A 62,508-nucleotide genomic window follows, 5' to 3' on the forward strand; every position below is an offset into this window, starting at 1 on the left:
TCCAGTGCTGATCCTACAGCGCCAAAACAGGTGTCCACAAATTAGCAATTCATTAATATTCCATTCGTTATTACAAATGTAGTAAAAAACAAAAACAAGTAAAACATATTTCTATTATGGAAAGTTTCAATCAGTAGTATAAGGATTCTATTGTGAATTCTCCCATATCAATTCCCCAGCTTTAATAAATATTATTAATCTTGTTTCATATAGACCCCATTCCCAACTATTTTGAAGGCTATCCAGTCATTATCATTTCATTGATCCATGGGTCAGTATGCATCATGAAAAAACAAAGATTAAAAGAAAACAAACAAAAAACAGCCATAATCATACTACTAAGTCCTGGTGTGGTGTGTAGGATAAGCACAAGGCCACAAGATCGGTGTGAACTGCAAGGTCAGCTGTTCGAATTTACCATTCGCTCCTCATAAACTCTATACTGGGTTGCTGTGAGTTGGAACCTACTTGAAGGCACTTAACAACATCACATACAACAAATAAACCATAATTTCTTAATATCCTAAAATTCGTGTTAAAAAATTCCCAAAGTCTCATTTTTATACAGCTGCAATCACACGTTTTATCTAATTTAATCTGAGTTAAACGCCAGTCTACCCTCCTGAGAGTCGCGCTTCCGCTTTCCTCCCAGCCCCCACTTCTTTCGTTGAAAGAAACTAAAATTTCCTCCTGCCCAGCTGTTCCGCGGGAGAAAGAGGAGGTTTTCTGCTCCCGTAAAGATTTACAGCCTCGGAAACTGTACAGGGTCGCTAACTCCAAGGCACATAAAAACAACAAAGCCTCAAGGCAACATTCTAATGCGGAACTGAAGTCGTGTCTCTCTTGCGATCTCCAGAGGGCTCTCTTTTCAATTGCACCGAGAGCAAGCTCTGCATTGTGCGATTGGCACCCGGCACCGGAAATGCTCTTGAGTCTCCGTTTGGGTCAAGGAATTCAGCCACGAGACCTACTGAAGGGTTCTCAGCACTGTGTGGTTTATCTTCCGATCCGAAAGGAGCCGAGATTACTGGAGCGATGGAGCGGGATTTGGGAGGCCGCACGGCCAGTGCGCTCTTCGCAGGGTTTCGGGCCTTGGGGCTTTTCAGCAACGACATTCCACACGTGGTTCGGTTTAGCTCACTGAAGCGCCGGTTCTATGTGACGACTTGTGTGGGCAAGAGCTTCCACACCTACGACGTGAGTGACTCCTTCCTTCGCCCGCGCTCGTCTTCCAACTCGATCTGGGGCATTTCGGCTCTCTTCTCCTCCCACTTGCATAGGGCTTCCTTTCCTGCCTGTTAGACTTTCCCATCTCATCCACGTGCTGATCTTAAAGTCTTTCGGAGGCAGCTTATAAGGGAATGTTGTTAAGCGTCGGTTCCGACTCAGCCACCCTGTATAGGGTTTCCAAGGCTGTACACCTTTACAGGAGCAGAAAGCCTCCTCTTTCTCCCCAGGTGAAGGAGATAGAACATTTCCGTTTACGGCATATATTCTTTCAGTATGTTTGTTATGGAGCTCTGGTAGCATAGTGGTTACGAATCGGGCTGCTAGCCTTAGGGTCAGCAGTTCGAAACTACCAGCTGTTCCGCGGGAGAAAGTTGAGGCTTTCTGCTCCCGTAAAGGTTTACATCCTTGGAAACCCTGTGCAGGGTCGCTGTGAGGCGGAACCGAATCCACGGCACATAACAACAACAACAACATGTTTGTTACCATCCTTCCCTTGAAGTTGTAAACATTAAGCGAAGTCCCATTTTCCTCTCGTTCATAAAGAAAGAGAATTAGTGCTGTTTCATACACAAACTGGGTTAGAAATTTAGACTAAATGCTTGAGAGAACTGGGGAGGACGAGATTAATTATCGTTTAGGAAACTCCACATTTGATAGTAATACAATTTATTTCTCTAAACTTCCCTTGAGAATTTTTTTTTTATATCTATATTGATTGTTTGGCACGATGCCACTTTAAGTCTTGCGGCAATTTTAAGTAGGCATCACTGTTTCGTTGTTGTTGATGCTAATTACCATCGAGTCAGTTCTGACTCATAGAGACCCTGTATAGCATGTCTGAGGAGGGGCTGGGGTAGATTTGAACCGTATACCTTGTGGTTAGCAGTCCAGTGCTTATCTTACAGGGCTACACACCATTAAATACGTATACACTAAGAAACTAAATCTTAGAACAATTAAGTTAATTGCAAAGTGCAGCTTCATGAAATTGTTGGGTTTTCTTTAATATTTCATCAGTGGTTGAAAATGTTTACTTGTTTCCTTTAAAGAGAATGTAAGCTCTGGAAGAGAGTAAAAATGCTTGATGAAGGAGGAGTGTGATGAAAGCAGCCGGTGTTAAGCACTTTTTTTGTTAAGTAAGCCCTATATACAGGGTCCCTGTGAGTGGGAACGGACATCGAGGCACTTAACAACCTTAGTTTAACTGTCTTCCTTGTAGGATTGTGAATATCAAATGGGTTGTTGTTGTTCTTGTTGTCAGGTGCCATGGAGTCCGAACCAACTCATAGCGGCCCCATGCACAGCAGAATGAAACAATGCCCGATCCTGGGCCAAGCTCACCACCGCCGCCACACTTGAGTCCATCAACGATGCCACCTGGCCAATCCATCTCGTTAGGGGTCTTTCTCTTTTTCTCTGACCTTACCAAACATGACATCCTTCTCCAGCAACTGTTTCCTCCGGACAATATGTCCAAAGTATGAGAGACAAAGTTTAGCCATCCTGGCCTCCAAGGAGCACTCTGGCTGCACTTCGTCCAAAACATCTATTGGTTCTTTTGGCAGTCCATGGCACTTTCAGTATTCTCCTCCAACACCACAACTCAAAGGCATCAATTCTTCTACGATCTTCCTTATTCACTGTCCAGCTTTCACATCCATATGAGGCTATTGAAAATACCATGAGAGTTGAGAGAATTGAGTTCATAAAAGAATAAAGGGGGGTTGGCAGTGGAAAGCAGTTAATTTTCCCGAAGCCTGGTTTCCTAATAGAGAGAGGTTGGGTGGAATTGATTAACGTGTGGGAGTATTTATTATTGACATTATCCCCACTTAGTCCTAGGTCAATAGTTCGAAACTACCAACTGCTTCACGGGAGAAAGTTGAGGTGTTCTGCTCCTGTAAAGATTTACATCCTCGGAAACCCTGTTCAAGGTCGCTATGGGTTGGAACCGACTCAGCGGTACTTAACAACAACAACAAGTCCTTGCTAACTTTTGGTTTTGTTGATTTGGTTTTTCACTAAACAGTGGTGGTAGTAGCTGGTGGTTGTGTGTGATGGAGTCGGTTCTGACTTCTAGGGAACCTGTATTAAGTTTCCAAGGCTGTAAATCTTTATGGGAGCAGAAAGCCTCATCTATCTCCCCTGGAGCAGCTGGTAGATTTGAACTGCTGTCCTTGAGATTAGCAGCCCAGTTTGTTGTATAATAGTCTTACTTAAAGAGCTCTTGAAATCTTATTTTTAGCACATTGTCTTCCTGATACGTGCATGCATGTATTTACTTGTAACAGTTTATGTATCTTTGCATTGACATTTAGTTATTAAAGCAAAGGTGTTTTTACAGGCCCCTCCCATTTTAGCACTGTTATGTGTTAATTGCCATCGAGTTGGTTATACTCATAGTGACTGACGGGCGGGTTTGAACGCTGACCTTGCATTTAAGCAGTCCCGTGCTTATCCTATAGGACCACACCAGAACTCCAGTTTTAGCACTAGTGCATTTTTAAATTTATGTTTCCAAAGGCTCTGTATACATGGCTAGAATCCACTCAGTATACTGGGCTGTGATGTTTGAAATTAGAACTAACTTGGGAGTAGAAAAAGGGCACTAATAAGTGTGGTTCACAAGTTTTCTGTATCATAGTCAAGGCTATTTACACCGTCTTGAACCAAGCTTCCTACAGATAACTGTTTTCTTTAGGGAGGGGAAGCTAGACAAGTTGTACATTGATTGGTGCCATTCAATTGATTGTTTATAGCAGCTAACATTTATTGAGCATTTACTACTAGGGGGCTTCAAAAAGTTTGGAAAATTGGAGTTTTTTCACGAACTTTTTGAAGCCTCTTCATGTATCTGGTCTTTACAGAAGAAGCTTGCTTCCCATGATATTACCATTACTGATGAAGCAATTTGAAAATACAAGCTTTCCTTATAATGAAAATTAGGGTGAATTGTGGGTTGTTTTGTTTGTTTTTTTTTAAAGGAAAAAACAGTATGACTAATATTGCTATGACTGATATGTATAAGATTTAATCTTATATTTAAGCATTAAGTTTTATTGCTTTTACTTAATCTTTTTTTTTTTTTTTTAAACAGGTTCAGAAACTTAGTCTAGTCGCAGTAAGTAAGTGGAATTTATTCAGAATTTACTCTTTTTTAGTTTCTTTTCCTTTTTAAAAAATGGTTTATTTTTACATAAATTTAAGATTTACAGCAAAGTTGTAAGAGTAGAAATAATTCCTTTATATTGCTTACCCAGATTCCCTAAATGTTAAACACTTTAATGCATTTGCTTCTTTCTTCCTGCCACTCGTTATACAAACACACAATAGTTTTTATCTGAACCAGTTTTTAGTAAGTTGCAGACCTAATGCCCCATTGCCCCCAAGTATTCCAGTGAATGTCTTCCAAAGGCAAGGACATTCGTCCTGTAAGTATAGAAAATTTATCAAAATCAGGGTTTTGACATTGATGCAGTTCTTTACTCTCTAAACTATTTGTTGTTATTGTTAAGTGCTGTCGAGTTGATTCTGACTCATAGCGACCCTGTGTAGGGTTTCTAAGGAGAAGCTGGTGGGTTTGAGCTGCTGACCTTGTGGTTCACAGTATAGTGCTGATCCTACAGTGCCACACCAGGAAATTATTTGGATATTGTCAATTGTCTCAGTTGTTGTTAAGTGCCATTGAGTTGATTCCAACTTATAGTGACCTTGTATAGGATTGGTGAGGAGTAGTTGATGAGTTTGAACTACTGACCTTGGGCATTCAAACTGACCTTGCATTCCAGTGCTTTATCCTACAGCACCACACCAGGATTTGAATTGCCCCAGTAATATGCTTTATTATTAAGTACCATCCACTTGGTTCCGACTTATAGTAACCCTGTGTAGGGTTTACAAGGCTTTTAAAATCTTCACAGAAGCAGCAAGCCTCTTCTACCATAGAGCAGCTTGTGATTTCAAATTGCCAATTTGGTGGTTCGCAGTCCAGTGCTTTTCCTATGGAGTCACTGTGCTCCCTAATACTCTTTATAGTACAAGAAAATCCAAGGTCATGTGTTGTGTTTAATAGTCTCCTTTAATCTGCAACAGTTCTTCAGACTTTGTCTTTTATAAGTTTGACATTTTTGAAGAATACAGACTAGTTCTTTTTGAGAATATCATTCAATTTGTGTTTTTTAGATGTTTGATTTTGGTTGTGCTGTTTTGTCAGGAATGACACAAAATGGATTCTGAGTTCTCAATACACTACATTAGTAGGCATATGCTACTGGTTTGCCTTTTTCCTGACAGTGAAAGTTTCAGTTACTTGGTTTAAGTGTTATCTGTCACTTTATAGTTACTATTTTAGCATTGAAATGAATAGTGCCTTGTAGTAAGCCACATTGAGTCTCTGTAATTGTTCTAATATTCTGCTAAGTTTCACCCACTGCAGTCATATGTGATTGTTGTGAGAGAAACAGACATCTAAAGAGTCCAGTGTGTACTTCTAACAAACTCACAGTTTTAGAAGTTTAGAAGGCAGGAGAAAGGCACTGTAAGATGAGTTGAATACAGAGTGAATAATAAACCTATAAAACTATTACAACGACCAAATCCTGATGTGGCGCTGTAGGATCATCAGTGGAATGTGAACTACAAGTTCACAATTCAAACCTAACAGCTTCTCCTTGGAACTCCTACATAGGATTGCTGTGAATCGAAACCAACTAGGCAGCACTTAACAACAAATTGAAAATACAATGTGAAGAATGTTTAAGTCCGTTTATCTTTTAATTTCAAGGGAAATTTTAAAAAAAATTGACTAATATACTGAGAGAAGAATAAAGAAATTATGTAAGAAATGACTAGAGGTGATGGGCATATTTACCTTGAAGACAACTAAGTGGGAACTATATTCATTGACTTTAACTACTTTAAGAGTTAACATTCAGAATACCATATGCAGTTAGTTTGGACTGATCCAAAGGAAAGTTAGATTTCGTTTTTTAGATATATTTTTTTAAGATTTTCTCTGTAGTTGGCACTGAAGGTATTCATGTAAAGGCTGGATAAATATCTGCCAGAGTTTTATGTATTAATGTGAGGTAACTTCCAAGTAACTTCAAAAAGCTTAATTTCTTTAGGATTTTTTTATGTCTGAAAATACTGCATATTTATTCTTCTAGGGAAGGTAGACGTGATTTCATATTCTCAGTCTGATAGTTATTATTTTTGCTGATGTTAAGTGTCATCATTCAGTTCTGGCTCATGGTGATCCTGTGTAGAGTTTCCAAGTCTCATTTTACTCCTGCAGAGTGGTAGCAGGCTTGAACCTTGGACCTTGTGGTTCGCAGTCCATTTACTGCTGGTATATGAGATCAGTAATGGTATAATTGAACTGAACCAGCTCACACAGAACTAAGGCCGCATTCAAGGCCATAAAATTGGTAGTGGTGGTTATGCGTCTTGGAGTCGGTTCTGACTCACAGTGAGTCTGAATAGGGTTTCTGAGGCTATTTTCCTTATGCAAACAGACAACCTCATCTTTTTTCTCCCAGAATGGTAGTTTCAAACTGCTGACCTTCAGGTTAGCAGCTCAGCATGTAACCACTACACTATCAGATCTCCTTATAAAACACCTTAACAAATTAAAAAAAAAAATTGTACAAGGTGTACTCTTAGAATACAGTAGTATTGTCTTAGAAATCAGTAACAGAGAGATACCCAGAAAATCCCAAGATATTTGGGGATTAAATAACTCTTCTGAGTAACACAGTTACACATGGGTCAAAGAAATCTCAAGAGAAATGAAAAGATTTTGAACTAAATGAAAATTTAAATAACATTGAGATCAACGTTATATACTCTTGATTCTCGGCTTTTATTTGTATCTTCTTTTAAAAAAATTATAGCCATGGAAAATGTTTTCTACATATTGCTATTTTGTCCCAAGGTCCTAAGAATCCTTGTTTATTTTTGTATTTCATTTCTTCTAGGTAATTCTGTTCCACAGGATATCTGCTGTATGGCAGCTGATGGGAGGCTAGTCTTTGCTGCATATGGGAAGGTTTTCTCTGCATTTGCGCGTAATAAAGAGGTTTGTATCACAGACTATTTTAGTTTGTTTGTTTTATGCAGTTAGTAGTTGATTGTCATGATAATGGAGGAACTTTTAATGTTGCTTTCATTTGGGACACACTTAAAATCTACCGAGTACTGTTTTTATGTATGTATATTCGATGTTCTGTATAGAAAGAACATTGCTTTTATCAAATTATAAACAAGGTGTAGGTAAAAACTTTAGTTTAAGGTCCCTTTTCTTTACTGGGGATAGATGTCAGAATTACATGCCCAGTCAGGTTCTGTCTTTGAAACTTTTAACATTGTAGATTTGGTTTGGTAGGACTTGGGCATGGCCTTTTAAAAAGCTTCCTGCCAGATTCCTGTTTATACCACTGCTTTATGTGGATTGTTTTCCTTTTGAACAACTCAACACATAACTCTTTTTTTCTAAGCTCCTGGTATTTGCTACTTATATGAAGAAAACTAAACTCTTCTTATTTTCTCCACTGCTAAAGAAGGATTGTTGGGAGTCTAAATCTGCCACTTAGTTACTAACTTTGTTCTGGGACCAGCAGTTTAGGAAGTTGGCCCGACTGTAGTGGTCCAGAGTGAAAGGGATAGTGACAGTGGGGTCCCTAGCTAACCGAGTGATGCTATCACTGTTCTTGATACAGGACTTGAAGTAAGGTTGTTCCCGAGCCCTTCTTCATTATTACTTAAGGCAGAGGAAGGTGTGGGATCTGTGAAATTCTTAAATGGAAGTGTTCAGATTTTTAGAGACTCTGGAAAAATGTCAGTGTTTTAGCAAAGTGTTGCAGTTTTCCTTGGACTGTTTTATATAGATTTTTCAATATAGTAGAAAAACATCAGAAAATCAGTTCATAGCCCTCCCGGCAGGAGATAGAATACAGACAAGATGTTCAAGTGAGGAGATTTTAATGAAGGAATGGTGTTTTGTGACAGGTGTGGTTATGGTTGGGGAACAAAGTAAGAGTGGGAACGCATCAGAGACTACAAATATGCAAAGCTGTTACCACTCCTAAAGCCTTACAGCAAAGAGAACAAATAGTGTTACGGAGCCTGGGGAGAACTGAATCCATGGAGAAGGGCTATACTGATTAAGGAGAGATGCAGCTACTCTATGGCTGATGGTCTCTGCTTCAAAGCAGATAGGTGTATGGAAGAAGTATCCCATCATCCTTCTATCTTATCTGGAAGCCAGCTCTCAGGAGAACAGTTAGTAAGGCAACCTGTAGAGGTTAGTCTCCTAGAGCAGACCACTTCTCTAGGCTCTGTGGAGTTGTGTTGACTGATCTGAGTGAAGGTATAGGCTGCGTGTACATGCCTTCTTAAAAACCGTAGGTGGGAGGTGGCTAAGCCCCAGAGATTAAAGGAGCAGGCCTGTTGTTAAGTGTTGTCAAGTGGGTTCCAACTTTTATAGCAAGCGATCCAGTATAGGGTTTCCAAGGAGTAACTGGTGGATTTGAACCTCTGACCTTGTGGTTAGCAATCCAGTGCTTAATCTTACAGCACCATACCAAGAACATGCCTGATTCCTTGTTATTTGTTCATATTAACCACTGAGTTACCAGGGCTCCTTTGCAAAAGGCCTAGGGGGGTGAGCAAACTTTGAAAGCTCATTGAGGGGAAAGGGGCAAGAAAGGAGTATAAGTGGCACAGGTAGGGGAGATGTGATTATTATTGAACTGGTTGATGGAACAGGTGAACAGGTCTTGCTATTAGTCAAACCTTTAGTAATCAAAAGGTGATTGCATTTATTAGTACTGGCATCTATAGAGTCAACATGCTGTTGGTTATTTTGACTGATAATATATGGTGAACAGGTACTAATATAAGACTCTTTATCTTTCATTTGTAGGTAGTTCATACCTTTGTGGGTCATAAGGCAGAAATCCATCTTTTGCAGCCCTTTGGGGATCACATTATCTCTGTTGATACCAATAGCGTTCTTATTATTTGGCACATATATTCAGAAGGTAAGAATTAAGTATTTTGTTTTATATTGGGACAGTATAATTTGTGTGAACATTATACCAGAAGTTTCAAATACAAAGCTTTAAAAAAGGGATTTTTGGAGAGAATCTTTGATGTATATGAGGAGAAAAAGGTTTTAGGGAGTAGGTGAGCAATTTTACTCAGCTAATTGAGCTACCTACCTGTTTGATGTGTTTATCTCAACTGATATATTTCCATTGCAGTTCTCTCTAGTTTGGTGACATTGCTCTTTGGAGTGAATGTTGGTACATGCTTATACCTTAGTGATTCTTGACTTGCATTTTCAACTTATAATAAAGGAAATTGTCATTGTAAACTTGAAAATTCTGTAATCTATAAAATATACAGCCTTTTTCTAAGAATATGAGTCAGTATTAAAAATGTCCTTTTACTGTCCATTCACTGGGATGTGTTTATGGCACTGAACTATGTTTATGGAACTATGGATCTTAGAGCTTATTACCAGAACATCCCCAGTTTTCCTAAGTAACAGGCTGTGGGCATAGCATGAATGAAAGCTTTTAATTTATTTTAAATCCATTTTACGTTTTTTTTTAGGTTTTATCACCTCCTGATTTTCTCATGTTTGATTCTGTAATTTTATTTTTAGTAAGAGGCTGCCCTTCCAGGATCTACTCCATGTAGTCACTCTTTGCCTTGTTTTGTCTTTGTTCAAGTATAGTGAACAGAATTCCAAATATGTTCCCTGTGTGGGTGGATGTTAAATGGCCTTTTATAAGGTTACAAAATACAGGTCTTTAAGTCCAGTAGATTGGTAATGCTGCTGCTGCCAGCCCATTGAACCACTGTCTGCTCGGAGCTAATCTATAGAGACTTTGAATACAACTGCTAATTACACTAGAGAGAGGAATTTTAAAAAATACATTTAAAGTTTGTATAATTTTCACTCATATCTGTTTGTTGAACTGGATATACATGCCTCTAAGGGTATACAGCAATATGCCAGACAGTATGTAAAATCAAAGGTTAAATAAAGTATATCTTCTTTTAATACTCAATTTATTAGGAGATTTTGGAGCAGATTGTTTTAATCGTGGATGAACTATGAAGTAGAAAAAATTCACACATAGGAATTTCAAAGATAACATGTAAGATTTCAATGAATCTTTTAATCTTGTAGCAAGTGACAACTGTCTATGCCTTCCCTGATTCCGTAGGGTTATAAGTTATGTTCCTCTCCTATTAGAGATTCTTTGGGAATCTGTTGGAAACACTGTTCATAGTTTCATTGAAGTCAGCCTCTTACTCTATATCCTTGAATGGCTTGTTAAGCTTTCCTAGTATTTGGCTTTTCACTCCCTGGAGAAGCTCAATGTAAGCATTTCACTTGGAGCAAAAGCTGACCCTTTAGGATTCTGTTTTTTACATCCTTATTTTTCTTTCATGTAATCCAATTGAAAAGTGAATTAAGTTTTTAATAGCATTTATACTGGAACTTTTAGAAGAACTTTTAACAGTCAAAATTCGATTTACAAGTTGAAGAATTTTTTTTTTAATTCCTCAAGGAATTTTAATATCAATTAAAGGATTAGCATATGGCTTTTAATTTATATTAATATGTAACTTTTTGGTATGATGCAGTTTCTGTGTGAATTGCAAGGTTGGCAGTTCAAATCCACCAGTTGTTCCTTGGAAACCCTATATAGTGTCGCTATGAGTCGGAACTGACTCCACGGCACGTAACAACAAATTTGATATGATGGACTTAATTGATAAATGTGTGGGTATATGAACAATATTCTGAACTATTTTATAAGAAATAATTACATGTTATAACTTTCACTTTTGTAGAAGAGTACCTGCAGTTGACTTTTGATGAATCAGTATTTAAGATTTCTGCCATTTTGCATCCAAGTACTTATCTAAATAAAATACTTCTTGGCAGTGAACAAGGAAGCCTACAGTTGTGGAATATAAAATCCAAGTAAGCACTTTATTTAGAAAATAAAATAAATAAATATATTTCCCTCATATAAGTAGTTATACCTTATCCTCATCTATTGCTTCCTATTGCATGTTTAAGTCTTTTGGTCTCACTGAGAGATTTTATATTTATATATTTATTTGAAGTTCCCAGTAGCAATGAAGAATACACATACATCAGAACCAAACCCATTTGTCATTGATTCACTTTCGACTAATGGTGACCCCATTTGTGACAGAGTAGAACTGTGCTGTACAGGACATTCAAAGACTGAGTTTTCAGAAGTAGATCTCCCAGCTTTTCTTGTAAGGTACCTCTGGGTGGACTCAAACCATGAACCTTTTAATTAGCAGATGAGTGTGTTAACTGTTTGCACCACCCAGGAACTCCAATTGTAGATAAGTCTAGTTAATTCACATGAAAGCCTTCAGAATATAGTAATTATGTGATTATAACTAAACAAACAACTCCTAGTTTTTCTTAACCTAAAAACGAAAGGATAGGCAAAACAAATTAGTGCTAATGTAGCACTAGCATTTTGGAAAATGATTTTTGGGGTAAATGCTTTAATCATCAACTACAAACATAATGAATATTTGCTATTATTGTTATAGCTAGAGGGTTAGACAACTGATTTCGAGTTTTTGTACCTGTATGTGAACATTGTCTAGAGAAAAAGATGAGAGTTCAGCTTTGGTAGTGTAGTGGCTGTGAGTTGGGCTACTAATCTTACGGTCAACAGTTTGAAACTACCAGTGGTTCTGTGGGGAAAGATGAGATTTTTCAGCTCTCGTATAGATTAGCAGCCTTGAAAACCCTATACAAGGTTATCATGAGTTGGAACTGACTCTACAACACACAACCACCAACACCAAGAAAACAAACCAAAAAAATAATGTACCATCTAGATTGCCCTTTCCCAAACCCCTGCATTTTAGAAGGGAAAATAAGATTATCAAAGGCTTTGGGTTCATAGTTTTAAATCAGTGTTTCAGTTCAGTTTAACAGATATCATTGGCTACCTACTCTGTGCCTGGCTTAGGGATTGTAAATGTGTGAGATACTGTCTCTGTCCTTAAAGTTAACTGCTTTAGTTCTTTACGTGGTATTTACATTGAGTATCCCTTGGATAGTCATTGAGCGGACTGCATGTGTCCATTTTTTAAACTTAATAAATGATTTTATATTTATCATTATAAAGTGTTTGATACTTTGTCATAAAGATTTCAGATAATTTTGCTTACTGGGCTTATACTATTTATCATATGACTTGATTCTGAACTTCAAGACAGCATCATTATTGTTATATCATAGTTTTATAATATATGATTGTTGTTGTTATTAAGTATTGTCAAGTCAGTTGTAGCTAATAATGATCCTGTGTAGGATTTTTGCAAGGAGAAGCTGGTGGGTTTGAACTGGTGACCTTGCAGTTAGAGGTTCAGTGGTTATTAGTATTATAATTATGTAAATAATGTATTCCCTTTTATAATGTTTCTAGTAACATTGTTGTGAGAAATGAGGCGTTTAAGTTCTTGATGTAGTTTATAATATAAGCCAGGGGTCCTGGTAGCATTCCGGATTACAAGTTGGACTACTTCCTGCAAGTCTACAAGCCACTCCATGTTAGGAAAATGAGGCTTTCTATTCTGGGAAAGATTTACAGCCTGTGAATCCCTATACAGGGTCACTATGAGTTGGAACCGGCATCAGACAATCACCACCACCATAATATAAGGGAAGTGACTCTGTAGGATAAGGTCAGCATTTCAAGCCCACCAGCTACAACACAGGAGAAAGAGTAGGATTTCTGCTCTCACAAAGATTTATAGCTTCGAAAACTTTATACAGTGTCACTTTGAGTCAGAACCAACTTGACAGCACTTAAGAGTCGCAATCGTATGTCACAAAACTATAGCAATAATGATGCTGTCTTTAATTTCAGAATCAAGTCATATATGATAAATAGTAAGTCCAATGAGTAAAGATATCTGAACCCTTTATTATAATTATTAAAGTACAATGCTATGCTTTTTAATCATGTATTTTGTTTTCCTACTTGGATATATAATTTCCTAAAGATGTGGCATACCATGATAATCAACAACAGCTTGGCATCTGGAATTGGCCAGTTGGGCCCTTGTTGCTGTTGTTAAGTATCATCAAGTTGGTACCTATTCATACTGACCCTGTGTAGGGTTTCTGAGGAATGAGTTTAAACTGCTGGCCTTGCAGGCAAGTTCTTCTATGTCTAGACCCTACCACTTATGAATCATGTGACCTTAGCCTGATTATTCTCCATTTCTGCCTAAGTTTTTAAATTTGGAAAGTTGTGGTAGTAATACCTGTCTTGTGGGATTTTGAATATTAAATAAATTGAATGCATATGCTTAAAATAAAGGTCTGACACAGAAAGTACTTAATAAATAAACCCATCATCTGCTCCTTGGAAACCCTATACAGGGTCACTATGAGTCAAAAGTGACTTGATGGCACTTAAAAACAACAATTTTTATTTTGGAGCTCTGGTGGCACTATATAGAATAAGCATTGTTAACCATGAAGTCAGCAGATCAAAACTATCAGCCCCTCCTCAGGAGAAAGATGAGACTTTCTGCTTACACAAAAATTTTACAGCATCAGAAACCGTATATAGAGTTGCTCTGAGTCAAAACCGACTCAGTGAACTCTAACAACGTTATTATTTTACTTATAATATGTAGTTAAGAGCCTTTAATTATTTTTCTTCTTATAGTAAACTTCTATATACATTTCCAGGATGGAAAGTTGGAGTGACAGCTCTTCAGCAGGTCTGTATTTTTCTGTTACGTCAAAGAGGAAATGGAATTAGTAGTAGGTTCTTCTAGTCAAACATATTTTTAGACTAAAGACTCGACGGTACTTAACAACAACAACAAATACAAAATAATACGTAACATAATTTATCTGTATAACTGATAGTCTGAAGAAATAATGTTTTGAAATGTAATTGAAAAGAAGTAATACCTTTTCCTATAAACATGTGGAAATCATAGTGCTTGGAATTAGGCACTAGATCTGTGGTTGTTATGAAACTTGTGTGTAATCCATCCAGTCCCTTACACACTTAATGGACATGAGTTGTCCAACAGAGCAACAGAGAGTGTAGGGCTTACAAGAGAAATTTGTCAGTGTGTTGAGATTGTGGGTTGAAATAATGGGAACAATATCCCATTGTTTGGTTTAACACTGCACTCTTCCAAAAAAGAACTGTTTTTGATTTTCATGAGTTTGAAAAAGCTGTAAATATGCAGAGAATTTGGCATAAGCACTGGACAGCAAACGATAACGTCAGTGGCTCAAACCCACTGGTTGCTCCTCAGAAACCCTCTACAGGGTCGCTATGAGTTGGAATCAACTCAATGGCCTTTAGCAAAAACAATAATGACACATGAAGCCAATATATCCTTGTACTTCTGAGTATCCATTGCCTCACACTGGCCCATTTATATGCATTCCATGTCTTTTCTCATTACCATCTACCATACTCAGCTTTCCCTTATCCAGAATATCCCAAAGGTGTCAGATGATTAGTCGAGGGCAAAGAGCGTATTTGTTTTCATATCCCCTGCTTTCTACACAGTTTTGATATACTTTAGTATCTTAATGGAAAATCATTAAGTATTTAACCTAATTCTATTTTATAAAGTTGCCGGACTCCAGGTGTGGTGTTGTGGGATGAAGCACTGGACTACAAGGTCATTTGAATCACAAAACTGGCGATTCAAACTCACCAGTGGTTCCTCGGAAACCCTATACAGGGTTGCTGTTGAGTTAGAACCAACTTAACAACATATGCTTTTCAAAATTGTCCCCTTTTTCTTTCTTTGCCAGTCAGTGATCTGTAGTGATTTCACACATTAACTTTATTTATTATTAATGTGTCACGCTAGAAAAGGGATGGAGACTGGCAGGTCTGCAACTGGGAAGTAACTTGGGAAAATCAGTTGTTAATACTTTCATGCTAAATACCAATTAAAGTATGTCAGATGGTAATATTTGTTTTTGCCGTCCTTAGGAGACAATTCCATTATTTTGTTTGATAGCACTTGGTTATTGACACATACCATCAGGATTATTAAAACTGTTTTTATTAAGAAAATAATTGTAACAATTCAATTTTCAGGCACCAGCTGTGGATGTTGTTGCAGTGGGTCTTGTGTCGGGTCAGGTTATCATTCACAATATTAAGTTTGATGAAACATTAATGACATTTCGTCAAGACTGGGGACCTATTACTTCAATTTCATTTCGCACAGGTAAACTTAACTTTTTTAGTAAAGAGCATTTAAAATGCATTGCTTTGAAGGTTATAGACATTTTCTTAGTAAATGTTCTCTTTTATCTAACAAATAAATGAAATACTGGAGTAGACGGTGCCAGAGGAATATAACTAGAGAACTCGAGTATATCATCTACATACCTCCTTAGTGTTTTAATTTTATATTTTTGAGTTAATATGGTGGAGAGAATTGTTAAGTTTTGTTATTTAGGATTGCTTATGGGGTCTGCATGCGTCGCAGTCAATTCAGTTGGAACTTCTTTTTCAAGTGTTATTTTTATTTTAATAACAGATGGTCATCCAGTAATGGCAGCTGGAAGCCCATGTGGCCATATTGGACTCTGGGATCTAGAAGACAAAAAATTAATCAATCAAATGAGAAATGCACATTCTACAGCAATCGCCGGACTGACATTTCTCCATAGAGAGCCACTTCTTATCACAAATGGTGCTGACAATGCTCTCAGGGTAGGAGTTATTGTTGTTATCACCTTACTGGACTATATGACCTATCCTGTGCTTTAATGTATCAGCCTTGAACCTAGAAGATGAAAGACATACAGGATGCAGTATTGGTATAGGTGAAGCAAAAAGTGGTGACAAAATGAGAAAAAAGTGGCACCTTATTAAACCACCATTATCACCCCAACCCTCCCTGCTCCCCCACTTGTAGATAGCACATTATAGAAGTACTTAATATTTTTATTTCTTGGCAGATATGGATATTTGATGGTCCTGTAGGTGAAGGTCGGCTGCTGAGATTTAGAATGGGTCATAGTGCTCCTCTTACCAAAATCAGATATTACGGACAAAATGGACAGCAGATTCTTAGTGCAAGTGAGTTTTCTCTTTTATACTGTTAGTTTATTCCAGCAACTAGTTATTGTATGCTTGGCACTCAATATTTCATTAGATTTGATATTTGTGCCATTTCAGATTCTAATGTTCCTTTGAGTAATCTGTATAAAACTGAGGCAATTATTTTTGGCTACTTCAGGAAACAGTAGGGATGAGTGACATACCAAGTATGTCAATAGAGTGACATACCAAGTCACTCTAAACAAGTATGTCACTCTATGTCTTGACAAGTATGTCAATAGAGGACATTGACAAGTCCTCAGAAACAGTGGTCAGATGCTGAAAATGTGGTCTTCACCTCTTCCACTGGTAACTCTGTTAAAAACTCTTAGTACTCCAATTTATCTTCTTATGAGTAGATGGCATTTTATGCCCATTTGAGTATTCTAATGAAGTAGCTTCTGGCTCTCCCTTTAAATGGTCCTAAATTATAACTTGAGAGCTTCTTAACGTAATCTAATTTTATAAGTTCTGTGATTCAGATGACTGTGTTGGGGAAGCTTGATTAGGAATTTTCTGTATATATCAACAGGTCAAGATGGAACTCTTCAGTCATTTTCTACGATACATGAAAAATTTAATAAAAGCTTGGGACATGGTAAGTTCTTTAAAAGATGGGTGTGAAAAGCTGTTAATCACTAAAGAAACATTTTAAGAGTCTATGTAACACTTGAAGTTTCACCACTAAATTTCAGATGAAATTTGGTTGAAATTAAAAAAGTGTATATTTAGTATTGAGATTCCAAATCGCTATTGTATCATTTGAGGTTCAGTAATCGGATTATTGAACACAGATAGACATTTTGTGTGCTGAAAACGGTTGCCATCCAAAGACACTGATGTTGATCTAATTTGAGCAATCTGCGGCATTAAGTGGCTAGCTTATCTATTCCACTACTCCTCTGTCAGTTTGTCATACTGGGGTGGTTTGCTTGTTGCTGTGATTCTGGAAGCTATGTCACCAGTATTTTAAATAACAGTAGAGTCACCCATGGTGGACAGGTTTTAGCTGAGCTTCCAGACTAAAACTGACTAGGATGCAAAGATGGACTACTGAATGTTTTTCACTGAAAACCTGTACATAGAAGGGGAACACTGTCAGCACCAGACTATTGAATATTAAAACATGATGAAAAACACCACCAGAATATTGTCAGATATAGTGCTGGAATATTGTCAGCTATATGAGCACCTCAGGTTGGAAGGCATTCAGAATACTACTGGGGATGAGCTGCCTCCTTAAAGTAGAGTTGACCTCGATGACATGAATGGAGTAAAGTTTAAGGGACCTTCATTTACTGATGGAACACAACTCAAAATTAGTAGAAACACCTGTAAACAGCCATTAGTAATTGAAACATGAAATGTATTATGAAATATGAATCTAGGAAAATTGGAAGTTGTCAAAATTGAAATGGAACTCAAAAAGTTTGATAACCTTAGTGAGAAATGAACTGGTATTGGCCATGTTTAATTTGACAGTCACACAGTTTACTATGCCTGGCATGACAATTCAAGAGGACTCCTGTTGCATTGATAATATTATAAAACAAAATTTCAAGAGCTATCTTGAAATATAATACTGTCTGTGATAGGATAATATCCTTATGCCTACAAGGAAGATGAGTTAATACAATTATTAAGCGTATTTACCCAACAACCATGAAAACCAGTAAATGATGAAATTGAAGAGTTCTGCCAACTTCTTCAGTTTGAAATTGATCTAACATGCAATCAAGATATATTGATAATTACTGGTAATTGGGATTCAAAGGTAGAAAACAAAGAGGAAGGATCAGTAATTGGAAAATATGGCCTTGGTGATAGAAATGATGCTGGAGATCCCGTAATAGAATTTTGCTAGACTGATGACTTCTTCATTGCAAATACCATTTTTAAACAACATAAAAGACTGTTAAACACTTGGACCTCATCAGATGGGATACATAGAAATCAAATTAACTATAACTGTGCAAAGAGACTGGAAAAACTCCATATCATCAGCCAAAACAAGGCCAGGGGCAAACTGTGGAACAGACCATCAAATGCTCATATGCAGGTTCAGGCTGAAGCTGAAAAAAAATTAATTCCACGATAGCCAAAATATGACTTTGGATATGTCCCACTTGAATTTAGAGATCATCTCAAGAATAGATTTGATGCATTAGACTATAATGACTGAAGATCAGAAGAGTTGTGGGATAACATCAAGAACGTCATACAGGAAGAAAGCAAAATGTCAATAAGTAGATGAAAGAAGTAAAAGACCAAAAGGGATTTCAGAAGAGACTGAAGTTTTCTTGCAGGTGTAGAGATGTTTAAGCAAATGGAAATTTTCAAAGGACAGCTCAAGAAGACATGAAGTGTGCAAAGATCTGGAGTTAGAAAACCAAAAGGGAAGAACGTGTCAGCATTTATCAAGCTGAAAGAACTGTGGGGAAAATACAATTTTTATCTTGTAGTAGTGAAGGATTCTATGAGAAAAATATTGAATGATGCAGAAAACATCAGAAGATGAAAAGAATGCACAGAGTCACTCTACAAAAAAGAAATGGTTGATGTTCAGCTGTTTAAGAGATAGCATAAGAACAAGAATCAAGGAAACTGAAGGAAGACGTTCAGGATGCATTGCAGTATTGGCAAAAAACAAGGCTCTGGGAATTGATGGAATACAAACATATCTTTTGACAAGTAGAGGCATCACTAGAGGCACTCATCTATGCCAGAATATTTAGAAGACAGCTATCTGGCCTACTGATTAGAAGAGATCCATATTTATGCCTATTCCAAAGAGAGGTGACCCCACAGATTTGTGAAATCATCAGACAATATCATCAGTATCACATGGAAGTAAAATTTTGCTAGAGATAATTCAAAAATAGCTGCAGCAGTTCATTGACAGGAAGCTACCAGAGTTTAAGCTGGATTCAGAGGTGGATTGTGAGATATCATTGTTGATTCAGATGGATCTTGGACGAAAGCAGAGAATACCAGAAAGATGTTCACCTGTGTTTTAATGATTCCACAGAGGCTTTTGATTGTGTGGATTGTGACAAGCTATGCACAACACTGCAGAGAATGAATATTCCACAACACTTAATTGTTCTCATGAGAAATCTGTATGTAGACCAAGAGACAATTGTTTGAACAAAACAAGGGGACAGTGAATGGTTTAAAATCAAGAAAGGTGTGTGCCAGTTATATTCTTTCACCATACTTATTCAGTTTTATATGCTGAACAAATAATCCAGGAAGCTGAATTATATGAAGAAAAGTGTCGAGGTCCTATGTCGGGTTCCAGCCTCGACAAGGAAGTGTGGGTGTCACGAAGAAGGGAGATCTGGTGGCAAAAGGGATAGAGAAAGAGAGAGATGAAATATACACAAAAAAGACAGACACATAGATATGATGCTAGCTGGCAGGTAGACAGATCTGCAAACATATTGCCTAGCATTGCACAGCATTGCATTGCAGAATTCACTGTACCTCAGCCTTTTATTCTCTTTTTTAGGGAGGGATTTGTTACAAAGGAAGGATGTAATTCACTCAGGGAAGATGTCACAAAGGGAGGATGTGATTAAGACAGGATACGGAACTGAAATGTGATTAATCATTCAAAATAGGACATAATGATTCACAGAACAACTTTTAAGATATTTTCATAGTTTTTCTTAACAATCTAACATTTTTATTTTTACAGAAAAAAGGTTCAATCAAGCTGTTATATATTAACTTTTAGGCTTAAATGATCTAGAGTAGCAACGTGCGGTTTCTTAAGGATACTTAACATAAAGCAAGGTTCCTGAAAGGAGCCAAGCTGTCTCTGTACACTTTGCAAACTTTCGTTTGTGAGCAAGATCTCAGGCACCTGGCTTCATTTATCTATACCTAAAATGCTACATTGTTCTTAATATTCCTATATACTTTCAGGAGGAAGGAGAGCATCTGGGTTAAACTGATAATATTCAGAGGTGGTTTAATGGGGCTGCCACTGATCAACCCAGGGTCTGTGTATGCTGTCCCCAGCAGAAAAGCATGGCATTAGGATAGAGGGAAGATTCATTAGCAACCTGAAATATGCAGTTGATACAACCTTGCTTGCTGAAAGCCAAGAGGACTCAAAATACTACTGATGAAGATCAAAGACCACAACCTTTGATGTGGGTTGTCCCTCAATGCAAAGAAAAAAAATCTCACCACTGGACCAATAAATGGTCTCAAGATAATTGGAGAAATGTTTGAAGTTGTCAAAGACTTCATTTTGTTTGAATTAACTATCAACACTCATGGAAGCAGCAGTCAAGAAATTAAATGACATATCACATTTGATAAATCTGCAAAAGACCTCTTAAAAGTGTTGAAGGGCAAAGATGTCAGTTTGAGGACTTTAGTTGTGCCAGACCCAAGCCATGGTATTTTCAGTAGCCTTATATGAATGTGAAAGTTGGACAATGAATAAGGAAGACCATCAAAGAATTGGAGCAATTGAGTTAAGGTGTTGGAGAGAAATATTAAAGGTACCATGGACTGCCAAAAGAAGAAACTGATCTGTGTTGGAAGAAGTACAGCAGAAATGTCCTTAGAAGCCATGTTGGCCTGACTTTGTCTCTCATACTTCGGACATAATATCAAGAGGGCATCATGCTTGGTAAAGTGGAGGGTAGCAAAGAAGACGACCCCAATGAGATGAATTGGCACAATGGCAGCAGCTCAAATGTAGAAACAATTGTGAGATTGGTGCAGAACCAAGAAGTGTTTCGTTCTGTTATACATAAGGTTGTTATGAATTGGTACCAACTTGACAACTCGTAACAACAAAAGCTTATCTGTTCAGTTATTTATTTTGGGGTTTTTTTCTTAAAATCCAAAATAATTAACCTTGGAATTAGATATGGTATCTTTAACAATCTTCTCATTTAGAAATATGATAATACACTCATTTGAGTTGTTTTTTTGTGGTCTTCAGTGAAGTATTTTCGTTTTCTTAATACTGATCCTACATACTTTAGACTATCTGGTAGCATTATACTGATAAATACATAATTATTATTCTGAATATACGATTTGTGTTATTTTCTGTTTTTTAATACTGCAGTGTAGGGAACGTAATGATTTTTTTATGCTGTATCTGCCCCCAATGGAACTAGTAACATTTTTTAGTTGATGGACATGTGTCTATATTGCAGTCTATTATTTGCAAATAATGAAAAATTTACCTCTTTTTGTAAATATTTATACCTCATTTCTTTTCTTATTCAAGTATATAGGCTAAGCTTCACCAAAGATTTTATAATATTAGTGAATAAAATCTTTTTTTTATTACTTTCTTAAATAGTACTATCTTGCACTTTATTGTTCTGTAATGAGTAACTTTTCTTTTTCGTACAATTTTCATTAAGAAGGATTTACTCTTTCCTCAAACCCCTAGGATTAATAAACAAAAAGAGAGTGAAACGGAAAGGACTTCAGAATACCATGTCAGTGAGACTTCCACCCATAACAAAGTTTGCATCAGGTGAGTAAGTTCATATTGTGTTTTGTTGTGCTCTGTTCTGTCATTTGTTCCTTAGGTATTACTTCTTTTCCTCCAAACTATAAAGAAACCCAAGCACATGATAATCTTTTGAGAAATGAGTAGTTTATAAAATAAATTTGTTTTCTGTCTAATAGTTTCAGGGCTTACTTTTCTCTATTTGGAGTCCCGGTATGGTGCTGTGGGTTAATGTGCTAGACTGCAAAGTCAGTTTGAACTGTAAGGTTGGTGGTTCATGCTCACCAGTTGCTCCTTGGAAAAGCCTCTACAGGGTCATTAAGGGTCGGAACCAACTCGACAGCACTTAACGTAGAGTTAACTAGCTTTGATTTTATTGCCATTGTTTTATTCTGTCATCACTGAAGTGATTTTAAGAAAAATGTACATAGATGGTGTGTTTGTAGATTGAAAACTATTAAAGGAAGTAACTTGCAGGCACCATTTCTTTTTCAAGATTACTGTAACAACCTTATCACTGGCATTTTAACCTTGACCTCACTCTTATTCTGTTTGCTTGCTTAGAGCCTGAGTGATCTTTGTACGTCTGATAATGTTACTCATCTGCTTGAAATCTTTCAGTGTCTTCTTGTTGAAAAGTGTCTTCTCCTTAACATAGCTTTCAATGCATTTTTTGTAATGTCTCAATTGTCTTGCCCTTTGCCCACCTGTCCCAAGAAAATACTTTTAACTAGCTAATAATTTTTGTTCAGTTTATAATTGGCACCTTGATTAATTTCTATTTGTTTTACCCCTTCTTCCAAAGAGCCATTTAACACTTTCCTGAAATATTGTAGTAAAACTCTTCCAGAGAGTTCTTTTGAGATACTACCATATTTATTGTAATATTATCTCTCCTCAGATTGGAAGCTCACTTGCTATCAGGGATGGTTTGGTTTTTTTTCATTGTATCCCTGGTGCCTGAGATAACATATCATAGTAGATGCTCAATAAATAATAGGTTAATGAATGAGGAAATGAAAAGCAAGTTGATTTGTGATTTTGTTTTAGAGGAAGCTCGTGAGAGTGAGTGGGATGGTATCATTGCTTGCCATCAAGGTAAGCTATCTTGTTCAACCTGGAACTATCAGAGATCTACAATCGGCACTTATTTTCTCAAGCCAAAAGAATTGAAGACAGATGACATAACTGCAACAGTAAGTGAACCTGTTTTATAAGGACACATTTTCTCCTGTAGCCCTGACTTACAGTATTCCTGTTACACTCCAGTGTACTTACAGTAGTGATTGAGAAAACATAGTTTAACATTTTAAAATTATCCCATTAATAGTGTTCAGTTTACCAATTTGCAGTAAATTCTTAGTTTCATATTTCTTAAAATATAGTATAACTTTGCTTAACTGTAATATTTTGGCTACATTAACTTTCTAATTAACAGAATTACTCAGCATATGCTTTGAAGATGATTTAAGTGCTTCAATATACTTTTTTTTTCTCTTAAATGTTTTATTGTGAATTATGTGATAGTTTACATGGGAGAACATTAATTTTACACTCATTCTATTGTATATTGTTATCAATATACTTTTAACCTGAATTGTGTTGCTTACAGTACTGTACTTCATGAATGTGAGCTTAAAGTTCTCTCTCTCTCCCTTTTTCCCCTCTATATAGGAATAAGATTTGGCCAGATCTCTTGAGTTGTAGATCTCCATTTGTAAAGCTCTTATATCCTATGTTTCTCTCATTTGAAACATATATTTAACTTAGAAATTCTGATTGAATTCTGTCCAAACCCCTTTTTAATATAACTTTGAATTGCCAGTGTTTACTAATAAGTCTTACTGCCTCAAACTTTTCTTTTGTGAATATCTTTTTTCCCCAGGGAGCTCTAGTAGCACAGTGGGTTAGGACTGCAGACTGAAAGGTTGGTAGTTTGCATCAACAACTCCATGAAAGAAACATGTGGTGAGGCAGGCAGTCTACCTCCATAATGATTTTACATCTTCAGAAACCCTATAGCACAGCTCTCCTCTGTTCTGTGGGGTTTCTATGGGTCAGATTGGACTCATTGGCAGTAGGTTTATGTCTTTTTTCCATAGGTTCAGACTAAGCTAAATGTTTTCTAGTCATCGTTTTAAGTATTTATTCCCTCACCCAGGCTGTGCGCCAGGGTTGTATTCTTTCACCATACTTATTCAGTCTGTATGCTGAGTACATAATCTGAGAAGCAGGTTATATAAACAAAACATGGCATCAGGAGGAACACTCATTAAAAAACCTGTGATATGCAGGTAATACAACCTTGCTTGCTGAAAAGGAAGTGGACTTACACTACTTACTGATGAAGTTCAAAGACCTCAGCAGCAGTGGACTCAAACATAGCAATAACTGAGGTTGGCCTAGGACTGGGCAGTGTTCCATTCTGTTGTGCATAAGGTTGCTTTAAGATATCAACTTGATTGCACCTAATAACAACAATTTATGTTTATTAAGATATTGTGGGCTTTTGACCTTTTTCATTGTACATTGTACTTGATATGTTTTCCTCTGTATCAACTGTAGAAAGATCACAAAAGTAAGCTAAAGAGAAATTGAGCTGTGGAATGCTTTGACTTTAGTACTTTGATGAATAAATTGAAATTCTAAGTCCAGCATAATTCTTAACTTTGTATGTTTCAATTAAGTTAACTTTTATGTTTTATGGAAAATAATCTAGTTACTTCTTAAGAAGACGGATCAAGCAGACTTTTCTTCTATACCCAAATAAAATTATATTAATAAATTAAGTGTTTAAAAAAATATGAAGCAATGCATGAGGTACATAGAAAATACCATGACATGCATTAAAAATGTTAGTTTGTTTTCTTCTGTGTCATTGTGTTTAAGGTGTTTTTTTTTCTAGGCAGTGGATATTACTTCTTGTGGCAACTTTGCTGTAATTGGACTCTCATCAGGAACTGTAGATGTATATAACATGCAGTCTGGTATACATCGAGGAACTTTTGGCAAGGAGCAAGGTATTGATGTGGCTTTACTTTTTTAAATGTCTAGATAAGATACCAAAAACAAAAAAAAGGCATATTAAATTCTTAAGAGTTGGGATTTAGTGTTAAAATTGTAAATAAGTTATCTTCAACTGTGTATGGCAGTTTTTCCTATCATAGTTACAAGCATCATGTTGGAATACAGGTAGTCCCTGACTTACTATGTATTCAAGTTACACCCTATCACTCTTAACAACAGTTGGTTTTTTTAAAGTAATATGAATTGCATATAATGTTCCAGTACATAATTTACAAATAACACTTCAGATGATCACTCACAGATGTTCAAAGTTCGAATTTATAAAAATACTGATAATAAAAGGCTATTAATGAAAAATTTTAAGAAGAGTTATTTAACTAATGTCAGAACCAAGTTATGATGAAGTCTTCAAAACAACATGCCATTAGAAGTTGGGACGACATGTACTCAAAAATAATAAAATCACAAATGAATCAGAAAAAAGTGGATATTGTGCAGATTAAAAGTTGTATTTTCTTCTCTTGCTTTCAGCTGAAAATTTTAACTGTAATTTGGAATATTATTCATGGTATCAATCTGATGGATTTTCTAGTATATTTACCTGAGTTTATAATAACTAGGAAGCTATCTCAAATAGTGAGATCAAATATAAACTTTTAGGATATATAAGTAGTGGGATCTTACATGTTTGGATGAAGAAATTATTTTTTATGTAACAGGCACTGCCAATTTGATTTTGATTTTTTTTTCTTTTAACATCTGCTTTAAAGCTCATAAAGGATCTGTTAGAGGTGTTGCAGTTGATGGATTAAACCAGTTGACAATTACAACTGGTAGTGAAGGCTTACTCAAATTCTGGAACTTTAAAAACAAAATTTTAATCCATTCTATGAGCCTTGATTCATCTCCAAATATGATGCTGCTACATAGGGACAGGTAACAATTTTCCTTTTAATGATAGTGGTAGATATTTTTCTTTATGTTTTATGTAAATGTTCTTAATTTAAGTAAATTAAATAATTTCTAAGTAGGAAATAATCAGATTCTCTTAATAAAAATGGCATGTTATATTACATAAGAGTCCTGGTGTGGTGATGCAGGATAAGCACTGGACTGCCAACAACAAGGTTGGCAGTTCAAACCCCCCAGCCACTCCATGGAAACCCTATACAGTGTCTCTGTGACTCAATGGCACTTAACGACAGCAACAACTTGATGTAATTTCCCAAAAGATATATTCAACAAAAGTAAAGTACATGTGAACTTGAGCTCAGAACTTTTTGGTTTATTACAACTCGTGCGTTTCTCTTGCTAGTGGCATTCTGGGACTTGCCTTGGATGACTTCTCCATAAGTGTCATGGACATAGAAACTAGGAAGGTTGTCAGAGAGTTTCCTGGACACCAAGGCCAAATAAATGACATGGTAATACAAACTGTTCATGTTTTTTTTAAAAAAATGGACTCATTTCTGTTTATTCATTAAATCTTAGGTTAAGAATTTAAATTTAAATAATTAGGTCTCTAATCATTTAATAACTTAAATTATTGCTATAAAGTCATAGAAACATTTATTGAACAAAAATATCAAATGAGAAGCTGTTTCTTGACATAGCCTTCATTTAGGTCTATATGCTTCTGAAGGCATTGCTTCCATCTCTGTAACCGTGCTTCAAAGAATTCTGTACTTTTCAATTTGAATCACATCAAAACAATAGTTTTGGCATCCTTGAGGGACTCATACTGTGTTCCTTTGAAATGTTCTTTGAGTTTGGGAAACAAAAGAAGACAAAATCAAGAGCATAGTTTAGGTAGGGTAAAGTTTCCCAATGAAACTCTTGTGGGAAAGTCCTTGTTACCCTCATAGAATGAGCAGGCACCTTGTCAAGGTGGAAAAAAAAAATTCCTTTGGTGCAACTTTGCTGGCTTTTTTCTCAGTACTGTAGCTTTCAATTTTCTTAGACATTTCTTTATAATAAGCCTCCATGATTGTCCTATGTCCTTAAAAAAATTATATATATAAAGATTACCCATTTGGAATCCAAAAATAGTGTTGCTATAACCTTCTGAGCTGATTTCTCTGCCTTGAATTTAACAGAGCCAAGTGAGCCGCTCAAAAGCCACTGTGTCGATTGTAACTTTTTTTTTTTTTTTTAGAAAACTGCCTAACAAGACAAGTTTATTACTGAAAGAACTTGTCTGTAGCCATCCACTGATAGCAGAGACATACCTAAAGATGTTTTGTTTGGAATACATCCATGTATGAACTGGAACCATAGTTGTACATAATTTGGTTGCTAACTTTTAATGATTTTTAAAGAAATTTTAGAATTCAAATAAATTTTATACTTTGCAAAGAGTGAATACCATCCAATAAAGAGTATAAATCCTAGAGTTTTTTCTTTTAAACTCCAAACAAGGAGAGCGAATGATACACTGATACTTAAGTGTATCCTTTTTAACTTAATATTAAATTATGTCTAGAAAGCTTGTCTTTTTCTGCATACATAAGAAGGTAGTAATAGATTATTTACAGGGATATCCAGGTTTGATTTATCCTAGTTTGAGGTTATTTCTTGAGCTGTATATATTAACTCCAAAAATGTGTATTTTCGTTTGATAAGAGTTTTAAAAGTATATGTCTGATTTTTTTTTTTCATTTGCTTTTATGCTTTGCTTTCAACTTGTGTGTTATAGCGTGACCTACTCAGTTAATACATTACTTACTCCCAGTTAAATCTGTGAGTATTTATATTGTTGTTGTTAAGTGCTGTCGAGTCGTTTCGAGTATTTATATTATGACCTTACTTATCAATCATTTTTTTACTAGCTGCACCATCCTTCTGTAAATTGAGCTTTTGATACTTTGAGGTTTGAACTTTTAAGAATATTCCCTATAGCTGATGAACAAATTAGTGTTCACAGTCGGAGATCATGATTGATAATATGGATGACCATAACCCCTACGATGTATTTAGACTCCTTGGTAATGTCCTACTGTTATAAACCTTAGGTTTGGTGCTTTTATGTATGACCTTACTTAATCTTCCTAAGTTATGTGGTATAGGCAGGATGAGTTACTATGTATCTATATAGATGAAGAAAAGATGTTAATAGTATAAATCCTATAGTTCATCTTGTACTTTAAACTCCAAACAAGTTCAAAATATACTTTGGAAAATTAATAATGATACATAGGAGTCTGTGTGGCACTGTAGGAGAAGCCCTGGATTGCTTATTGAAGGATTCCAACCCACCAGTCACTTCCTTAGAAACCCTATGGTGGTTGTGTGCCGCTGAGTTGGTTCTGACTCATAGCAAACCTGCATAGGTTCTGAGGGAGGTGGTAAATCTTTACAGGAGCAGAGAGCTTCCTCTTTCTCCCATGGAGCAACTGGTAGATCTGAACTACTGACCCTGAGTTAGCAGCCCAACTCGTAATCCACTATGCTACCAGGCCTCTTTTGGAAACCCTATGCAAGGTTGCTATGAGTCAAAACAAACTCAGCAGCACTTAACAAGAACAACATTGATACATAAGCTTGTCATTTTAACTTAATATGAAAGCTTAATAATAAAATATTAATACTTAATATTAAATATGGAGTCCTGGTGTGACACTGTGGGTTAATGTGCTGGACTGCAAAGTCAGTTTGAACAGCGAGGTTGGCTCTTCAAGCTAACCAGCTGCTCCTCGGACACCCTACGCTGGGTAGGTATGAACCGACTCAACAGCACTTAATAATGATAACAATATTAAATATGAAGCTATAAATGAGAAAATAACTCATAATTTAGTAAACTTAATATCGTAAGATGTTTGCATTGTTTGCAAAACTATGTTGGTTCAGTTAATTCTTAGAAAGCCGATGAAATATATAGACTCTTTTCAAGGCAATTAAACAATTGTTGCTTTCACAAATACTTTATAATTAGACTTAGTGTAATATGTTTTTAATTAAATATTTTCGGAAGAGCAGTTTTAATGTTAAAAATTATTTGTAGTGGAAATTTATCTAATTATCTCCAAAAACATAGTATGCAAATTAAAAAGTCACATGATAATCTTGCTAAAACTTTGTCTAATTAATGTAAAATCTTAATTCTCATCCAGATTTCACATCAACGGTATATGAGACATTTTCTTTTACATAATATTGTTATTAAATGCTGTCAAGTCAGTTCTGACTCATAACAACCCTTTATAGGGTTTCCAAGGAACAGCTGGGGAGTTTAAACTGCTAAACTTGTGGTTCACAGTCCAGTGCTGATACTACGGTACCACACCAGGAGTCCTTTGTAAAATATTTGTTGTTAAGTGCCATCAAGTGGATTCCGACCCAAATAAACTCCCATATAGGGTTTCTGAGGAGCAGCTGGTGAGCTTAAAGTGCCAACATTGCAGTTGAAACTGACCTTGCAGTCCAGCGCATTAACCCACAGTGCCATACCAGGACTTGTTATATAATATAAAGCAGTCTAAATATTCTCGATCAGATTTCCTACTTTTTTGTAGTTTGCAGCTTAAGCATTCTTTAGGCTGTAATTGATATATAGAGCTATTTTGACATTTTATATGTATGTATATTTTAAATTTTTTAATAATTTAAAGGCTTTCAGTCCCGATGGTCGTTGGTTAATAAGTGCTTCAATGGATTGCTGTATTAAGACTTGGGATCTTCCATCTGGATGGTGAGTTTATTTTTAAAATATTTAGTCTCTCTCAACAAGGTTTCTTAAGGTCTTTGTATGTGGTTTTTATATGTAGTTAATGGATCATGTGCTTTTTATGAATTTATTTTTTTATTGAGAATATATACAGCAAAACACATACCAATTTAACAGTTTCAACATGTAAAATTCATTGACACTGATTATATTCTCTGAACTGTTCCTCTACCATTAACGTAAACTCACTGCCCTCTAAGGTTCCTGTCTAAGATTCTTTGAAGTTGCTTCTGTCCATTTGATCCCATATAGTTCTTAAAAGAGCATAATGCTCAAAGGCAGAACATTTTTGGCAAGTAAGCTAAAGTACTGTTTGGTTTTAAAAAGACTTCAGTAGATAGTTCTGGTTTAAGGTTCAAAGATTATGTGCTTTCTGAAAGTGAATGTATTTGAGCATTTTACTAACCTGACATATATTTTATCCTTGAAATGTTTTTTGACTTCTAAACAGCATGGCATGGTGACATAACAGATAAGAGAAGTTACATTTTTTTCAACACTATTATGTTTTCTTTTTCTATAAAACTGAGCTATCAGAGTGAATTAAGAAAGCTCTTTTGGCTTTTTTGATACTACAAAATAGAGTTCACATGTTAGGACGTGCACAAATGGCTTGGAGACAGCATCTGATCTTCTCTTACTTAACATGTGGCTCAAGGCCAATTCCTAAGATGCCTAAGTCAGAATGCCCCCCCTCCAACTTTCTTTACCGATTTTGATACCAACCATCCCAGCTGTCTACTTTTCAGCTGGCTTCAATAATTTATTGCAGTGGCTGGACTGAACTCATAAGAAGCTCTGATAGCACAGTGGGTTATGTGTTGGACTACTCACCGCAAGGTCAGAAGTTTGAATTCACCACCTGCTCTGAGAGAAAGATGAGGCTTTCGGCTACCATAAAGATTTGCAGCCTCAGAAACCATATACTGGATCGCTCTGAGTTGGAAATGACTCAGTGAGTTAGCAGCACACAGAACTCAGAGACCATACTCAGATCATAGGGTTTATTAAAGAAGTTACCTGTTACATTTCAGAATCAGAAATGGCAAAGATACAGTTCTTAAGTCCTCAGCACATCTTTGTGGTCCTCAACCCCTTATCTTGGCCTCTGCCCTGTTTGGACGATGTTACATAGCTCTTTTTGGGTTGCTGTTAAATGCCCAAAGGTCACTCCACTTGGCTATGATACTCAGCCTGAAGATGCTTGACTCTAGCTCGATGAGTCAGCAAATTGAGCTCCCCTAATTAAAATGCTTGGAGGCACCCCACTCCGAAGGCATTTAACTTTACTTACTCCTTGGGCCAGGAAGCCCACTACTCTGTCTCATGCTTTGACTCTTTGTTCTGTTGCTGCTGCTCCTCTGCCACTCCTCTCATGTCCCTGGGTCAAGGAGGTTCAGTGCACAGGGGTTTCAGAACCCAAAGGATGTGCTCCTCTGTTGGCTCTTTGGAGGTACTGAGGTTTCCCATTCCTGCTTATAGAATAATTCCTTTTATACCCCAAATTGACCAATTCCCTCATTAGGGTTTCAAGTTTTTATGATCACAGCCATGTTAATCGTTCACAGTCTATCATATACACCTCTCAGCATCGTTCTCCACCTTCTCTTAACCAGACCTATTAAGGAAAGAGGAAATATACCCAATCTGCCTGGTCCCACTCCATTGTTTGGTGGGTGTTAAAAAACCATGACTAGAATAGCCACACCAAGCAGTTCACCGCACTGAGGACTGTAAACTAAATTTTGTTTTGTTTTCTAGTTCATATTGAATCTAGTTATAAGGTTATTTAACCTTTTTTATATATTATGACTTGTTGGTCTGTAGCATAATTCTTAAAAGAAGAGGTCTTAAAGTAGTGAAAATGTGTTTCTTGTGGTTTGGACAAAATCCAGCAGTTTTCAGAAATTTTTTTTATGGATTATATTATTAAACTTAAGTAGAACTTGATTAGACTATATTACCTAAATTTGCAAAGAGTGTGGCGCTACGTGATAAGCATTCGACCGCAAGATTGGCGGTTCAAAGTCACTGACTGCTCCTATACAGGCTTGCAATGAGTCAGAACCAACTGGACAGTACTTAACAATAATAGCAACATGCATATATATGTATGTGTTTTGTTGGTAAAGATTTATGTAGGAATGAATACATTTCTAAATCATTTAACATGGAATTGCCTAGATTGAGTCTGAAAGAAGGAAGTATGGTGCTAAGTCCAAAGCATCTACTGTAACAGGAAAACTCTATGAAGGAAGAGATAGGTGAGAAAAATAGGAAGGAAGATGGGTTTCATCTTCTCAAATACTCTTAAACTCTGCCCAACTCATTTCCTCATACTTTTCTCAGCAATGGGATAAGCTCATACCTGAAAGTAATTTGACCTTTAGAAAGGAAAAACCCTAATGTCCTCATTCCCTTCAAGTTTAATATAGGAATAGTACACACCTGCCTAATGAACACCATATTTACAGTATGCACAGTGAAAGAGTATTGCTAATGGGTGTAGCTTTAAAAACTAGGGACTTTTGTCCACAGGTGTGTCTCTTTTTCACACCTGTGAGATAAAGCAAAACTAAGTCTCTGACTGTATTCTCCTAGCATCAAAAGTTCAACTAAAATTGGTACTTAATTAAAAAACAAAAACTGTCTTTTAAGGACATCATTAAAATATTACTGGTCCACTGATTGTTGGTCTTTTACTATGTTCTAAAAATGAACATTATAAAAATTTGAATTGCTTTACGGTAGAAAAGTTTTTGTGCAAGTAATAAACTTGCCATGATGTTTTTATTTCCTTTTCTAGTACTAATTTATATTAGGTAGGAGAAATTTGTCAGTGTTCAGTACTAAATTTGCAAAAAACAAAAAAAAATTTTAATGCTAAGTTATTTTTGGAATGAAGGAATTAGGATTTGAAAGTAACATTTAAAGCCGCAAACTTTTGACTCAGCATTAACCGTTTTGCTGAACTTTTAAAGTATAGAGTTGAAGAAATTTAAATCAGATAGATTTTCAACTCTAGACAATTTTGAGTGAATTACAGAGGCATGAATCTGGATGTTTTTAAAAACACAAGAGCAAGAAATAAGCTTCATAGAGACTGTTAAAAGAAAGCTTTTTAATAAACCTCACTGATTTAGTTTACTAAAGAAAAAAGCCTGACTTGTTTGGTTAGGATTTTAAAGCGGGTGAGAGAGTTTGATAAACAGTTATCAAAAAATGGCTGACAAATTAAAAATTAGCTAATATTTATCATGCCTACTAAACACTTGTTTTGCTTTTATTTTTCACCTTCCCTCTTAACATAGGTGTCCATACTATTATAGTTTTTAGTTTTTATAAATAAGAATGGAGGTTCAGAGAGAGGTGAAGTGATTTGCCCAAGGTGACAGTGCAAAAATAAGCAGCAGTAAAAGGAGAAAGTTTCCCTACAGTTGTGATAGCACCCTTGTTTAGGTTGTGGTACGTACTAAGAATGGATTGATTTTCTTGATGTGTACCAGGTAGATAATGAAGTGAGGATCAGTATTAGCAATGATGAGAACTTATAGGTTATAGACATTTAAAATGTAAGCAACTCTATCATTTGAGTTTTTGAAGCATAAATTAAAATGAAAGTATTAGAGAGATTATACAAGGACCTGAGACTAAAATAACTTCTAATTTTTTCAATTTAAAATTTGTACCTTATTTAAATAGTTTATTGTACAACTCTAAGTAACTATTGGGCTTTTTATTTTCCCTTTTTAAACATAATTAGTATGACAACCTTTGGAAATTCCTAGTTCTTTTCTTCAATAACCAGTTGCATCATTTATATAATATCTTAAATATTTGAAGAATGAACACACTCATCCAAAGCCTGTAATATGAAAGTATGAGTAAACCTTTGGGTGTGGTAACATACAGGTGTGCCCATCTGGTGATGTGCCTGTCTAAAACAAATTGCTTGTGTGTTAGAGACTATTTCTTATACACTTTCTTTAAAGTGCTATTTTCCCCCTGCTTATATAGGCTACTTGGAGTTTTGGTGTGGCGCTGTGGGTTAAAGCGCCAGACTGCAAAGCTGTGTGAACTTTGTGGGTTAATGCGACAGACTGCAAAGCTGTTTGAACTACGAGGCCCGTGGTTCAAGCTCACCAGTCGCTCCTTGGAAACTCTATACAAGGTCGCTATGGGTCAGAACCGACTTGACAGCACTTAACAACAACAACATATAGGCTACTCGGGCAGCGTCGCAATTTTTTGTCCTTGAATTGATCTGTCATTGCGCTCCCACCATTATCTTTTGTTGTTTTTTCCAAATTTATTTGGAAGTTCAGGTTAAACTCTTTGGGGAGTGAGAACCATAAAATTAAATAGTATTAATAGAATTTTGCTTTTGTTCTGTCGTACCCCTGAAAAAGATAAGACTTTGTGCTCCCGTAAAGGTTTACAGTCTTAGAAACCCTATACAGAGTCACCATGAGTCAGAGCTGAAACCACGGACCACCACTACCACTACTACCCCTGCTGGGTTTTGCTTTTTGAGTAGCATTAAGAGAGAAGAAGAGTAGTCTTGGTATGATGCTGCAGGATAACAGACTGCAAGGTCAGTTTGAACTGTAGGGTCGGCAGTTCAAACTCACCAGCTGGTCCTTGGAAACCCTATACAGGGTCTCTATGAGTTGGGACCAACTTGATGCATTAAACAACAACAAGTGAGAATAATTGAAATAGAACATCATTTTTTCTGTTAAGTCAAAACATTCTTTTGTCCTACACATCAAAGATTCCTGTGGACGGTGATTCTGTCACTGAAGATAAAGCATTTAAATACTACCTGCTTTTGTGCAGAATAATAAAAAGACTTACTAAATGCTGGCTGTATATTCAGTGCTCTCTGCTTAAAATTTGTATTGATGTTCTTCCAGAAAAAAATTATAATGTCCCTGGGACATTACACTTTGTGGGATTAGCAGGTGATTGTATGGAAATGCTAGGACTAGGATTAAGTCTGCCTAGGGTACTTTATGAATTAATGCTACAGTGTGAAAATCTGCTGTGTCTGTGGAAACGGCTTCCTCATTTTGGTACTTTTACATAATGGAAGGCCAGTCTACCCACACACAACAGCTGTGGAAATAAAGTTGCACAATGTGTTTGACAAAATAATTATAGTATCAAATAAAATAAGTGCTCCAGCAGTAAATTCTCTATGGAGTGAATACATTTTGAACGTGTTAGGAAGTTCCATCCTCATATATTTAAACTTCTGATGAACCAATATTTATGACAAGTAGGAAACTGATAAGATCTGAAATTACCCTGTTTAACCTTCATCCACAGATTGGGATAAAGATATCTTCTGCTCTGGGTTGTTCAGATTAATTGAATTTACATGAATAATTTAGCACAGTCTCTTGCATATAATAGGCACTTAGGTGAATGGGTTTCCCTCAAAAGAAGCTATTCTTCTGAGTTTTTAGCAGAAAACAGACTTGTTACTCCATTTTATTCCCAATAACTGATACTTTCCCTATTTTTGCACCCATGTAGATATTGTGTGCCCACATACAGCATGTACCACATATAGGAAACGAATGTACAAGGGAGTTGCGTAGTTTGGAAAAACCTTAGCACGTACACGTTGTTGATACAAAAGCATACTAAGCAGCAGTCTTTGCCCTGATCATAAGTTAATGTGTGTTTGTTTCTAGTGCTCCTAATTTTAGTCATTTCTCCCCATTGTACATTCATTACTTAATCTTTCTATAATTAATAGTTCAGCAAATTGAGAGAGATATTTTCTTACAGACAAGTCCCTTAATGTAACTGCTTCTGGAGTATCTTCATTTACATTTCATCTGTCAGCATTATGTGGATGCAGACATACTGCAAAGCTGTTCTTTGTATGCTTAGTTTTAGTAGTTGTCTTAGAGGGTTAAGAAAGAACCCTAGTAAAACAATAGGTAAGCACTTGACTGCTAACCAGAAGGTTGACAGTTGGAATCCACCAGCCGCTTTGAGGGAGAAAGATGTGACAGACAAGCCTCAGAAACACTCTGGAGAAGTTCTAGCCTGTCCCCAGGGTTATTATGAGTCAATCAAATCAATGACAGTAAGTTTAATTCTTTTGAAATTAGATGAAAATTTTAGCTTTGTTGCTTTCTACCTTGACCAAGTTTTTAAATGCCATTAGGCCTAAGTGTGGCGCTGTAGGATATGCACTCGACTGCAAGGTCTGTTGGAACTGAGGGGCAGTGGTTCAAACCTACTAAGCACTCCTCAGAAACCCATACTGATGGAAAAAGTCCAAGCTATACTGACGGCACTGGTGAAAAACAAGGCTCCAGGAGTTGATGGAATATAAATTGAAATCTTTCAACAAACTGCTGTGGCACTACAGGATCTCACTCATCTATGCCAAGGAATTTAAAAGACAACTATTTAGCAAACCAATTGGAAGAGATTCATGTTTGTCCATTCAAAGAGAGGTAACACAACAGAATATAGAGATCATCGAACAATAGCATTACTACCACATGCAAGTAAAATTTTGCTGAAGATAATTTAAAAATTATTGCAATAGTACATTGGCAGGAAGGTGCCAGAAAATCAAGCTGGATTCAGAAAAGGATGTGGAATAAGGGATATCATTGCTGGTGTTAGATGGGTCTTAGCTGAAAGCAGAGAATACCAGAAAGATTTTTGTTGTTAAGTGCCTGCCGTCAAGTCTTTTCCAACTCATAGTGACCCTGTGTAGAGTTTCCAAGGAGCAGCTGGTAGATTGGAACTGACAACCTAGTGGTTTGCAGTCCGGTGGTGGTCCTACAGTGCCACACCAGAAAGATGTGATTTTTTGCTTTATTGGCTATGGAAAGACTTTTGACTGTGCTCCATGAGAAACGATGAATAACTGTGAAGAATGGATATTCCAGAATACTTGATTGTGCTCCTGAAGAAACTGTGCATAGACCAAGTTGCAGTTGTTTGAACATAATAAGGGGGTGCTTAATGGTAATCTGTATGCTGAAAGCAAAGAGGACTTAATATACTTACTGATGATCACCAAAGACTACAGCCTTCAACATGGATTACTCATCAATATTTAAAAAAAAAACCTCACAACTGGACCAATAAATAACATCATGGCAAATGGAGAAAAGATTGAGGTTGTCAAGCACTTCATTTTGCTTGGACCCACAATCGACACTCATGGAAAACAGCAGTCAAGAAATCAAATGACATATTGCATTAGACAAATCTGCAGAAAGACCTCTTAAAAGTGTTCAGAAGCAAAGAAATCAGTTTGATGAAGACTAAGGTGCGCTTGACCCAAGCCATGATATTTTCAGTTGTCTCATATGCATGTGAAAGTTGGGCAGTGAGTGAAGAAGACTGTGGAAGAATTGATGCATTTTAGTTTTGGTGTTGGAGAATATTGAAAGTGCAGTGGACAGCTTGAAAACCAAACAAATCTATGTTGGAAGAAGTACAGCCAGAATTCTCTGTAAAAGCCAGGTGGCAAGACTTTGTCTCCCATGCTTTGGACATATTATGAGAGACCAGTTCCTGGTGAAGGACATTATGCTTGGTAAAGTAGAGGGGTCAGCAAGACCGAGGAAGACACCCCCCCCCCCCCAATGAGATAGTTTGGTAGCAGTAGTGGGCTTAAGCATAACAGTTGTGAGGATGGCATTGGACTGGGTCGTGTTTCATTCTGTTTCACATAGGGTTGCTGAGTCGACTGACTGGACAATGCCTAACAAAAACAAGACCTAAGTGTTTTACTTCACAGGATTGTAAAGATAAATTAGCCAAAAGCGCTCAAATGTTAGCTGCTGTTAACATTTTTTCTGGGAATTTTATATTTGATGCAATACTCTAAATTTTAATTGTTTTGCTTTATTTTCTCATAGATACTTTACTGGCTTCACTGAATAAGTTGTTTGTAAAACACAGTTGTGATTAAAGCAGTATACTCCTCTGAAAGGTATTCCTGAGCTAGTGACAAAGTATTCCCATTCTTAACCAGCCTGTGAAGAACCATTCAGGAAAGATGTGCATATGTTTGTTGTTATTATAGTGCCATCAAGTCCTTTCCAACTAATAGCAACCCTGTATAGGATTACCTAGAAGCGATTGGTGAATTTGAACTGCCCACCTAGCAGTTCAGACCAACTTTGCAGTCCAGCATATTAACCCACAGTGCCACACCAGGACTCTATGGTGGATATATTTAGACTTTTTACATTTGCCTGTTGTCAGTATCCTAGTTCAAATCTTCATTGCTTGTTAGATCGCTACCACTATAATCACCAGATTTTTTGCCCAGTATGCATTCGGATGACACATATTCTTATGGAAGTGAAAATGACACAACTATCTGCTTAAAAACCTGTAATGACTTTCCACTGACTGTTAGATTTTAAAAAGGAGCCATTGATGGTACAGTAGGTTAAGCATTGGGGTGCTAACCACTTGGTCTGTAGTTCAAACCCACCAGACCTTCTGGTGGGTAAAAGATGAGGTGGTCTGATTGCTTAAAGATTTACAGCCTTTGAAACTCTATGGGGCAGTTCTACTCTGTTCTGTAGGGTTGTTTTGAGTAGGGATTAACCCCTGCTGTCAGTGGGTGTGGTTTTTGGTATTAGGTTAAAACACGTTCAAACACATGGATTCAAGGTCCTCTGTGCAGCCTCAGGTTTAATGGTCCCACCAAACTACACTCCTCATAGACCCACTAGTAAATCACTTCCTTCTGCCAGGAGTACTTCCTCTACCATTAACATTCTCTACCATTAACATTCTTTGTAAATCGTTTCCATTTGCTGTGGACATTATGCTCTACGTGAAGCCGTGAAGCCCGGCCCAAGTGTCTTAGCTGAGTGTGATCACCCCCATCCTCCCCTGCCTTTGGATCCCAGCAGCATTTGAAAGCTGTAAGACCAGTTTAACATAAGTTGCTTTACAGTTATTTTCTGTAGACTCGATTTTCATGTGTCTTAAAAAACTAGATTTGCTCAAGATTTTTTTTTCCATTACTATTTCCTTTTTTTTATAAATCTTTTATTACTTCTTCTACCTAAGCCTTTTATTGTTTCCACTAGAATAATAGGAAGGTTCTGGTCTTAAATGTCTTTTAACTGTCTTCAGAGGTGTACCCAAGTCAGTCTACCAAAAATTTGCCATTCCAGAAAAAGAGCATTTCCTCCTTTGTTCTTCCTGTTGTATACACTATTTTCAGATAGTAACTTAGTTGACAAACCTTTATGTAATTGATGAGTTTCCGATAGTTTTAAAAAGCAAAAACAAAAATTTTCTTCATCCTTGTTCTTTTAGTAAAAGTATTCTGTGTCAATTTATTTGTCTTTTTTAGTTTCTATGGAGTTCAAATACTTTAACTTCATAATTCTTTTTAACAGCCTTATAGATTGCTTCCTGTTGGACTCGGCCCCTCTCAATGTTACTATGTCCCCTACTGGAGACTTTCTTGCCTCATCCCATGTGGACCACCTAGGAATTTACCTATGGTAAGTTCTTTCATATTGTCCTTATATATGAAAGGGAAAATGTGATACTATCAGAAAATAATAGTTGCTAAAATACCATAACTTTATGACCTTGGCCAGTCACTTCTGACTTTGATTACTTTGCCTATAAAATAAGATACAAATGTTGATAAAATGCTTTCCAAAATTACTGTACCCATTACTCTTTATAAACATGTTGTTGTTGTTAGGTGCCATCGAGTTGGTACCGACTCATAGCGACCCTGTGCACAACAGAACAAAACACTGCCTGATCCTGGGCAGTTGTTGCCATTCTTGAGCCCATTGATGCAGCCACTTTGCCAATCCATCTTGCTGGGGGGTCTTCCTTTTTTTTTTTTTTCTGATCCTCCAACTGACCATGTAAAGGTGTTTATGGTGATCTTCAAATTCTACTTTGATGAACCTATAAGAGACTGTCTGACCACTCAAAAAATAATGGTCTTGAAATTTTTAATCGACTTCCAATTTTTTTCTTTCCCTTGTTTTATATGTCTTTTATTAGAAAACAATTGAGTTCTAGTTCTAATTATAAAAATTTATTAGATTTTTTAGATACAGAAGCAAATTCTGTATCAGTAGAAATAGATTCTGACTACCTTAATAATCAAAATGGTATCATCTATAATCTGTGAGGCTTGACCAATTAACACAAGCAAAGAATAGTAGCTATAGTACCTCAGCAGCAGAAATAATTAACTTTTTCTATGTAATGCTGCTATTAGTGAAACTCAGAACTTGAGGTTCCTAACTCTAATTTTCCATTACAAATTCAGGAAGTTTGTTTAAAAAAAAAAAAATCTGATTAGCCTATATCTTGCTTAGTCATCAATGACTAGGATACAATAAGTACAAGTCACAAACATGGCCACTTAGAGGATCGTTCTAGAACAGGAGAAATCTATGACTGAACAGCAACCCTGAGAATATGATTAGTTTGTTTCGCTATAAGATAAACACTAGACTGCTAACCACAACGTTGGTGGTTCAAACCCACTAACTATTCCTTGGAAACGATATACAGAATCATTGTAAGTAGGAATTGACTCAATGGCATTTAACACCTACTCTGATTTACTCCCTGAGTCCATCAGTTAAAATTTCTGTAAATGGAAGTTGGTATATGAAAATATATTTTATCAGAAGCTATTTTATCAGTGGCTTTTAAGATAAGCACAATTTTTACTGTATTTCAAAAATTCAATTAGTTCTAAGTTTATGTAAAACTTTCTTGTGATGGCATCTATGATAAGGCATTTTCAAATCAATACAATCTGTCTATATTTTAGGTTTTTCTGCAAATGGGGATTATTACTGGTAATTCTAATACCTCTGAAGTAAAAAATGTTTTTATTAGGTTTTAATGTATTTGCTTGTGTTGCTTTGCTTTCCTAGGTCCAATATTTCTTTGTATTCAGTTGTTTCATTACGGGCACTTCCAGCAGATTATGTCCCTTCAGTAGTGATGCTTCCTGGTACTTGTCAAACCCAAGGTAATCACAAAACAATTGGGTTTTTTTTTTGAGATTAAATGATCTGATATGTAATATAGGGGCTGTTGCTGCTATGAGCAAAGTCTAGTGCATTTCATCAATGTGTATTTGAACAGTTAGAAATATTTGAATGACTTCGTGAGTTGATGCAAAAACGTGAGATTACATGGTAGACCAAGATGCCTTGAGTCCATAGGTGGGAACAGTAGTTAATTTGAAAAAATAAGGAAAAGAGAGGGATGAGAAAGTAAGTGGAGTGTTCACAAGGCTCGTCAAGTGAACATGGATTAAAATACCAGTGGATTTGGAATAAATTCAGCTCCTTTTGTATAAAGAAAATCTCATATTTTGCATTTGTTTACCTGAAATACTTTGTTTTAAGATGTAGAGCTATCCGAAGAAACCATTGACCCAAGTGATGAAATGATAGTCTATGACTCCCCAGAACAGTTGAATGAGCAGTTGGTGACTCTATCACTCCTCCCTGAATCACGGTGGAAAAACCTTCTTAATCTTGATGTTATTAAGGTAATGCTATGATGCACTTAAATTTGGACCCCTAAGATTTTACAGTTTTTTTGTTTTGTTTTAAGTGGGGATTGCTTCACCTTTTTTGATGGAGTTGTTGTGTGCTGTTCATTCAATTCCAAAGCATAACGACTTTGCACAGGGTTTCTGACAGTGACTGATAGGTTTGAACTACTGACCTTGTGGTTAGAGTCCATGCTTATTCTCCAGCACCACACCAGGGCCCTTGATGGACTTAGGCATAGCAACTAATACCTAAGGCAGCAAAAGAAAAAGACATTTAATTGAATGCCATTTAATCTAGTGTGATTTTCACAATATTATACATACATGTGGAGTCCTGGTGTGGCCCTGTGGGTTAATGCACTGTACTGCAAAGTCACATTTGAACTACAAGGTTGGTGGTTCAAGCTCACCAGTCGCTCCTCAGAAACCCTATACAGGGTCGCTCTGAGTCGGACTGGATTCAACAGCACTTAACCTCAGGATGTGGGTGGCACAAGTTCATCCTGCAGCTACAACTATATTAGAAATTGGAAACTATTTAAATCAACCTAATACATTACTTTTTTAGCTTCTGAAAAAAGGAAAAAACTGCTACCTTAGTGTTTGTGATTTCTAGTGTGAGGCACTTGGAGTCCTGTTGTGACGCTATGTGTTAATGCTCTGGACTGCAAAGTTGGGTCAGAACCTGTTTCGGAAATTTTTGGTTCTGTTAAGTTGTGGTTAACACAACATATTCTGTTAAAGACAAAAAGATTTTTAAATCTTATTAAATGTTTAAAATGTGTCAGGGCCGGATATTTCAGTTAATAAGATTGAAAATGAAACAAGCAGAAAAATAAACTCATTTCATTAAATCATTTCTGACTCATAGTTACCCTATGTGTTTCAACAGAAAGGGTGACATTGTGGGTTAGGCGTTAGAATGCTAACCTCGAGGTTGGTTGTTCAGAAGTACCAGCCACTCCATGGCAAAAAGATGAGACTGTCTGTTCTCATAAAGATTTACAGACTTGAAAACCTTTTGTATGGTTACTATGAGTTGGAATTAACCGAAGGCAGTCGGCTTGGTTTGGATTTTTCAATTTCATAAAAGAAGGTTGCCAGGCCTTCTGTGACGCTGCTTTGTGAATTTGAACCACCAGTGTTGTTGTTCATAAGTGCCATCAAGTTGGTTCCGACTCATAGTGATCCTGTCTAGGATTTCTGAGGAGTAGCTGGTATGTTTGAACTGCTGTCTTTGGGGTTGTTGTTGTTGTTGTTGAGTGCTGTCGAGTCGGTTCTGACCCATAGTGACCCTGTACAGGGTTTCCGAGGGTGTAAAACTTTACGGGAGTAGAAAGCCTTATCTTTCTCCCGCAGAGCGGCTGGTAGTTTCAAACCGCTGACCTTAAGGTTCACAGCCCGACTTGTAACCACTACGCTACCAGAGCTCCTTGACCTTGGGGTTAGTCCAGTGCTTATCCTATAGCTCCACCTAAGCCAAATCATTTATTGCCAATCAGGGACCTCTATTTTGATAAGTAATAGGGGTCAAGATTCCAATGTGTATGTTTGAGGAAATAATTCTGCCTTTTCAGCCAGGAGCTGAAGGTCTGCTTAAGGATGCCTGAATTAAGGCTATCTGGTATTGATCAGAGTGGAATTTTTTTGTAGCATTCCAGTTTGAAAGGTTTGATACCTTATTTGCTTTTTGGTCTTTGTTTTAGAATTGTTTTGGAATTAAATGTTAATTAAATTGGTAATATAATTGCTCACTAGTATTTTTATGCTTGTTTAACTTTTTCATTTTCTTTTAATCAGAAAAAGAATAAACCAAAGGAACCACCCAAAGCACCAAAATCAGCACCATTTTTTATTCCAACAATTCCTGGTCTTGTACCCAGATATGCTGCACCTGAGCAAGACACTGAGGCTCAGCAGGTAAAAGCCAAATTGGAGGATTATAAGTATATGGTGTGTGTGTGTTTTATGTGTTGTGTTTATTTAGTTCTTTACCAAGACCTAACTTTTACTGACACATAGACAGTTAAGGATAACTTTTAATTCGCTATGCTTTTTTGTCTGTTTGTAATATTTGTTTTCTTTAAATAATGTGTACTTATTTTTATTTTAGTCTAAAGTGGTTAACCTTGGAATTTTGGCTCAAAAATCAGAGTTCTGTTTGAAACTTGAAGAAGGACTGGTAAATAATATATGTAAGTTAAGTTATAAAATATTTTAACAAGTATCTTTAGCTTGTTTTACTATATTTGAAGAGAAATTAAAAGAAATACTAGCTGATTTCTCAGTTGACGAGGTTAGTAAGACTTAAAAGGGTTGAAACTTTGGTGCTAAACTGAAGTAATACTAGCTTTAAAACTATCTTGAACGAATTTGGCACTAAAATCAAACGATGCTGTTGCTATAATAATGTACTGAGAACCCTTTCATACTTCTCTGAAAAATTTAACTATTTTGTTACACTTACGGACATTATTTATCTGTAATAATAAGAATGCCTTTCTTAAATGTAAAGTTTTGTTGTCTCATTTCCATAGTAAGCACTGTGCAAGCCTTTTTATAAAATTTACAAACAACAATTTGCAATGTAGTTAGTTTGCAGTACTGCAAAGACTTGTGCTTGTGTTAGTCAATTTCAAATATTCATAAATTATCCCTAAAAATATTTTTTAAATTATTTATAAATTCTGACTTTGAAGACTATAATCTATAGCTAATAATGATGAACAGTTTGAATGTAAGTTGTTAAAGAACATACCAGTCAATCTTCTGGGAAATTTCACTATTTTATGGTCCAGCCAGCCTTTGTAGGTGACATGTTGTTGTTGTTAAGTGCCGTTGAGTCGGTTCCGACCCATAGCGACCCTGTACAGGGTTTCCGAGGGAATACACACACAAAAAAAGGATCATAACAGGAAGTAATTTGTTTTATTTATGGAAGAACAGAGCAGAAAAGCACTATTATTTAGTATAACTGAGGGACAGAAAATAAAAATTTATTAGACTTTTGGTATTGCCATTGGTCTGTTTCCAAAATGTAGTTATTGCTATTTAAAGGCCTCACCTATAAGCATGATTGCATGAAATACGTTTTTAAGGTATACATGAAAAAATAGTGCTCACTTCTAGGAAAGTGAAGTAGGTTTGGAGTGGATAAGAATTCAGAGTCAGGTCTTTGCCCTCTTATTTTATGTATTTCTGTATTCTTAGTATTTCATAACAATTATGTGGTACTTTTGTAATTTTTATAGCAATAAAGTAACAAAATTCTCCCTTCTCTTTCTAGTCCCAGTGGTAACTACTATTAATAGTTTGGCATGTGCTATCTATTATAATATTATGTTAAGATTTGTTCCAGTTGATTCATAAACGTTAAAGTTTCTATTGTTGTTGATGTTAAATGTCGTTGAGTCTGTTCTGACTCGTTGCAACCCTGTATAGGGTTTCCAAGGAGTAGTTGGTAAGCTTGAACACTGACCTTGCAGTCCAGTGCATTAGCCCTAGGTAATAATTAGATTTAAATAGCTTTAATAGCAGAAAGAAAATATTTCATGTAAAATATTTGATAATGCTTTTGTGGTTTTAATGTTTATTGTATTCCTCTTATTATTTATAAGGAGCTCTGGTAGCGTAGTGGTTACGAATCGGGCTATGAACCAAAAGGTCAGCAGTTTGAAACTACCAGCTGTTCCACGGGAGAAAGATGAGGCTTTCTGTTCCTGTAAAAATTTACAGGCTTGGAAACCCTGTACAGGGTCGCTATGAGTTGGAACCGACTCCATGGCACATAACCACATAACAACAACAACTTAATATTTGTACTGATTTTCTCTAATCTGGGGGTTTATTCTACTACTATATAAGAAAATCAACCTATGGAAAGAGTTTTCTGGGCTATTTGAAGATACAGTGCTTGAGATATGAATGAAAACTGTAGTTTAAGTAAAGTGATTATAGGTAATACCTGAATTCTTTTTAAAATGTATATAGATGACCCTGCTCTCAGTCTTCTGAAAGAATTAGGCCCATCAGGAATTGAAACAGAACTGCGTAGCTTGTCTCCTGATTTTGGTGGGTCTGTAGAAGTCATGCAGAGCTTCTTGAAAATGATTGGGATGATGTTGGACAGAAAGCGTGATTTTGAGTTGGCCCAAGCATACCTCGCATTATTTCTAAAGGTAAGTTTGATGTGAGACAGTACTTTCTAGTGTTGTCTAATAGAACTTTTTTTTAAATTGTGATTTGAGTAACTTGGTTTTCCATTGAACAGTTGATGATGCATTTTGATTTGTGACATTGATAGCGTCCTCACAGTGTAATCGTATTCTTTCCACTTCTTCCTTGTGTTTACTGATTAGTAGAAGTTTCTTTGAAGATGGAGTGTTCTGTATTTGACTCAGATGGTAGCTGCAGCGATATATAACTACTGAGCACTTGAAATGTGATAGTATGACCGAGAAACTGAATTTTTTCATTTTATTGTATTTTAATTTATTGAGCCAAAATAACCACATGTGGCTGTGCTATTGTTAAGTACTGCCAAATGGTTCTGACTCATAGCAACCCTGTATAGGGTTTCCAAGGATCAGCTGATGGGTTTGAACTACTGACCTTGTGGTCTGAAGTCCAGTGCTGATCCTACAGTACTATACCAGGACCATAATGGATAGTAAATACTGCTTTAAGTAGTTACATGTTGGAAGGTTTTCTGTGTTCTTGAAGAAAAGGTCAAATTATACATTTGTTTTCTACCAATAACATAAAAATATTTACCTGTAAGCTGGTTGGAAGAATTTCAATTTGACAATAACAGAACTGTCAACTTTTATGATTATTATAAAGAAGTCATGTTTTAAAAGTTCACCTATGTGGTGTAATCAGTTGAAGAAGATAAATAATGCTGAAAGTGACGCTGATATTAATGAAAATAGATTGATTCTTCATCTTAATATTTTATCAGTATCTAAGTGTTATTAATATCTATAGTGATGTTTCACATGATCTACTTTAAAAGGTGCTTAGATATTAGCATGTACACTAAAAAATAAAAATTCCACAAATTACTTCTATAACCTTTTTCTAAATTTTCAAAGTTTTAGTCTCAGAATGTGAGTATACTTAAATCTCTAGAAAAAATAGCAAAGGGCCTTTGTGCCATTCATTACTAGTGAGTTACATCAGAGGAGAAGCTTAAGTTGTTGGGGTCAGGTTCTGTCAAGTTGATGCAAATTCATAGTGACCATTTGTAAGCACAGTGGACACTGCTCATTCCTGTGCCATGCTCACAGTCATTGCTGTGTTTCAGCTCATCTCATTGATGCAGCCTATCTCATTGAGGATGTTCCTCTTTTTCACTGGCCCTTTACTTTACCAATAATCTTTGTTTTGAACAAGCAATAATCTTTGTTTTGAACAAGCAACGTTATGTCATCTGCATATTACAGATTGGTAATGAGCTTCCTGATGCCATATTCTTCTTAATATAATTAAGCTTCTTGGATTATTTTTATTGATGATCTTCCAGAAAAAAATTATAATGTCCCTGGGAGTGAAGGGATACGTACATCTTTCTTGATTTTAAAACCACATAAGTATCTGCTCTTGGTCTATATATAGGTTTCATACGAACACAGTTAGGTATTCTGGAATTTCCATTTTTAGCATTGTCATGCATAATTTGCCATATTGCACATAGTTGAATACCTTTGCATAGTCAGTAAAACACAGGTAAATATCTTTTCTTGTATTGTCTGCTTTTAACCAAGATACATCTGATATCAGCACTGGTAACCTTTGTTCCACATCCTCTTCCTGACTCGAGCATGGATTCCTTTTATTGCCCTGTTGATGTGCTACTCCAATTTTGAATTGTCTTCAGCAAAATTTTACTTGCATATGATATTAATGATAATGCTCAGTAATTTCCACCTTCTTTTGGATCACTTTCTTTCAAATGTACAGATGGAAACTCTTTCTATCAGTTGGCCAGGTAGCTGTCTTCCAAATTTCTTGGCATAGTCAATTAAGCATTTCCAGTGTTGCATTCATGGGTTGAAACAGTTCACTTGACATTCCATCAATTCCTGGAGCATTCCATTTGAACAGTACCTTCAGTGCAGTTTAGATCTTTCTTTCTTCAGGACCATTGGTTTTTGGTCATGTTGGTGTTGCTAGGAGCTGTTGAATTGGTTCCGACTCAAAGCAACCCTGTGCACATGAGAATGAAACGCTGCTCGGTCCTGCTCTATCCTCACAAGTGTTATGCTTCAGACCATTGCTGCTGCCACTGTGCCAGTCCGTCTTGTTGGGGTTCTTCGTCTTTTCCATAGACCCTCCACTTTGACAAGCATGATGTCCTTCTCCAGGGACTGGTTCCTCCTGATAACATGTCTCTCTGTCCTAGTTTCTAAAGCGCATTCTGCTGTACTTCTTGCAATAGAGATTTGTTCTTCTAGCAGTCCATAGAATTTTCAATATTCTTCTACAACACTATTAACTCAATTGCTCAATTTATTGTTCAGTTTTCACATGCACATCAACAAAATTTTATTTTCATGTGATATTAAAGATATTGTTCAATAATTTCCACATTCCATTGGGTCACCTCTCTTTTAAATGGGCACAGATATCTAATCAGTTGGCCAGATAGCTATCTTCCAAATTTCTAGGCCATAGATGAGTAAACACCTCCAGTGCTATATCAGTTTATTGAAAAATTTTTATTTGTATTCCATCAATACCTAGAGCTTTGTTTTTTTGCCGAGGCCTTAAGTGCAACTGGGACTTCTTCCTTCAGTACCATTCTGCCTCTTGAAAATGGTTAAATATCAACCCTTTCTTTTTGGTATAGTGACTTTGTGTATTCTTTCCATCTTCTTTTGATACCTTCTACATCATTCAGTATTTTGCTCATAGAATCCTTCAATACCACAAGGCAAGGCTTGAATTTTTTCTTCACTTCCCTCAGCTTGAGAAATACTCAGCATGTTCTTCCCTTTTGATATTCTAACTCCAGGTCATTGCACATTTCATTATAAATATTTGATTCTGTCTTCTCGAGCTGACCTTTGACATTTTTTAATCCACTCTTTTATATCCTCATTACTTCCATTTGCTTTAGCATCTCTTTGCTGGAGAGCCAATTTCAGTCTCTTCTGACATCCATTTTGATATTTTTCTTCTTTCTTGTAATGACCTTTTTCTTTCTTTCTGTGTGATGTTCTTGATGTCATACCAGAACTCTTCTTGTCTTTGGTGTTTAGTGTCTAATGCAGCTAATATGTTTTTTGGATGGTCTCTAAATTCAGGTGGGATATGCTAAAGGTCATATTTGACTCTTGTGGTCTTTTTTTCAATTTTCTTCAGCTTCAGCATGAATTTGCATAATGAACAATTGATGGTCTGTTTCACAGTTTTCCCCTGGCCTTGTTTTGGCTGAAGATTCATAGCTTTTCCATCTGATGAGGTCCTTCCATGTGTGTATCACCTGTTATAATTGCAGTTTTGATCAATTTCACTCTGAAGAAGTTGGCAGAATTTTAAAATTTCATTTTCACTGACTTTAGTGGTTGGTGTGTAAATTTGAGTAATAGTGATGTTAACTGGTCTTCTCTGTAGGCATATGGCTATTATCCTATCATCAACAGCATTGTACATGAACGTAGATTGTGACATGTTCTTTTTGATAATTAATACAATGCCATTCCAGTTTGTCAATCCTGCATAGTAAACCATATGATCATCTGATTCACAGTGGCCAATACTAGTCCATTTCAGTTCACTAATATACCACAGATAGGCTACCTCATAAAATGGCTGAACATCAACCAATTACTTTTGAGTAGTGACTCTTTCTTTTTCTTCTTTTGATTTCTTCATCTTTAGGTAATGGTTGCTGTGTAAATTTAAATAATAGTCAAATTAGCTGGCCTTCATTGTAGGCATTTGGGTATTATCCTATCATTGATAGTATTATTCTCTAGGATAGATCTTGAAATAGTCCTTTTTAATGACATAGTGCCACTGCTCATCAATTTGTCATTTCTGGTATAGTAGACCATCTGATTACCCCATTCAAAAAGGCCAGTAGTCTGTTTCAGCTCTAGACTATCAGTCTTTATGCATTCCATTTTATTTCTGGTGTCTTCCAATATTCCTAGATTCATACTGCGTACATTCCATGTTCCGGTTAGTAGTGAATGTTTCCAGCTCACTCTTCTCATTTTGAGTCATCGCATATCAGCAAATGAAGGTCACTAAAGTTTTGTGCCATCAGCTTAGTTAAGGTTGACTACTTGCTTAGTGGTTACGAATCGGGCTGTGAACCACAAGGTCAGCAGTTCGAAACTACCAGCTTTTCCATGGAGAAAGATAAGGCTTTCTGCTCCCATAAAGATTTACAGCCTCGGAAACCCTGTACAGGGTTGCTGTGAGTCGGGACCGACTCCACAGCACATAACAACAACAACAACTTGAGGCAGTACCAGCTCTTCCCTAGTCATATTTTGAGTGCCTTTTGACATGAGGGATTGTTTTTCAGGCACTATAACAGAAAATATATTGCTGCTATTCATAAGGTTTTGAATGGCCAGTTTTTTTCAGAAGTAGATTTCCTAGCCCTGTTTCCTGGCTGTTTTAGTCTGGAAACACCAGTGAAACCTGCCCACCATGAGTCTGTTGGTATTTACAGTACAGGTGACATGCCTTTCATCATTATGTAAGTGCCGTCGAGTCAATTCCAACCAATAGCAAACCCTGTGTAGGGTTTCCAAGGAGTAGCTGGTGAGCTTAAACCACCAACCTTGCAGTTCAAACAGCTTTGCAGTCTGGCGCATTAACCCACAGTGCCACAACAGGACTCCTTCATCATTACAGATACAGGCTAACTACCACATTACGACAAACTTTGACAGTTGAGTGGTGGTGAGACTTACAGGAGCATATAAATACGGATTTAGTGTTAAAACTAGGACTTTGTTTCTGAATCTACCTCAGGACTGTTTTTCGGTAGAGGAGAACAAGAGAATTCAGTTTTATTAATGGACTAGTGACCGTGCCATAAAGAAGCACATGATTAAAAAGGTTGACAACAGAGAGGGAAATGGGAGATAGTAATAAACTAGTGTTTGAGGAACAGTATTCAAACAGTATTGTCTGAAGATTGTTGGTAAATGGTTCATTCCAGAATAAACAGAAATAGAATTGTCTTAAATGTTGAACTGTCGTATTTTTCTTTTCAGTTACACCTTAAAATGCTTCCTTCAGAGTCCATACTCCTAGAAGAATTGACAAAGTTGTCATCGCAAGTGGAAAAAAATTGGATCCATTTACAGTCACTCTTCAATCAAAGCATGTGTGTGTTAAATTATATAAAAAGTGCTTTGCTGTAAAAATAAATTTAAAGGACTAAGTAGACCAAAGACTGTGATACTAAATAGGGTTTATTTAACTCATATTCTGTTTTTCAAAATTCAATGTGAAATGAGAATCAATGCTAACTCTTATTGACTAATCAGTAATTCTTGACCTTAAATACTAAATACTTTCTTGAAATAAAATTATACTTGCCTTTTGTGTTGGAGATTTAAACAGTCCACTCAAACTTTTTGCCCAAGTCTCTTTACATCAGCTACTTGTATATAACTTTGCAATATCACCAGTTTTGGTTTTCTGAATATCTTGTTACATGAAAGAGAATCTGGGTGTTTAGTATAAATTATTGCAGAATTCAGTTGAAAATGTCTGATATAAGTGATTTCATGATGTAAAGAAAATGAATGTTTCTTCAGTGGCTGTGATGAAAACATGAATTATTAAGTTTTAAAGCTACAAGGGATATGAAACTTAACAACAAACATATTTTATAAATCATGAACTAAATTTTCTACTGTTTTTAAAATGAGAATATGGGAATTGAATGTATTGTTTTTATTGGCGATACTTTTAAATATATTGTCACATTTTGACAAGCTTCCAGAACTTAATCTTAGAATTTGTAAAGGAGGATGCAAGAAATGCAAAGTATAACTTTTGTACTCTTACTTATCAACTATCTATTATCTAGCATTTCAGATTTATGATAAAAAGTCTATATAACTTTTGCAAATTAATAGCGTACAGAAATTAACGCAGGTGTGAGGTGACAGTAACACTGATTATGATGGTTCAGGTTATATGGCAGCTTGACTGGGCTGTGGTTTTCAGTGGGTTGCTAATTAGGGAATTATGTAATTGGTTGTTATGTAATGAATTTATTAAGTTATATAATGATGCACTCATCCTTCATTTTGTGGTCTGATGTCATCCTCTAGTATTATATTAATGAAATTTTTGCATAATCACTTGGTCTTTGGGACCTAGGCATGTTGATAAGTGAGGAGTGAGTATATCCTGTTGTTTCATACATGAACAACGTATATCTGGACTTCTGGTGTGGCACTGTAGGATCAGCACTGGACTGCAAACCACAAGGTTGGCTGGTCAAACCCACCAGCTGCTCCTGGGAAACCCTATACAGGATCACTATGACTCGGAACCGACTCAACAGCACCTACCAAGAACAACAACAAAGACTCAGTTGTGAGGTGAGAGCAATGCTGGCTATGATGGTTAAGGGTATCTCAACTTGGCTGAGCCATGATTTGGCAGTTATGTAATGATGTAATTGTCAGTTTCATAATAATGACCTGGTCTTTGCAACTTACCCATGTTTATAGTTGAAGAGTGGATTTATATTTTTCTGAAAGGTAGTATGTTTTTCTAAAAAAATGTATGTCTGTACATACTGCTTTTTCGTTAAATTACTCAATTATAAATACATTTTGCACTTTTAAAAACTTATATAAAAGACAAGTCTTTTGACAGCAATCTTGAACCCCACTAGCCTCACTAGAGGTAAAATGTAAATAAACTCTGTGTCTTTTTCTATGAATGTTTATGCCTGTTAAGCGCAACCACAAGTAACAATATATTGCAAGTTTCTTTTTTACATACACTTATGCATATCATTGTGTAACTTGCTTTTCTTTGCTCTGTTGGTGTTGAGTGTGAAGTGGAATGGCTATAATGGAAGTGGGGTACTCTCTGACCTCTAGTGTCACTTCTAGCAAAACACTCAAGAAGTTCATGAAAAAATACTACCAGTAGGTTCACTTAAACATTTGTAGCAGCAGGGAGTTTGAGGCAACCTAAGTGACCACCCCTTATATGGCCTCATCTAAAATGTGTGTATGCAGGTGAAGAAATACCAAACAAAAATTAAGAACAGATTTTACATCAATATGAATAGATCTTAAAACATGGGTGGGAAAAACAAAAAACAAACCCACACTGAGCAATGGGATCTATAACATTAAACTCTATGCTATGGAATCAATTTCAACTCATGGCCACCCCATGTGTTACAGAATATAACTGCTTGGTAGGATTTCTGGTTGTGATCTTCATGGAAGCAGGTTGCCAGACCAACAAGCGTGTTCTCACTCAAGCTCATGATGATAGTAGATTCTATGAGAATTCTTGTGCAGCAGGCCCCCAAAATGGGCAGGGGCAGGGGATTGCTTTATTATCACTTTGGAAAATAAATCTTACACAATAAGGAAATTGCATGCTGTAAATGAAGCCAAGTATATTTGGAATAAAAATCAGCAAACTCAAGGCATTTACACAGAACACAACCATTTTTCTGTGCTCATAATCAATAGGGAGCCCTGGTAGTAAAGTGATTACCATTTGACAGGTTAACTGGTTTGGGTTTCACTTTAGATATTATGATTTAGTAATTTTATTGGTACCTATAGGGGGTACCTATAGGGCCACTGGACTGGTGTGAACCACAAGGTCTGCAGTTCAAACACATCAGTTGCTCTTGGGAAATCCTATATGGGTTGCTGTTAGTCAGAATTTACTCAATGACAATAACAAATAGGGTTACTGCAACAATAGGGTTCATTGTGAGGATGGCACAAAACTGGGCAGTGTTTCATTGTTTTGCATAGGGTTGCTGGGAGTTGGGACCAATTCGTCACCTAACAGTAGAGTCACCAGGAGTCCGAGTCAACTCAAGGGCAATGGTTTTATATAGAAAGGGGTATGGCAAACAGTTTGACAAGGGTAAAGCAGCAAAGTCAAAAGAATGGACATACTTCATAACTGGAAATCGGCAGAGCACCAGCCATGATACCTTAAACTTCCTAATGGCCCTCCCTCTATCCCTCCCTGCCTGCCTGTCTACTTGCCTCACTCAGTCTTTGCCCAGGCCTTTCCTGTAGAGCTAAGTCTTGTCTCAGATGCTAAAGCCTAGAAACCCAGAAAGTTCAACCTAAAAGTAACCCACAGCTGAGCCACATTATGCCCACTTGTGTACCCCTCCCAAGAGTCAGGATCCTAGGACCTAAGAACCCTCTTTAGACCCTCTCTCTCACTCTCGCTGCTCTCAATCTGGATCCCAGAGGGGAAGATGTCTCTTTTCTATCTTCCCGTTTTCCAAAAGGGAGAAATCTTGCCCCTTCTACTTCCTACCTTTCTCTCACTTGTCCCAAGTTAAAAATCTAACTGAAAAATGATCATTTTTGAATATCAATGCATATTCCTATTGTATTTCACCCTGTAATTCTGAAAAAAAAAAAAAAATCCTAAAGTCTTTCAAGAAGAGAGTTGTATCACATAATCTTAGGCACAGATGACAGGCTTGAAAAGGCAAAGGAAGCATAGTCTTAAAAATTATTTTTGTATATGTTGGATCATTATTAACTAATACGTTGTATGGTACTTTTTTTTTTTTTTTTGCCATTACTCATAATTTGAGATCCTGAAAGTCTAAAGTCAAGATCCGTATGGTTCCCTTTCAAAAGAATAACCATACAGATTGAGACATCCAGAAATAAGACACAATATAAACCATGTACCTTTGCAGTTCTCCAATTAAGGCTAAACCATGATGCTTATATGGAGTCCTGGTGTAGCGCTGCAGAATTATGTGTTGGACTGCAAAGTCTGAACCACAAAGCTGGTGGTTAAAGCTCACTAGCCGCTCCTTGGAAACCCTATACAGGGTCGCTATGAGCCAGAATCGACTCTACAGCATGTAACAATAACGTGATACTTTTTGCAAAAGAAAGGGAGTAATGTTAGAGAAAGTTATAGAAGGTCAGTAATTCTCAAAATGTGGTCCGCAATTAGCAGCACCTGGGAACTTGTTAGAAATGCAAATTCTCAGGTCCCACTCCAAATTACTGAAATAGAAACTGGGTCATGGTGGTCGTGGTTATGTGCCGTGGAGTCGGTTCCGGCTGTAAATCATTACCGGAGCAGAAAACCTCATCTTTCGCCCGCGGAACAGCTGATAGTGTCGGTTCGCAGCCTGATTCGTAACCGCTATGCTACTATGGGTAGACCCTAGCAATCTGTGTTTTAGGTAGCCTTCCTGATGATTCAAATGTACCTGAAGTTAGAGAACCATTGTTAAGTGTCATCAAGTCGTTTCTGACTCGTTGAGTGCCGTCGACCCATAGCGACCCTGTATAGGGTTTCCAAGGATTAACTAGTGAGTTTGAACCACTCACCTTGCAATTCAAACCACTTTGCGTCCAGCGTGTTAACCCACAGCATCACACCAGGACTCTTGGCGACCCTGTTTATTGGTTTTCGAGGAGCAGCTGGTGTGTTTGATCCACCAACCTTGTGGTTAGCAGTCCCGTGTTTATCCTACAGTACATTAAAATATAGGGTTTAATGTTCTCACATGTAAGGAATAGACAATAGACATTCTTCATGATTCTAGGAAGGAAAACCAAAGAAGGTCAAGTTAGGAACGGGTGTTGGAACTAAGAATTGTATGATGAAGACGTAGTTTAAGAAATGACTGGAAGGCATTTGGTGGAAACAGTCGTGGTGCTGTCCATGCTGCTGAAGGAGACTGCCTTGCAGGAGCTGTGTCCTGATAGCAGCATGGCTAGAATTGAGGAGCAGTGCTGCTGTGGTGTGTTTAGGTAGGAGACATTTAGGACAGCATATACATTGTTTCCCATGACTGGGAGACATTTGGAGAGTGCCTGAGGGAATGTAGAGTGCCACCAGATCGCCATAGGGTCCCTGTGCCAGAGTTGGAGTGACCCCATAGCAGAGTGTGAAGGGAGGCTTAAGTGGGATGCTGGCAGTGGATAGAGGGAAGGTGAGGATGGGGTCTGGCAACAAAAACTTTTCCCTCCCCACATTTTGGAAAGGAGGAGGAGTGGACTGAACCTCTAAAAGGAAAGAAACCACCCTAGTCAGGAGTGTGTGCCTAGAATGTGAATCCAATATAAATATGTGTCCAACAGAGTCTAAGCTAATGTGAAACTTGTTAATGCCGTGGAGTCGATTCTGACTCAGTGACCCTGCATAGAGTTTTCAAGGATCAGCAGTGGGTTTCAACTGCTGACCTTGTAGTTCGCAGTACAGTGCTGATCCTAATTGGTAATTTCATTTTTCCAGAAGAAATCCGCTGGTGTATGGTGAAACTTAATTGGTTAAAAGGTAGAGAATTTTGTGGTTTTGTTTTTTTCCTTCTTCAGAATCTCTTGTACTGAATGCTGAATTTACAGCTCCAGTTATGCTAGTTTTTTTTATTCTAGCTGAAATTACTGAGTGTGTCTAGAACAAACAAGGAAAGAAAACACAAAACACTTGTCAAATCGATTCCAACTCAGACTCATAACAACCCTGTTGTATAGGATTTCCAAGGCATTCCAATATGCATTCTAATCCTTTTTAAGAGCTCCTTTGGACCCCAAAACATTCAAATGAACAGGTTTTTCCTATTTTACTAGGACAGCATCAAAACCATTTGATACATAATGTTATCCTTAAGGAAACCTCTTTAGCCTTTTAGAAAAAATCTTTATGGGGGCACAAAGCCTCATTGTCCTCCTGCAGAGCAGCTGTTAGTTTGAACTGCTGACCTTGTGGTTAGCAGTCCAGTGCTTATTCTAAAACTGTGTATAAAGGGGTACATAAAATATTTCGTTTTCACCTCTAGTTTTTTATAACATGATACGCCTATACACCACAGCAATGAAAATAGCAATGGCTGATGTTCACTGAAACAAAAAGTAAAGATCGCATAAACCCTACACAAAATAATCTTTAGCAGTAGTATGTCGTCTACAGTCAAGAATAAATTATTTCAAAGTTAGTTTTTTGGGTCTATTTAAAAATTTTCCAGTACTTCTGACTAAATTCCAGGGTTTCCAGTTCATTTATTTTGGCTCTTTTGCCTCTTCTAAACTTCTAAGTCTGGCTTCTGTCCTGTAACTCTGGCCCTTATTCCCTCACTCCTGGCCACACCCCCTCTCTGGTGTTAAGTGTTAAGCTGGCCAGTGGGAGAGTGTGTTGACCAGCCTGGACTCTTCACATCACTTGGATGGAGTTTCCCAGGAGTAAACTGTACCAGATGGTGATCCACAACCTCTGGGAGCCCCCAACAAACATAGTGCACCTCCTTCCTTGTCTTCCTCACTGCCTATCTTCCCACTGTCTCAGCTGCTGTTCTATGTTCTTGAAATATTTCATAAAATAAAACATGCAAAGACCCCTGTCCAACTGGATTTTATATTGTTCTTTCATATTCTTTTGCTTGAAAGAAAGCAAAGATGATGGAGAAGTTGTTTCTAAACCTCTACACTGCAAAAAGAGCGATTGCCTAGAGTTTCTCCTTTGCTTTGAAAGTGTGGTTTGTGTGTGTGAGCACCAAAGTCTTCAAGTAGCCTCTAAATATAAATGAAGTGGCTTCAAAAAGTCTGTGAAATGTTTTCATTTTCTTTGCATTCTATTGTTCCACAAACTTGGAATCTCCCTTGAATGTGTGCCTGCCTGGAAGAAAACTGATAGGACAAAATGCCTATGCACCATTTCACTGCCATTTTTATTTTAATGAAAATGTTTAATACAATTTAGAAAAGTTATACTTATGAAAATATAAAACAAAGACTCAAAACAAAACAAAAAAACAATTTTTTTTTTCCATCCCCTATTAGAAGCCGAGTCCTCTTCCTTCTAGAGAAAACAGATTGGGAAAAGATGACCAAACTTAGAGACACAGAGGCTAGAAATGGGCTTGTCCTGTGTGTTAGGCCTCGTTCATGTAACTGAAAGACATTTCCCAAGGGACTGGGTACCAGCTGTAGCTCTCAGTATATGGGACATATTATGATCTGCTAAAAAGGTGGAGACAAGAGGCAGGGACAGACAAGTCTTACTGATGCTGTGATAACAAGGAAGTCAAGTGAAGGGCACTTTACAAGTGGAGCCACAACAGGTGACATGGAGACTGCGTGCTTCTCTAAACCCACCCAATCCCCTCTCCTCAGTGGTTCCTTCAATAATTCTGTATACAACAAAAATGAGGCATGGTCCATTCCCAGCTCCAGGAGACTGTAGAATGAAAGTGCATTTATGTATCTGTAGACATGGGAGGCTGCACAGAAAAGAGGACAACCACGATGGATCATGAAAGAGTTATACAGATTAGTGAAGTAGTGTAAAAACCATGTGAGAACAATGTTGACTTCCCCTGGCTTCATAGAGGCGAAGGAGAATCAAACTCAAAATCAACCCAAGGTCGAGTTCTATGAAGCAGAGGTCAGACATGCTTCTATCCTAAAGCCTTTATTCTGGCACCCACCATCCTCCTACAACACTAATGCTTCATATCTGGGTTTGATAATCCATTGCAATGACCACATAGAATTCATAACAATATTCACAATTATGGAGATTATTATGGACGTAAGTGGGTTACAATTCGGGATCAAAACCAACTCAGTTCTCCAGAAGCACCTCTTGTCCGCCCTACTGCAGGCACACCTCACTCTTGATTTCAGCCTCTCAACTATGTAGCCCCTTGACCTCTGACATGCTTTGGCAGGTGTTAGAAAGTTCTTTTAGCCAGTTTGTGAATCCCCAAAGAGCACATTCTTTAAGCCAGTCTCTTGCCCACATGCACTCAGTTTTACTCACTTGATAGGCCTAGAACCCTGAGCTGTGCTGTCTCTCCATGCCACTGCCTCTGCTGTTGCCTCTGTAGTCACTGTTTCTCTAAGTAGGGATCTCACATGTCACTCATGCTCCTCATTCTTGATGGTCCTGGGATCTTCCGTCTCTGCTTCTGAGGTGTCTCCTTTTAAACTTAGATGCAGGGCAAAACTAACCAAACCCATCCTCAGAGTCCTGTATACCTTATGTGCATGGTCCAAACTAATAACTTGCTAGGAATTTAGAAGGCTGGATAGAAAAGTCATATAAAGTAAATTCAAGGTACGACAGGTGGGGGAGAGTAGTGAGGCAGAGGAAGGTTAGAACAGAAGAAAATTATGACACCAGGGTGAAACGAAAAAGGCACTCAAAGTCTAGAGTGGACAAATTAATGTTGGTTATCTTTAGGGATCCATGGAAAGAAATGGCCTAGGAACTGGCTATTTTATCTGCATTTTTTTTGGTGTATTTTATTTAAAATTAGATAAGATAAAATGTTAGCTGTTGGTGCTGGGTATTGCTAAATATGTTGTTGTTAGGTGCCACTGAGTAGATATCAACTCATAGTGACCCTATGCACAACAGAATGAAACACTGCCTGGTCCTAAGCCAACCTCACAATTGTAGCTATGTCTGAGCCCATTGCTGCTGCCACTGCGTCAATCCATCTCGCTAGGGATCTTCCTCTTTTTCTCTGACCCACCACTTTACCAAACATCATATCCTTTTCCAGTGGCTGGTCCCTGAAGTATGACAGACAAAATCTGGCCATCCTGACTTCTAAGGAGCACTCTGGCTATACTTCTTCCAGCACAGATCTGTTTGTTTTGGCAGTCCACAATACTTTCAATATTCTCCTCAAACACCATAACTCAAATGCATCAATTCTTCTATAGTCTTCCTTGTTCACTGTCCAACTTTCACATGCATAGCCTATGAAGTTATTGAAAATACCATGGCTAGCATCAGTCACACCTTAGTCCTCTGACATCTTTGCTCTTCAACACTTTAAAGAGGTCTGTGCAGCAGATTTGCCCAATGCAATATGTCATTTGATTTCTTGACAGCTGCTCCCATGAGTGTTGATGGTTGATACAAGCAAAATGAATTCTTTGACAATTTCAATCTTTTCTCCATTGATAATAATATTGTTTACTGGTCCATTGGTAAGGATTTTTGTTTTCTTTACACCGAGATGTAACCTGTACTGAAGGCTGTGGTCTTTGATATTCATCGTAAGTATTTTAAGTCCTATTTGCTTTTATCAAACAAGGTTGTATCATCTGCATATCACAGATTGTTAATGAGTCTTCCTCCAATTCTGATGCCGTGTTTTTCTTCATATACTCCAGCTTCTCAGATTATTTGCTCATCATACAGACTGAATAAGTGTGGTGAAAGAACACAACCCTGACGCACACTATTCCTAATTTTAAGCCATTTGGTGTTCCCTTGATCTGTTCGATCAATTGCCTCTTGATCTATGTACATGAGCACAATTAAGTGTTCTGGAATACTCCTACTTAGCAATGTTATCCATAGCTTGTCATGATCCACACAATCAAAAGACTTTATGTAGTCAATAAAGCACACGTAAACATCTTTCTTGTATTTTCTGCTTTCAGCTAAGATCCATCTGACATCAACAATGATATCCCTCATTCCACATTCTCTTCTGAATCAGGCTTGAACTTCTGGAAGTTCTCTGTCAATATGTGGTTGCAGTCATTTTTGTATCACCTTAGTAAAACTTTACTTGCAGGGGGTATCAATGATATTGTCCAATTATTTTCACATTCCTTTGGAATGGGCACAGAAATATGGATCTCTTCCAGTCAGTTGGCTAGGTAGTTGTCCTCCAAATTTCATGGCTTAGATGAGTGAGTGCCTCCAGTGCCACATCAATTTATTAAAAATTTTTCAATTTGTACTCCATCTAATCCTAGTGCCTTGTTCTTTGCCAATGATTTATATGTACTTTGGATTTCTTCCTTCAGGATCACTGGCTCTTAATTATATGCTACCTCTTGAAATGAACATCGACCATTTCTTTTTAGCACAGGAAGGCTGTGTTTTCTCTTCATCTTCTTTTGATGCTTTCTGCATCTTTCAGTATTTTTCCCATGTTGTTAAGTGCCGTCAGGTCAGTTCTAACCCATAGCAACTCTGAATAGGGTTTCTGAGGAGCAGCTGGTAAGCTTGAACTGCGACCTTGTGGTCCAGCACATTAACCCCCAGCACCACACCAGGATTCCATAGAATTTCCCCATAAAATCCTCAGCACTGCAAGTCAAAGTTTGAATTTTTCTTCAGTTCCTTCCACTTGAGAAATGCTGAGCATGTTCTTCCCTTTTGATTTTCTAACTTCAGGTCTTTGCACATTTTGTTATAATATTTTACTTTTTCTTCTCAAGCTGACCTTTGAAACTTTCTGTTCAGCTCTTATACCTCTTCATTTCTTCAATTGATTTAACATCTCTATGCTGGAGAGCAAGTTTCAGAGTCTCTTCTGACATCCATTTTGCCATTTTGGTCTTTTCCTTCTTTCTTGTTTTCTGAATGACCTTTGCTTTTTCTTCCTAGATGATGTTCTTGATGTCATCCCACAACTCTTCCGGTCTTTGGTCTTTAATGTCTAATGCATCAAATATGTTCTTGATATGATCTTTAATTCAGGTGGGATATATTCAAGGTCATAGTTTGGTCTTCGTGCCTTGTTTTAAAATATCTTCAGCTCCAGCCTGAATTTGTATATGAGCAACTAATTTTCTGTACCACAGTCTACCTCTGGCCTTGTGGCTGATGATATTGGGCTTTTCCACCATCACTTTCCACAGATTTAGTCAATTTGATTTCTGTGTATTCCATCTGGTGACCCCATGTGTATAGTCATCTTTTATGTTGTTTAAAAAAGGAATTTATGGTGAAGAAGTCATTGATCTTGCAAAATTCTTTCATGCAGTCTCTAGCACCATTTCTATCACCAAGGCTATATTTTCCAACACTGATCCTTTCTCTTTGTTTCCAACCTTGGCATTCCAACTATCAATAATTATCAATACATCTTTTTGCATGGTTGATCAATTTAAGATAGAATAAGGTAGAATTCTTCAAGTTCATCATCACTGGCTTGAGAGTTTGGTGTATAAATTTGAATATTACTGGTATTAACTGGTCTTCCTTGTAGGTGTGTAGATAGTATCCTATCACAGATAGTGTTGTACCTCATGGCTGATCTTGATATGTTCTTTTTCATGGTGAATGTGATGCCATTCCTCTTCAATTTGTGATTTCCAGCATAGTAAACCATGTTATTGTCAGATTCAAAATAGCCAATACCAACCAGTCCATTTCAGTTCGCTAATACCTAGGATATCAATGTTTATACATCCCATTTCATTTTTAACAATTTCCAATTTTCCTAGATTCATACTTTGTACATTCTATGTTCTGATTATTAATGAATTTTTACAGCTGTTTCTCTTCATTTTGAGTTTTGCCCCATCAGCAAATGAAGGTTCCAAGGACTTTACTCCATTAGCATCATTACAGTCACCTCTCCTTTTACTAGGCAGCTCTTCCCCATTCACTTTTGAGTACCTTCCAACCTGAGGGGCTCATTTTCCAGCACTATATCTGATGAAACTCCTCATCATGTTTCACTCAACAATCTGGTGCTGGTAGTGTTCCACTGTTATTCGTAAGGTTTTCAGTGACTAAATATTCAAAATATTCCATCTTACCTTCTTCCTAGTCTGTCTTCATCTGGAAGCTCAGCTGAAACCTGTCCACCATGGGTGACCCTGCTGGTATTTAAAATACCAGTGGCATAGCTTTCAGAATCACAGCAACTCACAAGCCACCACAATACAACAAACTGACAATTGGTGGTCATATATAGCTTTTATAATATTTAGTGTTTTAAACTTTATTTTAGTTTAGGTTTTACTTTTTGATTTTCAAAATAAGAAATGTATACTTTGGATCCATAATCAATTCTCATGGAAACAGCTATCAAGAAATCAAATAACATACTGCAAAACTGCAAAAGATCTCTTTTAAAGTGTTATAAAACAGAGATGTTACTTTGAGAACTAAGGTGAATGTGATCCAAGCCATGGTCTTTGTAATCTCATATGCATTCAAAAGCTGTTGTTGTTAGGTGCAATCGAGTCGTTACCAACCCATAGCAAACTTATGCACAGCAGAGAGAAACACTGCCCGATCCTGGGCCAACCTCACTAATGTTGCCACGCTTGAGTCCATCGATGCTGCC

General features: G+C 36.9%; 1 protein-coding gene across 1 annotated transcript; it reads left to right on the plus strand.

Moving 5' to 3' along the window:
- Positions 1 to 1,035: 1,035 nt before the first annotated feature.
- Positions 1,036 to 50,790, plus strand: WDR36 (WD repeat domain 36). The gene is made up of 23 exons (XM_006876759.1): positions 1,036 to 1,197; positions 4,328 to 4,355; positions 7,209 to 7,309; positions 9,155 to 9,272; positions 11,104 to 11,236; positions 13,992 to 14,046; positions 15,402 to 15,534; positions 15,850 to 16,025; positions 16,274 to 16,394; positions 16,948 to 17,013; positions 21,844 to 21,930; positions 22,957 to 23,102; positions 24,812 to 24,926; positions 25,704 to 25,869; positions 26,249 to 26,357; positions 29,544 to 29,623; positions 39,070 to 39,177; positions 40,591 to 40,688; positions 41,071 to 41,216; positions 43,023 to 43,142; positions 43,336 to 43,417; positions 45,213 to 45,400; positions 50,462 to 50,790. Exons 1-23 carry the CDS (start codon positions 1,036 to 1,038, stop codon positions 50,609 to 50,611), a joined length of 2,688 nt encoding a protein of 895 aa, XP_006876821.1. The 3' UTR covers positions 50,612 to 50,790.
- The last annotated feature ends 11,718 nt before the right edge of the window (positions 50,791 to 62,508 follow it).

The sequence above is a fragment of the Chrysochloris asiatica genome, unplaced genomic scaffold, assembly GCF_000296735.1.
Source record: "Chrysochloris asiatica unplaced genomic scaffold, ChrAsi1.0 scaffold00411, whole genome shotgun sequence".
NCBI classification, from domain to species: Eukaryota; Metazoa; Chordata; class Mammalia; order Afrosoricida; family Chrysochloridae; genus Chrysochloris; species Chrysochloris asiatica.

Coding starts and splice junctions, on each gene's coding strand:
- WDR36 (XM_006876759.1), top strand. CDS start 1,036: ATGGAGCGGGATTTGGGAGGCCGCACGGCCAGTGCGCTCTTCGCAGGG. Junction 14,047..15,401: donor GAGTGACAGCTCTTCAGCAG/GTCTGTATTTTT, acceptor TTCAATTTTCAG/GCACCAGCTGTGGATGTTGT. Junction 43,143..43,335: donor AAGACACTGAGGCTCAGCAG/GTAAAAGCCAAA, acceptor TTTTTATTTTAG/TCTAAAGTGGTTAACCTTGG.